The sequence below is a fragment of the Gigantopelta aegis genome, chromosome 10 (assembly GCF_016097555.1).
Source record: "Gigantopelta aegis isolate Gae_Host chromosome 10, Gae_host_genome, whole genome shotgun sequence".
In the NCBI taxonomy this organism is placed as follows: domain Eukaryota; kingdom Metazoa; phylum Mollusca; class Gastropoda; order Neomphalida; family Peltospiridae; genus Gigantopelta; species Gigantopelta aegis.
Window position 1 is genome coordinate 60,554,217 of NC_054708.1, and position 72,089 is coordinate 60,626,305.

The 72,089-nt window shown below is 36.3% G+C and overlaps 3 protein-coding genes across 3 annotated transcripts in view; 2 read left to right on the forward strand and 1 right to left on the reverse strand.

Annotated features, from left to right (window-relative positions):
- Window positions 1-4,695: 4,695 nt before the first annotated feature.
- LOC121382930 lies at window positions 4,696-22,859 on the reverse strand. Its single transcript, XM_041512611.1, has 10 exons — window positions 22,763-22,859; window positions 15,991-16,343; window positions 15,545-15,627; window positions 14,849-14,892; window positions 13,330-13,405; window positions 12,673-12,774; window positions 10,423-10,479; window positions 9,345-9,381; window positions 7,434-7,555; window positions 4,696-6,623 (listed from the first exon to the last, which is right to left on the reverse strand). Exons 2-10 carry the CDS (start codon window positions 16,334-16,336, stop codon window positions 6,405-6,407), a joined length of 1,086 nt encoding a protein of 361 aa, XP_041368545.1. The 5' UTR covers window positions 16,337-16,343; window positions 22,763-22,859; the 3' UTR covers window positions 4,696-6,404.
- Window positions 22,860-24,401: 1,542 nt separating this feature from the next.
- Window positions 24,402-40,860, forward strand: LOC121382988. Its single transcript, XM_041512707.1, has 11 exons — window positions 24,402-24,642; window positions 26,711-26,778; window positions 29,130-29,273; window positions 29,960-30,189; window positions 34,051-34,076; window positions 35,033-35,114; window positions 35,889-35,993; window positions 37,920-37,979; window positions 38,472-38,508; window positions 39,690-39,811; window positions 40,536-40,860. Exons 2-11 carry the CDS (start codon window positions 26,727-26,729, stop codon window positions 40,596-40,598), a joined length of 921 nt encoding a protein of 306 aa, XP_041368641.1. The 5' UTR covers window positions 24,402-24,642; window positions 26,711-26,726; the 3' UTR covers window positions 40,599-40,860.
- Window positions 40,861-64,329: 23,469 nt separating this feature from the next.
- LOC121383730 (SET and MYND domain-containing protein 5-like) overlaps window positions 64,330-72,089 on the forward strand; it is a 15,640-nt gene continuing 7,880 nt past the window's right edge. The window contains exons 1-4 of the mRNA XM_041513826.1: window positions 64,330-64,411; window positions 69,224-69,472; window positions 69,972-70,093; window positions 71,155-71,224. Coding sequence (XP_041369760.1) covers window positions 64,358-64,411; window positions 69,224-69,472; window positions 69,972-70,093; window positions 71,155-71,224 — 495 coding nt within the window. The 5' untranslated portion in view covers window positions 64,330-64,357. The remainder of the gene's footprint in view (window positions 64,412-69,223; window positions 69,473-69,971; window positions 70,094-71,154; window positions 71,225-72,089) is intronic.

Genomic DNA, 72,089 nt, shown 5'->3' on the forward strand with positions numbered 1-72,089 from the left:
TAGCACAAACCATGGCCTTTGTTGAACCAGTTATGGATCACTGGTCGGTGCAAGTGGTTTACACCTACCCATTGAGCCTTGCGGAGCACTCACTCGGGGGTTTGGAGTCGGTATCTGGATTAAAAATCCCATGCCTTGACTGGGATCCGAACCCAGTACCTGCCAGCCTGTAGACCGATGGCCGGTCAAACAATTAGAGAAACGGTAAAAAAAAAAAAGTCGTTGAATTCCTGCAATATTTGCATTTTTGTCCATGTTAACTTTCATCTGTCATTGTGAAGGACATGCACCCATCCACTAAGTGTATTGGTGGACTTGCTGTTGGTTGGATCGGACAAGTACATAAATCCAGTATCTAACATGAGACCCTGCAAAACCATATTAAAAAATATGAAAATCTTTGATTTTGGTACCCCTCTCCGAATCCTGTCTAAATCGGATAAATATTAGGCCTCCAACACAGACAATTTAATATAGGATCCTTAAGACTGTCGAATCATCTGATATGAATTCCTTCTTCCCCATCGCTGTAGCTTGTGCACACTCGAGTTGATATAAAAAAAATTAAATTCTTCCACATATTTGAGAAAATGATTAATCATTCCAATGAAATGCATCCATTAGGCTGTGAAATTTTCCACATTGAATCAACCATTCTGGAAAAACCTTGTTTTCACCAAAAAGTTTAACGACACCACTGGAGCACATTGATTAGTTAATCATTGGCTATTGGATGTCAAACATGTGGTATTTGGTATTTCTAACTCGTAGTCGTCTGAGGAAACCTACATTTTTCCTATATATGCATTTTCCTAAGACAGGAAAGCACATACCACAGCCTTTGTCCAATTGTGCCGACTCCATATAACCATAAATAAAATGTACTGACTGCATCGTTAAATAAAACATTTCCTTCCTTGTCCAGTTGTGGTGCACTGGTTGGAATGAGAAAAACACCCAATCAGTTCAATGGATCCATCAAGGTGGTCCGATCCTGCAACACGAGCACCTCCAGCGAGCACTCGACAGACAGAACTAAATCCCTCATCAAAAAGGTGAAAGTATATGCATCGGGGGGAACTAAGAGCCCACATATAGAAAATTAAGTTGAAAAAAAAAAATGCATAGTGATCATTCTGTAGGAAATCCATTGTTACACGTGCCTACAGGCCGATAGGTACTGGGTTCGGATCCCAGTCGAGGCATGGGATTTTTAATCCAGATACCGACTCCAAACCCTCAGTGAGTGCTCCGCAAGGCTCAATGGGTAGGTGTAAACCACTTGCACCGACCAGTGATCCATAACTGGTTCAACAAAGGCCATGGTTTGTGCGATCCTGCCTGTGGGAAGCACAAATAAAAGATCCCTTGCTGCTAATCTGAAAGAGTAGCCCATATAGTGGCGACACCGGGTTTCCTCTCAAAATCTGTGTGGTCTTTAACCATATGTCTGATGCCATATAACCGTAAATAAAATATGTTGAGTGCGTAGTTAAATAAAACACTTCTTTCTTTGTTACACATGCCATATGCGGCCTGGCATTGTCCTGCTGAAAGAGTTCTCGCACATGTTGGGGTGTTGCTAAATATTCATTTCAATATTAAAATTTCTGGATGTTTTTTTTACTTTCATTAACCCACTTTCAGTTTCTATGAAATAGACCTCATCCGTTTGTAAGTAAATTGATGACCACTAATAAGTTAGATTTATTGTTGTATTCTGTTTGTATTCACAAAATACAATTTCACACTAAATATGTGGATAATATGGATGAGCATTAGTATTCCAGGGCCATAGCTAGCAGGGGGCAAGGGGGTTATTTACCCCCCCCCCCGAAAAAAATCGGAAAGCATAGAAAGTTAAAGAAAAGGAGTTTTAGACTATTAACTACTCAGTTGCCCCAAAACAAAAAATCCTAGCTACTGCCCTGTATTCATATGTGCCCTGTTGTAGTCTAGAACCAGTTACATAATTTGCCCTTCAATTTGTGTGGGATTATCTTGTGTCCATCTTCAAATACTACCAAACATGTAGTAAACCGAACTGAAGTTCATGAGCTTATGAATTAGCATTTACTAGGCCCAATTTACTGTGTTAATCATACTGTGCACATAGGCTTACTGGCTCCGTTTTATAGGGGCAGGATAGTTTTACACGAAAATGCCCAAATTTGGATAACAAATTTTGCATGTAGAATGATGAAAATATGATAAAATGGTCTTAGGTCAGCCTCCTGTCTTGTACGCTCATGAATAAAAAAAACCCAGATTTTTTCAATGGCATACTGTAGTCTGCTAGTCCTAGTATGTAAAGTAAAGTTTGTTTTATTTAACGACGTCACTAGAGGACATTGATTTTTTATCTTATCATCGGCTATTGGACGTCAAACATATGGACACACCGTTTTTTTTAAAGAGGAAACCCACTTGCAACATAGGCTACTATTTTACGACAGGCAGCAAGGGGATCTTTTATTTGCACTTCCCACAGGCAGGATAGCACAAACCATGGCCTTTGTTGAACCCGTTATGGATCACTGGTCGGTGCAAGTGGTTTACACCTACCCATTGAGCCTTGCTGAGCACTCTCAGGGTTTGGTGTTGGTATCTGAATTAAAAATCCCATGCCTCGAGTGGGATCCGAACCCAGTACCTACCAGCCTGTAGACCAATGGCCTAACCACGACGCCGGTACAGCGCCTAGTATGTTGTCAAATTAAAAAAAAAAAACGAAACTTGCCCAATAAAAATCAACCCATTTTGGGTGAACGTTTACAAACCGTGTAATTTTTGTATACAGTTTATGCCAGTAGACAATTGTTTACGGTAAAGCCACATAACCGATGGTGCTCTGAAACCGATTCTGCTCAAGCAAATGTGTCAAATAAAATATTTAAAATCTAATTTATAATCCTTTGTTGAAGACACTATAGTAAATTATAGGATTATTCTGTAAGTAAATGCGACGTGTGTGGCATCGCTTGGTGACAGCAATCCATATAGATGCCCCTCTGATTTCAATACACCTATACGTGGTGCAAATGTTGCATCGGTCCTCACTACTACGTCTTTAATTAATATGCAATTTCCATGGTCATAACCTAGCTTGTGTAGTGTGTAAGGTAGCAGATGACATCTCTCTCCAATCTTTCACCCTTAGTGTAGTTTTGTAGGACCAGTCTTAGTGGGTGTCCTAGATGCTGATTTAATGAACTACCCATGTTAAATACTACAAAGGAATTGAAAAACAGTAATCAAACTGGTTTATTTCCAATTGATGTTCAAGCATGATGTGCTGGGCACACACTTCAGTCTTCAACTATCGGGGATGGGCTGTCTGTCCAGGTCAGTGGGTTAATGGTAGTTGTTGTCTATTACTAAGATCAATTTAATAAGCTACAGTAAGTAGTTATATATGGAAGAATAAATACAATTTATATTTTTATTTTCGTTAAAAAATATTGCATAGAACATGTTTAATAACTATAGCCATAATTTTAAGTTTTTGGCAAAGTAGACCAGCCAATTCTTTCACAAAAAGGCATATTCAAAGAAATAAAATATAAAATAAAAGTGTATGGAGTGAAATCCTAGACTACTTGTTTAGGACTGCCCTTTCATTTCATTTTAGCAATGTGGATGTAAAATCAATTTTTAAAAAAAACATTGCAGATTAATTGTGATAAACCGTAATCTTGAGAAAGAAAGAAAGAAATGTTTTATTAAACAACGCACTCAACACATTTTAGTTACTGTTATATGGTGTCAGACATATGGTCAAGGACCACACAGATTTTAAGAGGAAACCCGCTGTCGCCGTCTTTCCGATTAGCAGCAAGGGATCTTTTATTTGCACTTCCCACAGGCAGGATAGCATAAACCATGGCCTTTGTTGAACCAGTTATGGATCACTGGTCAGTGCAAGTGGTTTACACCTACCCATTGAGCCTTGCGGAGCACTCACTCAGGGTTTGGAGTCCGTATCTGGATTAAAAATTCCATGCCTCAACTGGGATCCAAACCCAATACCTACCAGCCTGTAGACCGATGGCCTAACCACGATGCCAAGGCCGGTACCCCTAATCTTGAGTTGCATGGGCTAATAAAATGGTAATGACAGACATGATGCCTCATCAGCTTTCAACTGGTACCATAAAGTCAACGGATTACCATCAGGGTTTCTTATCATTACATATCCAATAGCCGGTGATTAATTAATCAATGCACTCTAGTGGTATAGTTAAGCAAAACAAACTTCTTGTTACCATTACTGTATGATTTTCTTAACCTTAAACCTAACCCATTTTATTTTTGTGGGAGGCCCCCCCATACCCACCATTAACTGCAGTTGCATTCAACACACACATTGTAAATATTCAATTTCATAGTGCCATACCCATAAATTTATTTCTGGCAGAAACACTGGCCATCTATATTAAGAAAGAAGAAATGTTTTATTTTCAGACGCTCAACACATTTAATGAGAGAGGAAATCGGCTGCTAGCGTACACTGGACTATCACTTAATGATTAGCAACAAAGGAGCCTTTTTGTGCACCATCCCATAGATAGGATAGCACATACCACAGCCTTTGTTATACCAGCTGTAGAGCACTGGTTGGAATGAGAAATAGTCCAATAGGCCCACTGACGGGCAAGATCACTACTAATGTCAAAACAAACAAAACATGCCTTGTACAGTAGATAATTTTAATTTCATGTTCATTCAGGGCCAAGGACATTACGTCCTGAATGACACAGATGATGCCAATCTACACCTACAAGGTTAACAGAGTAATATGAGAGAGAGAGAGAGAGAGAGAGAGAGAGAGAGAGAGAGAGAGAGAGAGAGAGAGAGAGAGAGAGAGAGAGAGAGAGAGAGAGAGAGAGAGAGAGAGAGAGAAAAAACAACTGAAATTTAAAAAACTAAAAAGCAACAAAAAAAGAATAAGTCTTAACAACAGAATCCTGGTCACTGTTAAGAAGCCGTAACAAACAACACACAGATGTCGAGTTTATCTGAAAGTACTCCGAGCATCATACTCTTGTGTTAAACAAAATTAAACAAAAGAAATTTTATACAAAATACTAAAATTATAAACATTAAATACACCACAATTTTGATATACATGTGGGATACTATTAAATAAAAAGAAAGTAGGAAGAGAAAAGGTTCTTAATATAGTTGTTGCAACTAAAATCATAATCAAGTTGCTGCAATTGTTTTAACATTTTAATAATTGTTCCTACTGAGTAAATACTTGCATTAGTTAACTCCTAGTTCCTGCTAATGCAAATAACTTTCAGTACCAACTTGGGGAAAAGAAAAGGGCTTTAGATTGCACCAAAACGGAGGTGGTAAAGGATGTGCCCAAATTAAGTACAAACATGCTAACCTCAAAACACTTCATCCCAAAATCAACGGAATGTTGAGCTGTAATTAGATTAAAATAACTTAAAATGCATTTCTGAATATACTCCTTACCATACTCCTGAATATACTCCTTACCATACTCCTGAATATACTCCTTACCATACTCCTGAATATACTCCTTACCATACTCCTGAATATACTCCTTACCATACTCCTGAATATACTCCTTACCATACTCCTGAATATACTCCTTATCATACTCCTTACCATACTCCTGAATATACTCCTTACCATACTCCTGAATATACTCCTTACCATACTCCTGAATATACTCCATTAACAACATTACTGCACTTAAAAGACCTTGGTGTGCTCAGAAAAGGCAAAATGCCTGTTGTGCCTCAATTAGTGAGATCTAAAGCCCTGAGAGATGTCCCAGAGTTATTATAGATAAACCAATTTGAAATTTATCTACTTTAACTTATATAGAATTCTACTATTTCACTATTAAAGCATATGTGTTTATATGTTTATTTTGTAGAAAAGGTCTTAAATGATATTGGAAAAAATCACACACACAAAAAAAAGACATCATTTGATAAATACATTGAAGTCAATTTGGCTTGCATAAAAGTCCTAATCAATGACACCCAAGTCAACTTTTTATTCTTCCCAAAACTGATTAACACCTTTAACCTATAATATAATAAGATTTAAACACACACACAAAAAAAAGAAGGCAAATAGAATTAAAAAAAATTCCAATTATTTAAAAGATCACAGAAAATAATTGACATGACTTTTTATAGGTAATCATGTTGGAAATTTTCAACTATGTTTCTTTCCGTTAGCCTGAACAATTAATCCTCTAGAAATTCTTAGCCAAACATGAAGTGCTTAAAAAAAAACATTTTCTAGTTTGCAGTATTATCATCACCTTATTCCAAGTTGAGAAACAACATTACAAGTGAATAGAGCAAGCCAGTACACATATGGAACATTGTTAAAGTGCCGCGGCCTCGTCTCCGCGACTACTGGGAATCGTCGGACGTGTCCTCGCTGTCTGGTCCCGTCTGCTGCGAGCCAGTGCTCTCCTCCTTGTCCTTGCTGACATCTTCTTCTGTTGCAGAATTATCGGCGGCATCCTCCTTGGGATCTTCACTGCCGTCTTCTTTGGAATCTTCATCACCATTGGCCTGTTCTTTGGTCTTAGCATTCTTCCGGTCACGGAGACTCATCAACTTAGCCTCCTGTAATCAGACATGGACGTATTAATAATAACTTGTCAGACAAGATGGGTTGCACCATATTTTTACACACACAAATTAAAAGTGTCACATTTGAAAAAGGAAGCAAAACTTTATTAAAAGAAAAAAAATCTGAACAAGAATTCTGTGGAATAGAATGCATCACCTATCATAAACTAATTTGGTGTTGCTCATATTTGTATCAATATATGTTCATCTCAATGCATGTCAAACCAATAAAAATTAAACACATTTTAAAAAAGTTAATTTTAACATGGTTTGAGATAATATTCATAGATTATATGTATATTATCACAGCTACTCCAACTGTACAGAACAGAATGGTACACATTTTAAAACTATTTTTAGTAACTTTTGGAACATTTCTTGAACTAAACTCAGGGCTAGCTCTGGATCAGTAGAAAATTTCTTTAATTATCTACTAAATTTAAAAAATGGCAAGAAACCCAGTTATTTTCTACCAAAATATCATTTATTTCATAAAATTATTTCGCCAAATTGAAATAAAATTCGGCAATTGTTTTTGGAAATTCGCAATTGGCGAGTGCCAGAGCTAGCCCTGAAACTACTGTTTCCATGTCACCTGAATTATTCAGTTTTAACACCAAGAACTAAAGAGATCAAAACCAAAACCAAACATAGCTTGAATATTTACTTCATAGGACATGCTTTGAGAAGTTAAAATGTAAATATTTAGCAAAAATCAACAAATAAAATTAATAATTTAATAACAGATGAAGATTTTAGTATAACGCATCTCTCACACCAAAAAAGCAATAAACAACAACAAACCTTCCATTTCTCGTAATGTCCTTCTGAGCTGCAGTGGTCGATAGTCGCTGCCAATTCTTCACGGAAGAACTTCTTACACAGCTTGCAATAAAATCCTGTCACTGGTGTCACATACTTCTGACCTGAATGTAAAAAAAACCCCAAGTTTAATGTTGTTCAACTACACCACTAGAGCACATTCATCAATTAATCATAGGTTACTTGATGTCAAGCAGTTGATAAATATAATTCTGACACAGGAAACCTGCTATGTTTTTATATTAACAGCAAGAGATCTTTTATGTGTACTTTCCCCCTGATAGGGCAGTACATACCATAGTCTCTGATAGGCCGTTTAAGAGGAGATATCACTCTCACTTCCCTGAAATTAGTTCAAGGCAAGTAATTTTGTGTTCCCCTTAGCATGTATTGTATCAATATGGTAATTTTTCAATGACTCCCTATAATACAAGTTAGAGTAGCAAACAATCAAGTCACTCAATTCTTTCCATGATGAGGTCTGAATGAGGTTGCCGAGGGGGTTCGATCCTCAGTCACGCCCCTACATACAGTGATACTAAACAATATCCTTCCCCATCTGATATGTATAACAAAGTAAACAAAAAAGTAGAACAAATATAAAATCTGTTTGAAAACTTCATTTGGGTATCAGGCTTGCCTACCGATTTTAATCAGTAGCCTAAAATAGGGCCCTAACCAAAATATGGCAGAAAAATGACATGAGAAAAAACCTACTCTCGTTTGATGTGTATTCTTTATATAGACGTATGTGAATGGGGTTTTTCTACTGATCAAGCAAGTTATGATGATTCATAAATAGAATGGCCCAAGTCCAAATTTGAGTGCCATTATTCCGGCACTAAATACGACATTCCAGATACGCTGAAATACAAATGTATAAGTCTTCCCAGATTGAATATAAAGTTTAAATGTTCCATACCTTTGATAAGAATGTATTAATTAATAATTAAACTGCAGTTCCTTTTTGCAATGAAGTCAATCATAGCCATTAGACATAATTTAAATCTCATCTTGTTTTTACGATGTTGATTTAAAAAAAAAACATTAATGAATATTTGAATGGATACTGGAGGAAAATAAAATTTATCTTTTTTGTGATGCTAACATGAAAACTTACTTTAGATCACTAAAAATGATGTTAATTTTGTGCTTCCTAGCATGCATCCTTCAACCCTAGGCATGATCATAGGAACCTGCAACCAACAACACTGTCAACAGTGGTGCTAGTCGCTACAAATAGAAACAGCACCGATCAACACAGGAACACAACAAACACCCATAAAAAAGGATGACGTTAAAATTACTATTTTAACAGTATGCTTTATCTGTTAACAACTTCAACAAATAAAGTCATGTATCTGCTTATATGTTTGCATGTACAGCCAGAATTCATTGATGCATATTCAAGCATGCACAACAGATAATTTCATGAAATAAAAATTGGCATTCATTCAGTCCAATTCTAATTTTTAAACAAGGTACACATTGTCTACAGAGAAGTAGATATACTGATCATTGCATACTTAGTATGCAGCATTTTCTCAGCTACCTTTCTCTACTTCTAGAATGTTTCTACCATACTCAAGACAATGCATGTCTGCATGTGCTTGAAAACAAAATCTATACAAATATACTGTGTAGGTATATTGTGGCAGGCAAATGTACAACCTTACGAGTGTTGAATGTGACAGACACCTGGCTCACTGTTAACTGACCACAACTCCTTGAGTGCATTTTAATATATGCACATAATTTATGTCAAATGCAGCTATACATACCTACACAGATTCATGACACACACACATAGAGAGAGAGAGAGAGAGAGAGACAGAGAGAGAGAGACAGAGAGATAAGAGGAAAATAAGAATGAATAAAATGTAAATATCTTACCTCTAACACATCCTGGCTCATATGCAGGCATATCTTCCTGGAATGCAAATATCCCATTATTACAAATATGGTTAAAAAATATAATAGGCTAATCTACAGGCCTTAGTTAAAAACATTTCCACAACATGATATTTATACCAAATATTTCTTGCTAGCAAGTTACCATATTGAAAATTTGACAAGGAAACAAGAAAAAAAGAAGACAAATTAAATACAATATTGACCAAATATTAGAAGTAAAGCAAATTAAAATTTCACAGACATTTTATTTTATTTTACTTTTATCAACAACTTCAATTCTGTGGGAAGTGAAAACTGTTTATAACACTATCACTAGTATCAGGAGAATAAACACTTTCACATTTCAAGTAGATGCTTATATTGCTTGCATTCCAACCAACCAAAACTCTTATTTATGAGCCTATAGCCACTCAAGGGTCAGGTATGTCCATCTTGATCGACAACTCCCGACAAATGTTGGTTGTATCGATTGGATCAGAACAGATTAGTGTAGCAGGGCATCCTATTTCATGCAAACCGTCGTTCAGTTCTCGTCAGTTTCGCAACTTTAAGATCACTAAAACTGTCGATCGGTTACATGTTGAACCATTACTTTTTCTGAAAAGTTAAAGTTTGTTTTGTTCAACGACACCACTAGAGCACATGGAATTATTAATCATCAGCTATTGGGTGTCAAACATTTGGTAATTTTGACATATAGTCTTAGAGAGGAAACCCACTACATTTTACATTAGTAGCAAGAGATCTTTTATATATGCACCATTCCACAGACAGGATAGCACATAACACAGCCTTTGATACACCAGTCTCATGGTGCACTGGCTGGAACGAGAAATAGCACAATGGGCATACTGACAAGGATTGATACCAAACCAATGGTACATCAAGCGAGGCTGTGTTCCACCACCTAAAATGTAAGTTAAATGCAAATTTGGGTAATTCATTAGGTTAATTCATCTAACTGAACAATCATATTTTGAAATATTGTCCCCTGTAGTAGTTTTATGTCATATTTTATATTACTTTCTTCTTTTAAAATAAATAAATCACAACTTACTGGGTCAGTTATATCCTTTTCCTTTTCACCTTTTTTCTTTCCATATTTTTCTTGTTTCTGAAAGAGCGAACAAGCAATTTTTAATGCATTCAAGAATGAGAGGAAAGGAATGTTTCAAGATACCTCAGCCCAAGGAGTAATCGTTGGCTATCATGTCATTATGGCCTTCACGAGTACTCTGGCACAGGTCGATTCTAGCAAGACTCGAGTCCGTTCACAGGACTCGAGTACCCATACAAGGAAGAACTCTCTTGTTTAATTATACTTTATGTCATGTCATTTTGCCATTATGCTTGCCACCGGTTACATTATAGGACTATGGGACATGAAGCAAAAACAAAAGTTGAATGTGTCAAATGCAATATAATGGCATGATTTGGCATCCATGTTAAGCGCTGGAAATAAGATGCATAATGCCATTTTACTGTCACTGTCATCTAAAGTAGTGTCGGAAATAGAATAAAACTGATTTTCGTTGATTATGTCTTTCACATTAAACTGACAAGTAAATATTTTTTAAATATCTATTTAATGATACTCTACCTAATTTAGTATTTACTTGCTTGGGTTTTCATTGATGTACAAGGTGGTGTTTACTCTTGAAAATAAAAGAAAGATGTCAGTAAACAGGTGATTTGTGTACTTTATTGGAATAGACTATAACATGTGGCAATTTCATTTACCCTTAAACAAACTTTTAATTAAAAACTGCAAGTTAACTGAGTATTTTGAATTGCAGCATAAATTATTAATTATGATCAGCATATTTAGTGAATATAAATTCAATATAAGTACATTAGAAATTTACACAATCTTGCAACCACTTAAAGGTGCTATATCATAGTTATATGTGAACATCTGTTTGTGATAAAGATTCTCCAATAAAAATGTATTTTCTACTAGTAGATAAAATTATATTGTTAGAATCATTTGTGGGCATATAGTTGAAGGTGTAGTCTTTAAATTTTAAAGCAAAATTTAATTTAAAAAAATATATATTTGCATTAGATGTGATTATGCAACCTGCAGATAACACCTTTAATACATGTACATAGCACCTTTAATACCGGTATAATAGATCACACACTCAGAATGGTTCTTGACAGTTTAGCTCAAAAGTTACTTAGAAATGTCTACAAATATTTTGTTTTGGAGAGGGATATGGGTAAACAGCCCCTCACATACTGCAACAGCAATGAAATTAACACGTCGATCATTTTTCTTTTTATAGTCTGTTCCAATAAAGAGCACAAATCACCCGTTTACTGACATCTTTCTTTTATTTTCAAGAGTAAACACCACCTTGTACATCAATGAGATGAGAACTCAAACAAGTAAATGCTAAATTAAGTAGAGTATCATTAAATAGATATTTACAAAATATTTACATGTCAGTTTAATATGAAAGACAAAATCAACGAAAATCAGTTTTATTCCATTTCCGACATTACTTTAGTACTTGTTGGATACTCGGGTCCGGGTCGAGTTTGAACCTCGAGTACTAGAGTCCAATATTTTGGACTTGTGGATGCCCTACATATCATACATTGTCACCTGCTGTGAAACATCACCCATAAGGCCAGTTCTCTACCAATGACGTACATGTAGATACCTCTAGATCAGAGACATAACAGGGACGTCAGAGGAAAAAATATGTAGTGTTTTAGTGATAAATAAATAAAACCTAACAAAAATTATCAAAACAATTTTTATTTAAAAAAAAAAAAATAATAAAAAAAAAAATAAAGACTACCCGAGAGAATCACAGTATCAAGTTTTATAACTATTTGATAATAACTCTAGAAGATAAACTTTTAAATTTAAATTAAAAAATATATATTAGTTGTGAAGACTAGCCCTGAGAGTACGAACTATCCAATAAAAACTCTAGGAGAATATACACTTTTAAATTGAAAATTTAAATTTGAAAACTACAAAATGAAAATAATGAAAAACAAAATCCCTAAAATATCTCTTTATTAGTCTGTGGAGGGTGTACGAAGTTACGAAAGAATTCAATCAAAACTGAAGGTTGAAAATTTGACGGACGGAAGCTGGACAAATCGGCATCACAAAGGCTCTGTTAACAAATGTCATAACGTAGCTGAACACCAGTCATCAGAGATAATGATATGATTTGAAACTTGATTGTTATATCCAAAATAAACAATTTTGATTTAATGTAACAATTTTAACACATAAGTTCTTTTTTTCCCCTCATTTTGCTGAGCTTAACTTATGTGAATCTACCTCAACATGTCCCTGGGTCATGCGGTGCTCACGTAGCTCGGTGAAAGACTTGAAGCTGTCGATTCCACACCAACCACAGCCTCTTTTAACCTGCACTTCTCTCTGAAATTAATCAAATACAGAACCTTTATATTATATTAAAAACCTGCATAAGGTGTGTGCTGCACACAGTATCTCAATGAGGTGTCAACTGTTTTGGGTTTTTTAAATGATTAGTAATGATTTAATTACTGGAAAGCTAGTTTTAATGGACTTAACTTTTCTCTCTTGATCTAGTGACCTGAAAAGCAAAACCATGCTTTTTATTTGTGCAAAGGTCCTATTGCAAAGTTCACTCTGGACCAAAATGTACAAAAAGCAAAAGAATACATGATGGGATTTAAATGAATATAGTAAATTTGCAAAAACAAGTAGATTTACGTAATCCATAGTACAAAGACACATGCATGTGGTCAATTAAAAACAAAATTGTAACAGATCCAAACATAAGGTTGTTTTTTTTCTAAATATTTATTTTAACGAACAAGAATTTCACCTGTTCTCCCCCCTCCCCCTCCAATATATTATCTTATACAATTTATCCCTTCATCATTTAACTAACAGTGGGAACTCTTTCTCTTTAATGAAGCTAAAGGTCTGACAATAAAGAAAGCATACTTTATGTGTTGTTGATCGACAATGAGTCTTGAAGGATCCATCAACAGTAATTTTGCACACTTCACAATGCACACGCCTGAAACAAAATGTAACAATTTAAAGCACGCCTATTTAAACTGTTATGACCTAAATGTGTTATGTTTATGCAAGTCTCGAATTTGTCAAAACACACAAAATGCTTTCCAATAATCTGTTCCACAAGCAGCTTTTGCTTTCCATCTTATTTCTAAAAATTGTTTCCAGTATATCCCACAATTATTGATTTGCATTTGTCACACATTTTCCGCATTTCATTTGTAGAACTTAAAATATTTTAAAACATTACTACATTTGTACTGACATAGTGGACGCAGCCATTTTACATTGGTGCGCACACCAATAATGGAAGAATTATCTACCAACAACATTCTCGAAACTCATTTAAATCACATCGGCTGATTATGGTTTTTCAAATCCGAATTCAGCAACTGCGAGTGATAAAAACGCACAAATTATTTAGACTGGTTCTCAGAGTTGTCATTCGCTTTAACATGTAGCGTAAAAACTAATTCAGCAAACATTAGCAAAAAAACTACTGGCTGAACTTACGCTTATTTAGCGAGTCTGCAATTGATAATGACATACAATGTGAATAATCTGTCAGTGTCTCAGGGTCAGGGTAATAAATATATAAAACAGATACATAATTTGTTTGGACTCTTTATTCTGTATAGATTTGATAAAATAAATTTAAAATGGTAGCAATACCTGTGCTTTAGAACTGCTTCTCAGTTTCAAACATTCGCCTCCCAATTAGAATTTGAGAAGCAAAGATTGTTTCCCAATCAACAAAATGAATTTCTAACCTTGTTATGACCCACATGTGTTATGTTTCTGACTTGATACAAAATATTTATGTTAACTGCCAACTGATATTTTATATCACATCAGTTAATGTTCATTAAAATTAGGCAAACAAATTATAAAGTCGCATTTACTTACAGGCCAATTAAATATGTTTGAATTTTTAGGATTGGCCACAATCAGCAACATGGTTCCAATCAATAATGGGTGAGGGGGGAGGGGAATAGAGATTTTGTGTGTGACTCAAGTCCCTCAAGCCAGTAAAAATATTTCTTAATTTCTACCACTGAACTTTTTAGATCACAATGATTAAATCGTAACAATAACTATCAAATTTTTTGGCAGCTGTCAAGCTGTCTCAGTGTAATTTCATCAAAAAATAAAACTATGTGACATCAAAAAAGACAAAAGGTCTAAAAAAACAAACAAACAAAATAATGGTTCAGTGACATCAAAAAGCCCAGGTCTAACAAACAGAAAATAATAGTTCAGTGTCACTACCTGTCATATAAGATATACTTTTTATCTTGCTTTAACAATATTGTGACACTTAAACGTGGACTATAATGGAACATTTTAGTGTAATGATTTGCTATGCATGTTTCGATTTTCAACTGATTAGCACTATCGCAACTTACAATTTTGAAAACAAAACATTCCCCGACTACATACTAACTTGTTTGGTGGAAGTGGTGCAGACCTGTTCTGTTTCCAGCCAACCTGAAATAACAATCACACAACAAACAGACATTAACATACCACAACACTTCCACATTTTCTTACATTTATGGCATATGTTCAACTTGTTTCAGGGCTTTTTATCATTTATGTCAACCTAATCCAGGAAAATAGCCAGTTAGTTGACACAAGTAGAATAAAATATTATATAACGATTTAAATTATTTCTAGTTGAATGAAGAATTCATATTATAAGAAATTAAGTACCATCCCAGTTAAAATGTAGTTCAAGTAAGAACATCATAAATTATAAAATTTAAAATTGAAGCCTAAAAAAAACTGCACCACTTATTTACTTTTGACAACATTTTGACCAATGTTGGTCAAGTGTTTGAATATTCTCGCTATTTGCTGGATGTGAATGATTTAAATACCAGTGAAAATGAGGGGGAGGATTCAGGGTTGAATATTAAAAGCCAAGTTGAATGACAATGGTTGATTTTCTATATATAATGTACAATTCATGATAACATGTTTTAAAAGAACACAAACGAGTGCAACATTTATTGCTACTGTTTGACAATGCATAATTAACAAAAAACAAGAACCAGTCAACTGTTAAAGTGTTACAGTTAGTAATCAAAACAGAATGAACTGAAATTATTAACTCATAGAATAAACTGAACTGACTAACCCTATCATAATTTTGGCGTCCAAATCTTGGCTTTCTTACATCCAATGACATCAAAGGTGGTGGTGGATTTAAACCAATAGCACCTGATAATAAAGAATACAACTCTTTACGATACATAACTTACCAATGATGTTAAAATACAGTTATTATTTATGTTAATCAGTTCCTTAAAAACAACTTAATAAACATGTACCACAAATTAAATCGATAGAAGGGCTTTTGGTGCCAATTCATTAACTCTTGTATGCAATACTGTAAAAGGAAAAAAAAATAAAAATAAAATAAAAACCAACAAAAAATCCTTTTTCAGTTACATATAGGTTCAAAATATTTAGTTGTTTTACTTTTTACTTAGTAACAACAATCTTATCGTTTGCATTATGTTAATTATTTCTATAACAAATTCAGTAACTGGTTCTCTTTATTATTAGTCTATGACAGTTTACCTCTTGTCTGTGAAATAAGCTGACTCTGTCTCTCCATTATTTCAGCTAACTGCAATTCTCGTTGTCGAATCTGCTCCTTTAGCCAATAATTTGGGTCATTCTGTTGATACATTCCGTAATTATTGTTATACACATTCGGTCCAAAGAAATCGTCAAAGCCACGATGATACCATTCCGATTCTCTATTCCACCGACCCTGGGCCCCGTAATTTTGTCGCCGTGCAGGTTGCTGACTCTGTCTGCCCGGCTCACGCCACTGTGGCTCTCTAGCAGACACGTCCACGGGAACCCAGTCAGACTGACTGTAGCCCACTGCATTTCCACGCTTGTTCTTCTTGCCCATCATTACAAAGCTGTAAATAAAAAAATATTGTAAAAATTTTTAAAACTACACTGGGCGTCCGTTATCTTCTAAAAAAGAGGTTGCTTGTTTGAGAAAAGCAGACAGCAATGGTGGCTAAAACTCTGCCTGCTACTCACTAAAAAGGGGGAAAACCTGCCTCTACTCATATAATAATGACATTCTATCATTTTCCAGAGTACATGTATGTAGCATGTGCACACATGTTGAATGCCTTGTCGCCTATAATATGTCCATACACCAAAACAAAATAGTTCTTAAATAACAATTTATTTCTTATTTTAAAATTATAAATACATCCCTAACACCATTTCATACATCTCCCTCCCACTTCTCTCTACATAACTTAGTGTGTGTGTGTGTGTGTCTCTGTCTCCCTCTTTCTTTCTTTGTCCCAATCTCTCTCTTTCTGCATATGTCTCCTCATATCTCTATATATCAGTCTCTCTCTCTCTCTCCAAATATTTCTTTCTCCGTCTTCCTCCCCAATTACTTTGACCAATTTTAAATAGCAGTTCTTTTACTTTAATCTTTCCGGGATTTTAAGGTATGTCATTTTATCCTTTGTACCCTCTGGCAAAAACCCTGTCCCCACTTCAGGGTTTCCGTCAGAAAGAAATTTTTGGGTATGGCGCTATGGAATTGAATATTTACAATATGTGTGCTGAATGCAACCGCAGTTGACAGGGGGTATGGAGTCCTCCCCCAGAAAGAAAATGGGTTAGGTTCAGGATTAGGGTTAAGACTCAGTTATTAAGAGTCATTAATTTTGTCAAAAGGTCATCTTAAAAAAATAAAACAGGGGTGCAGAAAGTACTCGCCCGCTTGCTAAATGCGAGTAAAAATTCTGACAGACAAGTTAAAAAATGCAACTACCAGTCTGTAAATTTATTTATGTATTTTATTTATGTATTTTATTTTTTATTTTAAAAAAAATGTTTTTACATTGAATACACGACTCCGCATCAGCCATGCCAGAATGCCAAACAATTGAAACAAATGGTTCAGAATGATCACAAAATAGTTCAATACAACCATACATGTACCGCATTGCCGACTTCGGAGTTCCGAACTGCGCAGGCGAGACATTCAGGAAAACAGGTTATAGCAAAAATGGAACCGTGCCAAATCGACCCCAAACAAAACGGAACAAAAATCTATGGCTATATGACTTATATTGAACCAAAAATTTAAAAATGTATTGCTAAAACGGCATTACAAGTTGTGAACGATATCTTCAATAAAACAGCTATATTAATTATTTATTACTTTGTAACACCGTTTTCCCCAATACAATGAAATGCTCTTATACTTATAGCTAAAGGAAAAAAGGGAAAAGGTACCATTTTCACCAGTACATTTAGGTGCCATTATACAGAGTTCGACAAATCGCCTAGCCCAACGCCTGTGGCTAGTGGTTTTTAAGTTTGGGCTAGTGAGAAACGCAAAACCACTAGCCCCTGCGGGCTAGTGGTTTCCCCCCTCCTCTCGTCATCGCTCGATCGTGGGTTTTTTTCTTCTTTCTTTCTTTTTCTCTTGGCTGAAACTTCGTTTAATAAATTTGATTGTGACGTTTGTCATCGAATAATATCAACAACGCAATCAGTATATAATAATAATCCACTTGAGCTAGGTCTGCAAACTGCAGTAACATGCTATCTCTACATCGTCACAGTTACAGCATGCATTGTTTACCTTTCCCTTTCAAGTTTCTGGCACAGGAAATAAAGTCTAATGACATGCGTGTTTTGATTGGTTAATCTCGCACATATGTTTTAGGCTAAGAACTTGGAAATCACAATCGCGACGACAGGTTAATCTCAATCAAGTAAACCCCAGCCATGCTTTGAATTTCAGTGTTTGTTTTATTTACCTATTGTTTTGTAATTTAACACTTCGCTAACATGTGGTTATCGGCAATCAGGAAAACAATTTACTTTAATGGTAACCGCATATGCAATGACTCGGCTTGGCCTATTACGTGTAGCGGTTTGGATAATACGTCACAGCTGCCGATACAAGATAATACCTTTTTTGTTCATCAATTAACAACGGATTAGATGTCGCCGTTATATTCTTTTGATATCGGTCTGACACGGGATAATGCCCTGTATTTGGCATCACCATTCCTGGCGACATAAATAGTAGGCCCTAAATATATAACCAACTACCAAATACACTGAACCATCTATTACCGTGTGTCACACTGTCTTACCCTCATTTAAATTTAATTATTTTGATAAGTGTGTTTAGATACCAACCAAGAGTTTGCTCAATTATTTTCCCCTGGGGGGGGGAGGGGAGGGCAAAAACGAAAACGGGACAATGATGATGGATCACACTTGACAAAAGACAAAACGTACGACACGACAAAAAACTGAAAGTTACAACATGATTTAAGTGTTTGTTTTATTTTACTGTTATACTCGTAAATGTGTAATGTTACAAAAATTATATAAAAATCCAGTTATAATTGATCAGGAATTTGGGCTAGTGCTTTATCTTGGTGGGCTAGTGGTTTTCACAAACCCACTAGCCCTGTGGCTAGTGACTTTTCAAAATATTTGTCATACTCTGCATTATAGCCAAATCGGTTCCGTTCTGGACAACAGAAATGGTTCCATTTTGATAGTGGTTCCGATTTAGCCACATTCCCCAAAAACAGAGCCGTTCAAATGTCAATAGTTCCTAAAAAGTATTTGTTTACGTTCAAAGTATGCTGCCGGTGTGTTTTGAATATATTCTTCTGTTAAATACTTGCGAGATGCCACTTGAATTTTGTAAATCTATATGAAAGAAATGTGAAAAAGTGAGTCTTTACCAAAATATTTCAAAATTTGTTTCTTTGCCAATCAAGCTTTAGGGTTTGATTTTGTTTGTTTGACACATGATGTTGTTTACTTACCAAGTGTTTTTGTCATTAAATGTTAAACAGTAATATATTGTTTTATAGGGTAGCAGACTTGGAGAAATTATGGCGGTCTGGTAAATTTTACTTGGTTCTGGTCTGGCGGGCTAATGAAATATTTTCCATTTCTGTACCACTGTAAAATCTGCAAAAACATTTATGTATGACGCCATACTCGTTTTACCCTCTGGCAGAAACCCTGCACTTTCAATGGCACAAGATTTGTAAGATTTCAATTTATAAACAAAACAAAGTGTAGAGATATATTCCATTGCCATATTTCTTCTACGTTGTAAACTGATGGCGAGTGTGTTCTATATTGTGATTGGTTAATTACATTCTTATTCCGGGATCAAATAGACAATAACACCCGGAAAGCTAATGACGTCATTAGTAATTGGAACAGGCGAAGTTGACAATTCATGGGTCTACAGTTAGATTATAGCCAGGTATTTTTTTCAAGAAATACCAAATATAGTTAGTTCCGTTGAAAAACAATCCACTTTACAATGGACATAACCATATTGAGTTTTTATATTTGCGGGTGTTATTGTCTATTTGATGCCCGCAAATGTTTCATTTTTGACCTCAGGCTAACGCCTTCTGTCAAAAATGACATTTGTGGGATCAAATAGACAGTAACACCCACAAATATAAAAACTCAATATGGTTATCTCCTAATTCAAAGTAGTATAGAATATTTCCATTATTATTAGTGATTTCCATAGAAATTAAGCAAGGCATGGTAGACCAAACACTTTTGGGGCATTTTCACTATTTTCGGGGCACTTGTTTTTCATTAAAAATACACAAAAATTAATTTAATTTATGTGCCTGCTTTAATAAATGAATGGCAAAAGATATAAAAGGCATATTTTATTAATTAATAATACCTTTTTGGGCGTTTTATAAAGGCAATTTTAGAATTAATTGCTGAAAAAGGCTTGTTTAATCTCAGGGCAGCATGGTGCTGATTAAGGCAAGATGGCACTGGACTACTGAGGCATGGTGCCGCACCATGCTAAAACAAGCTAGGGAAAACACTAATTGTATATATTTTCTTTATATAAACTGGTGTCACCTAAGTCTGCACATCTAAGCATATGTGTTATATTTTAAAGTTAAAATCTTTTTAAAAAAATATTTGTTTTACTACCACAGTACAATGGAACAATAAACATGTTACTACTGAAAGTTATTTTTTTATTTTTTTGGGAACTCATATTTTTAGTGGGACCCCTCTGTAATTTACTAGCCTGCATGACGGCACATAAGCCTATGCAGCAAACAATAAAACAACCACTTCTGTCACTAATGTTTACAGAAGCAACAACAAATAATGGATCCTACTTTTTGTAAGTTCTAAACAACAAACATTTCCTGTTATAGTCTGTTTCAGACAAATTTAGATTATGCAAATGAGGTAAATATAAATGGTGTTCCTTAGTTTGGACAACACAAAATGACTATATATTAAAAAAAGCCAATGTCAAAAAATTTGATCATTATTCAACAAAAGCTATCTGTTTAACTGTTATTAACTGTGTAAATGAACACAGTCAGTGTTCGTTAGACATATAGCCCAATAAATTATAATTTTGAAACATACTATAGCTAAAATATAGGCCATGTTTTAAGTGTAAGCTTCAAATTCTGAGCAGCCATATTGTGTTGTGTCACTCGGAAGAAAATTCAAAGTATGCTTGGATGTTTACATCAACAGATAAAATAAAACATTTATTTCATTTAAATTACAATAAGGCATGCATTGAGGCTTCTGTGTAAACTTGTGTAAGTTGATATACAAAGTTAATCATTACAGCGGTGGCAGACATGTGTTGACAGGTGATACAATACAAAAACTCTGATTTAATACGCTAAAAGTATATACTTTTGCCAGCCTCAATCAATTCAGGGTTTTTTTCAATCAAATTATCTATCAGTTTTATACATATACCGTATTGTTCCTATTTGTAGCGCCCAGGCGTGATGCAAAACACAAAGGGGGAGCGCTAATTAGAGTACTAGAACACGTTTCGTAATACGTGTGAAAAATCCTCGTATCAAACTGTCAATGCGTCTGGCTCGCTGAGACATCAAAAGCTTTGCTGCCGAGTCACTCCACCAGTGACGTTTTCTTGTTGAAATGACGTAGCGTACCGTACATCGTCAGCTGATTTATCGAAATACATGGTACTGTGCACGTAGGCATATACAGTGTCGGTGTAAATACCTACCGGTATGTTTGTACTTCCGGTTTTGAACAGCGTTAACGGAGTGTCGTGCGTTCATTCTGCGTGGAGATAACAGCGACATACATTTGATAAACGATATGTGTGACATACTGTTCGCCCATACTAGTGTCGTAGTGCTTCACCTGTTTGGATTTTATTTGTTTACGGATTATAATCATTTCAAGTCGGCAGTCAGATAATCCAGTTTTACTATTTTACGGGTACCGTTTCATGATACATTTCTCATGATCATAGGGGGCGCTTATATTAGAGGGGGCGCTACAAATAGGAACAATACGGTATTCACAATCAAAATGTGTTGTTTTAACCACTGTTTTATGAATTAAATTAACGTTTTTGTTTATTTACAAACATACCCCAACACTTGTTTCAAGATGTAATGTAACGTAATTAACATGTGCAGACTTTTGTGCTTCACAGACTAAGGAAGGAAGGAAGGAAATGTTTTATTTAACGACACACTCAACACATTTTATTTACGGTTATATGGCATCAAGACATATAGTTAAGGAGCACATAGATATTGAGAGAGGAAACCTGCTGTCGCCACTTCATGGGCTACTCTTTTCGATTAGCAGCACAGGATCTTTTATATGCACCATCCCACAAACAAGGTAGTACATACAGTGGCCTATGATATACCAGTTGTGGTGCACTGACTGGAACGAAAAATAGCCCAATGGGCCCACTGACAGGGATCAATCCCAGACCAAATGCAAATCGAGAGAGCGCTTTACCACTGGGCTACGTCCTGCCCCTGCAGACTAAGGTGACATGAGTGTATCCAAAGGTGTAGGTTATTCAGGCACCTTCACCCCAACCCTGTGTTAACAATCTGATTGCCACTCAGCCCTTATTTTGGTAAAAAAAGTCAATTACGATGATGGGGGGGGGGGGGGGACTTTCCTTTGGCACTGTCACTTACCCTAACTCTATTTATGATAAGTATTTATTATTTATAATGTTCTTTATACGTAACAGTGCCAAAGGAAAGCCCTACCTCAGTTTGTTATTATTAAAAATTCGAGTAAACGCGGATATGCAATTATATCATTATATGCATATATTCATTTTCATGATTTTGATTCATTTAGGGTTATCTTCTCTTCCATTACCGAGCACGCCTTTCCGTCAAATTAAACCACCTTTATAAATAAAGATATCCCTTTGAAACATGCACACTATAAAAATATTTACGTATTTTGAAAAAATAAATAAACTAAAACGCTAATTCGAGAAACGCATTACGGTTAGCAAGTCCTTTAGATTAATTTCTCTTCCCTCTAAACCGGCATGAAAATGTCTTGTCGACAGATGGCGCTACGATTTCGAAAAGACTACTTTCTGACCGCTATTCGTAATTTCCTAGTAAGATGCAGGTAATAATGAAATAGTGGTCTAGGTGGTGTCAGTATTTGCTGCAACTTAAGATTTAAAAATTCTGTAATAGGTCCTGATTCAAGCACACTTTTCATAGCTGTTTAGAATACGGATAAGGCCGCTTTGTTAACACGATAAACAAACATGATTCAATATAGTTATTTTCCAATTAAGGTTCAAGCACACTGTCCTGGACACAACTCAGACGTACCAGTCTGTCCAGTACAGTGAGTTAGTGATTAGTTGTTAGTGAGAGAGAAGTCGATGCAGTGGCCTTACACCTACCCACCTAGTTATGAGTCGTTAAAACTCGCTCTGTATGGGTGTCAGTACAGGAAGGCGAACCCAGGATCTACCAGCCTTAAGTCCGATGGCTTAACCACTAGGCTACACCACCGAGATCGGTTACAACACAAACATATTTTGAACCACATGTCCATGAAACATTTTTTTCTGTCCTTTTATAAAGGAAGGGAGGAAATATTTTATTTAACGACGCACTCAACACATTTTATTTACAGGTATATGGCGTCGGACATATGGTTAAAGACCACACAGATATTGAGAGAGGAAACCATCTGTCGCCACTTCGTGTGCTACTCATTTCGATTAGCAGCAAGGAACCTTAGATGCACCATCCCAGACCGCATCAAGCGAACGCTTTACCACTGGGCTACGCCCCCCACCCATAAAGCTACGTGTAGTATGCACAAACTAAAATCATGATCGATTGATAGCAAAAGTTATATAATATGGTCCTTAGACTGTACGAACAGTATATATATTTTAAAGATATGTTATATATTTTGAGTATTAATAATTTATTTTAAATACAAAAATGTAATTGGCCGTGCAATGTGTGGCGCATGACATTTATACAGTGACTGTACACACATTGATAGTTGTGCATAGTGGACTGAGCTAGGAATTATTAAATATGCAAGATAGCACAAACTTGGTCCCTCTAATCTTATCCAGGGCCGTACCCTCCGGGGGGGGGGCAGGGGGGCAGCTGCCCCCCCCTGAGAATCTTGTCCTTTTTTTTATTTATATATATCTCCAGTAATAGCATAGAAATGTTTAATCTTTATAGTATGTTAAAAATTATTTATAAAATTTAGTGCCCCCCCCCCCCCCCCATGGATTTTGGTCAGGGTACGGCCCTGTATATCAGTGTTCATCGTAGTCTTTAAAACAAAATCACCAAAAAATCTGAAGTCATCAGTACGGAAGCGTATTAGTGCCATCAAACGCAATAAAATAATTATATTTTCCTACATATAATCTTGGAAAAATCAACTTTTATCTTGGTAAAAAATTTCCAAGATTATATGTAGACAAATATAATTATTTTATTGCGTTTGGTGACACTAATACGCTTCCGTACATCAGCGATGTATGTCTAGCATAACATTAAAGATTACTCGCCTCAACTGAATGTAGTCAGCAATAGCTTATTTTCCATCAATGTGACATCATATGATCAGTGACGTCAGTGGTAGATTCTCTAATAAACTAGAAAATTAAATAATATGGTTGTAAAATTTTTTTCGTGGATATGATAACATTTTAAAACAAACAATAAATGTTTTTGTCGGGAAGTGACTATTATGCAACTTTGAGAAAGAACTCTCATGTGGCACAGACACGACGTGTAGATTTAAATTTGCGGGTCTTTGTTACTTCATTATGACCGGAAATGTTTTAAGTTTTATGTTTCCAGCTGCACCTTTATTTTAGTGAGCAAGGTAACATAGATCCGTTTTGGATATCTGATACGTTATAATTTTTTAAAAAGATGATGCCTATTAGCTTTTACTTGTCCATTTTAATATGTGTTTTGCAGGGCCTATATGCATGATGGTTATTCATCTGAGCGGGATCAGGTCAAAACGTACCCAAACCGAAACGTATCGAACCAAAACATACCCATTTTCAGTCGTTCCAAGATTATCCCAATCATCTTTCGAATTTGGTTTCATTGTTACAATTACGATTTCAGATTAAAAATGTGGGTATAATATCCGCCCGGTCCCCTCCATTATTATTTTGTGTTAGGGTTAGGGTTGGGTTGGGGGTTGGGGGGTGGGGGGTGGTTTTTTGGGTTTTTGGGGTTGGGGTTAGGGGAGGGGGGGACTGGGCGGATATTTTTCCGCTGAACGATGTCAAATGTCACTTATTGTCCGAACCAAATTTTTAACAACTACGAAAAATTACTCTCCTATCTTTAATTGCTGTTAGATTTCCTCCAAAGTTTGTCCAGACAGAAATCTTGAAAAAACCACTACAATGACACAGTTTCCACATACCAGATGATAACTATGTCACCTATATCGACTTCGCTGAGAGCGCATAGGGCAAAAAGCATGTAATTTTGTGCTAGCTGCCATTTTGACTTTTTATGGAATATTCTCCAAGAGGGGTGAAAGGATAGGACTTAATCTAACAACGTCATAACATGTTATGATATAAAAGCAGATGTGATGACGTCATATTATTAATTATTATTATTAAAAAATGTTTAATGATACCACAAGAGATCATTGATTTCATATTAATTGTGTCACATACTTTGGAGGCTTTCACCCCTCTTGAAGAGTATTCCATAAAAAAGCAACATGGCAGACGGCAGAAAACTGCATGTATTTTTCCCTATGCAATCTCAGCAAAGTCGATATCGGCGACATCGTTGCAGTCTCGTGTGTGGAATCTGTATATTTGTAGTGGTTTTTTTACGATTTGTGTCTGGACAAACTTTGGAGGAAATCTAACGGCAATTAAAGGTAGGAGAGTCATTTTTTGTAGTTGTTAACAATTCGGTTCGGACAATAGGCTTAGCCTATCTGAGCCATGTTTTGGCTTTGTACATAATAAATAAAACATATCCAAGGGTAATTCTTTGATTGATATATTTGACAAAAGTTACTTTTTATTTCTTTCATCTTTTAAAACTTAAAATTAATATTGTCCAGAATTATGAAAAAAATAAATAAAGGAAGGAAATGTTTTATTTAATGACACACTCAACACATTTTATTTACGGTTATATGGTTAAGGACCACACAGATATTGATAGAGAAAACCTGCTGTCGCCACTTCAGGGCTACTCTTTCGATCAGCAGCAAGGGATCTTTTATATGCACCATCCCACAGACAGGATAGTACATACCATGGCCTTTGTTACACCAGTTGTGGAGCACTGGCTGGAATGAGAAATAGCCCAATGGACCCACCAACGGGAATCGATCACATATCAGGCGCTGCCCAACCCAAAAAACCCCAACAAAACAAAACCTGTAAGCAGCATTGTCTGCTTGTTGTAGACATTTGATGGGCCACGGTTAGTAGACCAGTTGGGTACATGACGTTTTCATTTTAAGAATGCTGGAAATTCCATAGTAAAATTGTTATTAAAAATGTTTTGGTTGAACATGACTAAAGCACCTGAATGTGTTTGAAAACAAATCTTGTGATTGAAAATTTGTACCTTTCACGAACTATGGATTTCAAGTGAAATTACGGTAAGATATGCTATATTTATTGTGTACGAAGCCAAAACAAGGGTGCAAAAAGTGACTGTTGTCAACCTTCACTTGAGTACTGTGAGTGGGTGTTAATGACTAATTAAACATTTATAAACATGAATATGTTTTGACCAAAATAAGGATACATTCTGGTTGGTATGTTCTGGTATGTGTATATTTTGACAAAAAGTGGGTACTTTTACATTTGGGTACGTTTTGACTTTTATTCATATGAACATTTTAATTATAATGTGACTTGATCAGTGATAATGGATTGAACTTTTTATTTCAGGTAATTGTTTATCAGTATGAGCCGTGGAAGAAGACCAGGTTTTCGTTCTGGAGAGAGTGTTTTGGCAGGTACCATACATACAGTAATAATTAATAAAGTGCAGCAAGGGATCTTTTATTTGCGCTTCCCACAGGCAGGATAGCACAAACCATGGCCTTTGTTGAACCAGTTATGGATCACTGGTCGGTGCAAGTGGTTACACCTACCTATTGAGCCTTGCGGAGCACTCACTCGGGGTTTGGAGTCGGTATCTGGATTAAAAATCCCACGCCTCGACTGGGATCTGAACCCAGTACCTACCAGCCTGTAGATCGATGGCCTAACCACGACACCACCAAGGCCGGTCCTCCTTCCTATAACATGACGCCATGCTGGGTTTTTTTGTTTGTTCATTTAAAAAATGAGACCATACCTAAATATAATTAAATTTCCGTTACTTTCATTACAAATTAACGTCATCCCATTGGTTCAGCCATAGCAACATGAGTTTGTTCATTTCTCGATGAAGGTAAAAATAACATTGGGTAATGTCACTTTATATTGGTACTTTGTCTTGTTGAGTGTTATTGTTTTGAAGAAAAAACTAAATTAAAAATAAAAATCTGAACTTTTAGTGTTATTGTTAGTAAGTATGTTTCAACTTTTGTTATACGGTGAGTTTATCTGTTATTTCTGAGTATGAAAAAAAACACTTAAAAAAACCCAACCCCAAAACGAAAACAACCCAAAAAATTCACCACAAACATTTAACATAGAGACAAAGACATTTTTTAGTTTTTGGACATTACAAACATGGGTTATGAGATGAATGGTGAAGCCGCAGTATTTCCATTTCAGTATGGGACTACTTGTTAGCTGAGCTATCTCGGTATTACCCGCACCCAGGATGCACAGAACCTGCAGTGCATGCCGGGTGATATTCCCCCATAATGGTGTCATACACTCGGGAGATACACTCATAATCACACCCCGTGAAGTGGTTGAAATTAGATGTATGTGGCCTTACACCTACCAGTTGAGCCTACCAGTGCACTCACTCTGGGTTGGAGCCGGTACAGGGCTTCTGAAATTTTTATAAAATCCACTAGCCATGGGATCAGTGATTAAAAACATATACTAACCATGATTAAAAATTCACTAGCCCTACTTAAGTTAATACAATTGTACTAAATAATAGTAATAATCAGACGTGTCACCTAAAAAGGGAGATATAGCTTTAAAACACTAACATTGGTGGGGTGGGGGCAGGCTATTCATATTTACAAAATAGACTTAACTGCAACATTTTGACTATTTTGTTTTCACTAGCCGTCGGGCATGACAATGTTAGTTATTTACTAGCCCAACATTGAATATCACTAGCCATGAGAGTGGGGCTACCATAATCTAGAAGTCCTGCGGTACTGGCATGAAAAATCCCCCATTGCCTCAGGTGGGATACAAACCCAGTACATACCAGGCAGTCTGAAGTCTGATGGCATAACCACAACACTACCTAGGCCGATTCACATTTTTTTTTGTACATACCCCAATGAACTAAAAAAGAAATAAGACAATCCTTAAATAGATTGACTTATTCTTCCACTAGTGGGCTTTTATACAATATATTTTACTTTAATGAAAATTTTGTTTAGTTAATGAGATAATATATTCAGATTACAGCAAACTATTGTTTTAAGGTAGGCAGATCTTAAATACAGGTAAGCATGGCATTGTTTCGGGACATGTCTTTCTTATCAGTTCATCAAACCTTGTATTCCAGTACAACTTGGGATGGCAGTGTTGCGCATACCATAGCTAGGTCACCACGACCTACTTTTCTTGCATTCCTCCACATCCTTATCCAGGCCATATCTTTCTTATCAGTTCATATAGAATCATCAAACCTTGTATTCCAGTACAACTTTGGATGGCGGTGTGTCGCATACAATAACCAGATCACTGCAACCTACTAACAGACATATGTACATCCAGGGCTTCTAGATTATGGTAGCCCCACTCCATGGCTAGTGATATTCAATGCTGGGCTAGTAAATAACTACTATTGCCATGCCCGATGGCTAGTGAAAACAAAAGGTCAAATGTTGCAGTTGTCTATTTTGCAAATATGACTATCCTGCCCTGACCCCCAATGTTTTTTAAGCTCTATCTCTTTCTTTAGGTGACATCTGGTTATTACTATTATTTTGTAAAATTGTATTAACTTAAAGTAAAGTAGGGCTAGTGAATTTTTAATCGTGGCTAGTACATTTTTAAAATCACTAATGGCTAGTGGATTTTATAACAATTCTAGAAGCCCTGTGTACATCACTGGGACATTACTCTTGTTTTTTCTGTTTTAGCCTTTCAGAATTTGATATATGCTAATATATAACTTACATACAAGTATGAATAATTAGTATTTTATACAACATTGTAGATAACGAAATGGAAGTTGAAGCTCAGATGCTGGAGTTGAAACAAATGAAAGAGGAGCTGATGCTTCGAGAAAGCCAGCTTTTACGTTTAAAGAGTCGGCAACAGAGCCTGGAAAATGGTTTGATGCTGAAGGGCAGAGGAAGAGGTTGGTCATCTGTCAGCAGAATATTTAATCACAAATAGTTTTGTTTTTAAAAGATTAAAAGTGGTAAGAAGTGTGAAGTTTGTTTAATGACACCCCAGCACATTTCAAGCGATCAGGCTTTCTGCCAGAAATAATTTGAGGTTATGTAATAAAACCGAAACAGACCTGAAGGACCCTTACTAAGGTTTGAAATGTTTTAAGACTGGACACAATTCTCACACTATCATCTGTAAAAAAATATATTCATTAATTTCACGGATTTAAGTGGGTGCAATTTTACCCTCTGTACCCTTTGGCAGAGACCATGGCTATGGCTGTTTGGTGTTTAACTATGTAAAAATTAAGAAAAGAAACCTGCTGCTGCCACAAGGTTAAATTTATTTATTAACAGCAAATGGTATTTTTAATTTATTCTTGCAGGATAGCACATACTGCAGTTGTTTGCTGGATATCTGCTAGTTTGATGCAATATAAATCACTAGAAATGTCATTTGTGCATACAGAAATAAAATAATATTGGTGTTTCCAGTTTTGTTAATAAACAATATGATTTTTGAAACGGTGCATTCTTTATATTTGAACACCACTAACTGAATTTACAAAGCCTGTTTTTCTTGAACACAGTTGTTTAAGCATTGTAAATTCGACGCCATGACTTTACGAAAATCTTACTATAATTTTGACAGGTATGGGTCGTGGATTACTTGGAATGGGACCAGACAGACACAGTGACCTGGGCCCTCCTCCATTTGGTATGGGGCCACAACCATTTGGAATGGGGCCACAACCATTTGGAATGGGGCCACAACCATTTGGAATGGGGCCTGGTGATATGGGACCTCCATTCTGCAAGAGACCTCTCAATGCGGTGGATGACTTTGCCATAGGTTCAAAGAGAGCCAGATTTACTGATGAGGTAGTTGTTACACTTTATGTCAAGTATACTTCATGCCATGACATATACTAGTCGCAACAAGTTAAGGGCCAGTATCAAATTTTACCTTACGTTTTCAAAAATAAACAAGGGGCAGTAATAGTTAATGAAAAGTAGGTCACAGACTTTGAAAAAAGCATTTCAAATTGCATGTACATCTTGTTTGGTTGCCAGTAGAAAATGTATAAAAAATCCAAGATTGTTTGACTTTTTCAAACGTTTTTCTAACTAAGCAGGGCACCTGTCTGAAAACTGCATGGTGCACGTGAAACTCTTTTTATGTGTTAACACTTTTTATGTTTGATTAGGTTTGGGAGGGTATAAATTTCTTTGCAATCTGGCTTTGAATAACCATTCCACCAAAACGTAAACTGAGCATTCTGGACTTGGTCGAGCCCTGCCATGTCTGAATGATAGCATATCCATGAAACAAGTAGCGAGATGCCTGCAAGTGAGCCATTCCGTCATCCATTAACTGCAAGTGCATTTCCATACGACTGACACAGCGAAGGGGCTACCCTTCTCAGACGCAGTGTCCATGTAACCCTTAATTTCTTGTGACTAGTATAGATGCAGGGATTTATCCAGGACATTTCGCCAAGTTCCTATGTATGATGGGTTTGAGGGAAAATAGTGTGAGTAAATCGTACTTGGGATATGTTTTCAGTCCACTGTTAAATTAATTTATTAGAACCCACAAAACACCTGTATAAATACCTGAGATCGCATACATTATAGCCATATATCCAAAGAGAACCACCAGATTAGCTAATGAGGTAAATGTTAAATACTAAATGACACAACATAGATGTTGTACATTATAGCCATGCATTTGAATAAAGTAAAACAAGAAAGGTAAATGGTTTTGAGAAATGTTGCAAAATTATTTTAGAAGTAAAGACTGTGAAGAAGATATTTTGAATAATATAGAGAAATAGTACGGTACTACTAAAGATTTGATGTGATTTTTAAAAATAATAATATTATTTCACTATTCTGTTGTATTTTTATTGTAAAGATTAACGTAATTAAAGTAAGGTTTGTGAATAATATTATTTTTGGATATCTTAATTCATCTCACTAATACATGATTTTCAAGCTGCCAAAGCTTAACTTTAAACATTCTATTTTCTATTTCCTAGGAAACTTTTTTTTAAAGAAGCTTTTAAAGATTCCTTGCCCTTGCACGCCCCTTTTAATTATTTAAAAAAAAGTTATTGCAGCTTTTGTTTGTTAAGCCACATAGATTATTTGGGCTACGGAAGTTCAATTTATTGTTAGGCCATGTGACCTGCCAGGCTAACAAAGCTTGAATTTTGAAGAATCTTCAGTTTAAACCTTTCTACAAACCTTGACTGATTTAAGGATACAGTTGATGTCACTGTAACATATGAAGATACAGTTTATTTAGTAATAACAAAATATTGTCAGGCTATGAAGGTTTATCAGAAGAATCATCATCATATCATCTCACAATGAAGACAGTACATGTTTTTAAGCTACCAAAGCTTACACATTTGTTTGACACCCCATGGCCGATATTTGTTTCACGCTAGGATGTCGTAAAACTTAAACTTTCCTTTATTCATTTAAAAGACATCAGTTTGCCAAGTTCAACTGAAGTTCTTTGGAGCTATCACAGCTTATTCTATGAAGGATTTAATTCTGAGCTATGGAAGCTTGTTTGTGCGGGGTTTTTTAATCTTCATGTTTTAGAGATTAAAATTACCAAGAATCAACCATGGTTTGACCTACCAGGCTACAAAAGCTTGAACAGCTTATGACCAGGCTACAAAAGCTTGAAATGCTTATGACCAGGCTACAAAAGCTTGAACTGCTTATGACCAGGCTACAAAAACTTGATCTGCTTATGACCAGATTACAAAAGCTTGAACTGCTTATGACCAGGCTACAAATGCTTGAACTGCTTATGAAGACGTGGCAAAATTAAATGTACTGTCTTGTTATTTGAGGCTGAGATAATAAGATATTTAAGCTATGAATGCCTGGACTTACAAGGATGTAATAATTATTCTTAGGTGTTTGTCATTTACCAAGATCATGGAGATTCATTGGAGCTATTGCAGCTTGTGCTTTGAAATAATTACTACTTTTATTTCTTAATAAGTAACTTGTAAAAATACGAAGGTACCGAGTGACAAAAGCCTGATTTTGAAGGAGTTAGTATGCTCACTAATTAGGACATTTTAGAGCCACAAAAATGGATCTTGTTCTCAGAGTCTGTAGATATATGAGTGATCACCTCTTAACATTATTCTGAGCTACTGAAGCTTGAGTTGCAGTTTGTTTCCATTAGTATGTAGACATACTAAGTCACCAAAGCCATGCAAGATAAAAGTATTTCAACATTTTGACCAAGAGCACAAGGATATTTTCAGGATCTCTGTCATCTGTAGACAAAACTGTTGTGCAAGTTTTGTGAGGATAGGATCTGTATATTATCTCTTTCTTTCGTGTATTGCAGTTTGCCATCACTTGATAAACAGGCTTCAGACACTTCCAAATCTGACACAAGTCCTAGATGGAGACAACTTTGAGACAGGTTTTAGCTCCCATATTTTACCAACGGATTGCTAGTACATGTATATCGTACTGAAACAATGAATATGGAGATGTTTTATTGATGTATACAACCTGACATGGATCTAAATATGTGAACAGTGTGTGGGCTCAGTCAAATGATTGTACAAGCGTAACCTTTGATGCCCAATAGTGGGATTTTTGTTTTTGCTGGGGGTATCTTTCATTATTCGTTCACATGCATGTGATTGGACAAACAGTCTGCGAGAACAAATGCAGGATGAGATGGAATTTCAGATGAAAACAGAAACAAGACAGAAATGTGGTATATTCAGTTCTGGGTGTGAGATAACATAGTGGATTGGTGTGGTACAAAACCAAAGGTGAATGGTTGAGAATATATGTAGTCATCAAGTACTTGAAGTAGAAAAATGGTGAATAATTTACTTAACATCTTTGATATCAAAGTTGTGGCAAATCATGTAGTGTAGTGTCATTTATTAATAATTAATGCCATCCCAGTTTGTTTTGCTTTTTGACTATGACTCCAATTATTTACATTTTAAAATTTTATATTCATGTTGGCTAATGATACATATTAAGAGTTGTTTTCTAAACAAGATTAATTATTGTTACAAAAGTTTCTTTTAAATGCCTGGATGTTATAAATATAATGAGGTAGGATCTGATTATAGCCCAGTATATTATCACAAACTCACCTTAGTTCTTGAATATAAATAAAAACCCACATGGGACAATCTTTTAAAATCTTATGTTTCCTGAAGTCTGTGCATATGTTTTTTTTACCTAGATAACGGATTGTTTGGTTACATAACTTTTACTTGTGTAACCAGTGGATTAATCCGTACATATTTGTACTATAGTCCAGCACTACATTGATGTTCCAAGTATATTTTAAACAAACTGATTTGGCAATGGGCTAGTGTTTTTCAATTTGTGTACTGATGTGTTACATATGTCCCAAAATCAGACAGTCTAAAATATTTTCGGATTAATTTATATCAATCAATTTCCAGGATCTTTGCAGCTTTTAATTTTTTTAATATAACAGTTCCACATGTAACCAATTGGTGGTTTATATCAATTTAAATTTGCATAACTGACACACAGACAGAAAGATGGTTTGCGTGCAAAATTGTACTTTGAAACATTGCATTGAAGTAATTGCCTTGTTTTAATAATCCTTTAAGTATATGCTTTATAAAGATTTGATTGCATATAATATCCCTGAGTTTGAACAACATCTATTTCATAACTAATATTACACAATTTTTCTTCCAGCTTGGTCCATGTCCCATGCCACCAAGGTATCTCATTGTTAATTGATTTATTTTAACTAATAATTAGGTGTTTTTTTAAAAATAGTGCTACATACACTTGACAGAATATTAAATTAATTTATACACAGCCATCTTATGGAATATAAACACGTGACTGCTCAAAACAGGTATATATTTTACTATGTTAGATGAATTTTGTGAGTAATCAAATGTCCTGTTACATACATGTGCAGTACTGACAACATTTAGAACATCTGCAAATATCTATCAACACTTCTTTAAAAGCACAATGGATGGAATACAGAATTTGTTTTGGGGGGTAGGCAGTGTATAAATCTGAAAAAAGAACCTTTGTGAGTGTTGACATTGTAAAAGAAGATCACCGATGTAAATCATATTTTAAAAAGTGGATCTTGCAGGGTAGGTACATGCACACCTGGAGCACCCTCCCATGACTTCAAACCTGATATACAACATGCCTTCTAGTTTACTTTGACATACTGTTTTACAAATGTTTCTCTAGTACATATGATGATATGTTTTAACTATGTTGGGAGAAATCTTCTGTTGTTTTTAGAAATGAGCAGAAAAGTGCATTGCAAGAAAACTATTGAATTACTGTTTTCTTTATTAATGTAACAGAATTTTAATAATTTATTTGTGTCCCTATTGAACAATGTATAACAAACATGAAATAATGTTTTTCTTACTTGGTCAGATTTGAACAGAGATGACCATGTTCTTAAGTTTGAACTGTTACCAAAACCAAGTTAAGTTTTAAATTATTTCATATCTACATTTATTTAATATTGTCTAGAGCTAATATTCTGGTATTCATTACTTATAAAAATACTTTTAATTATTTGTTTAAATGTCACCAATAAATTTGTATTTCGAATTATTGGTGATACTGAATGTCCTTCAGCTTATAATGTCAATTTATGATTACAAATTGTGTCAATAAATGTCTGTCATTGTTGTAGAGTACACACTTATTGTGATATCTGTGGAACTGAAGTGATGGACGTCCCCTGGAACCAGCATGTCCGTGCACAAGAACATAAGGTGAGAATTCACAAAAGATATATAATAAATTGGATAAAAATAGTATCGAGTCAATTTGTTTTTAATAAAATGCCTTGTAACATTGTTTCTGTCAGTCTTTTCACAAGTTATACATTCTGCTCTAATAGATTTGTTTTACATTTAAATATGCCATGTTTGATTGATGTGATACTAATGAGATGCTCAGTGACCGTTTCCCAGTATGATGTTTTCCACTGTAAGATCTCATAAAGGAGCAAATGAAATTATATTCTGTACTGGTAGCAAGAAGGTTTTTCTTTTTAATGTTACCTTAGGTCTCAATACACAGATGCCATCTGCAATTGAAATCCATGTTAAATTGCTCAAATTGAAATGAAGATTGCCAATAGAATAGGTTCTCATTGCCAATAACAACAGATATATATATATAGATAGATATATCTAACTGCAAACATATACTCCAATTGAAGACATTTACATCTAAAAATTTTGCTATATAACCTCATCTGGCTGTAGTATTGGTCCACATAGGCAATGCAGGAACCGATTCATACCAAATCCAGTCAGAGGGCTTACCATTGAAAAATACAAATACAAGTGAATGTGAACTACAACATGTGTCACAATTAGGAATTACTATGGACCATGATGAATGAACTGTGTAGTGAGACCTTAGAGCACTGTAAAGATTAATTCTGCAGTTTAACTCCACTATAATAAAACAAATATCTATCTACAAATGTGTATGTGTTAAATTTGTGTATCAAGTAAAATAGAAGTTATTTTTTTCAGTGGATGGAAAACCAGTGTCACAAAGGTTGCGATTGGTGTGAGGTGGAGACCTTCAGAAGTTACGCAGATGTTATAGCTCACAGAAGAACGCCAGGACACTTACAGGTTTTATCTGGTTCAACTGTTAATATTAAAGGGATATACCCTAGTTTTTAAACACTAACCCATATTTTTTACTATTATATCCGTTTTTGACAACTTAAATCATAGTTTACTTAGAACTTAGATTATCAATTTCTGTACATTTGAAGTGTTTTTGGTCATCCTGGTGTTTTTAATATTACAAAATGATTTCTCATATTTTTAAAAACGCACGTGCTTCTGAGAAGTAACAGTTATGGAGTCGAGTTTTAGTCTCTTTTTAGAGGGCATTTCACCATTTCAAAGTCAGACTCTTGTTTCACTCAATTGTAACTGTATCCAAATGTGTTACAGGTTTGTAGATTAACTAAACTTAGTGTTAATTTTCATGGGGTGAAACTAGGGTATGTCCCTTAAAACACCCTAAAGAAATGTCAGTACTTTTGGTGCTCACAAATTGAAGTGTGAATGTTGTTATAAAATCTGTACATAATGCAACTTAAGGTAATCAATTTTTTTTTTTTTTTAACCAATATTTATTCAAATAAATGAAGTGGATCAGCTAACAGGTGGTAGGCCTATATAAATGCCTCTCCCTGTTCAAGTAATCTACACTATGAAAAACCTTTAGAAAACAGTATACCAGCGAGTTATTTAAGGTTGATGACAGTCATTGGCTGCACCATCATTTTGGCAACATGTGTAACATATTAAATGGTAATTGTTTTAGGATATATTTGATCAATGGTACTTTTTTCCTTTAATCTTTTTATGCTTGAACTTAATATTTTGTCATTCTTCTTCGAACGCTTTCGTCTGTCATATGAGCAAATGTTCGTTGAGCTGCGGTTAGGCACCTCCCTACAAGTGGTTTGGCCCAGCTCATTTCTTTGGCAGTAATCCATATTAATCTAGCCTCTATACCCTTTGACCAGTCCAGCTTGGGTGACCCTACCAGGATCTGAATTTCCTGCTGGTATAGCTCTCTGGGTCACTGATACATACAAGCTACCTCACCACATGAAGGAATGGACCATGAGATAGATATTTTGTCTAAAATTATGAAAAATAAAAACAGCATCTGCTCAATGTGGAATTTGGAACTATTTTACAGGGGTGATGGTAACTAGACCATTTTTCCAATTTTTATGGTGGTAATATATCTGGTTTTAAATTTGAATGACGTCAGTATTCTAATGTTACTGCAACAAAAATAAATTGGATGCATGACACTTCTGTTTTCAGAACACTGGATAACTTTCAGTTCAAAAGTACTATAATTGAAATATTTATGTTTTAAGATAACTGATGCATCTCAGTTTTTTTACAAAACTATTGCAATATAAAAATTGTACAATTTATGAAATATGAAGTGAAATTATGGTAAAATGATACATTTATGTACGTAGCCAAAATGAGGATGCAGGATGGGACTGTTTTCAACCTTAATACTCTAGAACTTACCACAGATAACAGCTTTTGATATTGCGGTTATGCAGCAGGTAATATGGGGAATGAGTGTATATGAGTGTTATATTCACACTGTAGCACAGAAGACAGTCACAATTACTTTGATTCCTGCCATATAGACATTGGCCCATGAACTCCCATTTTTGTAGGGGACAGGCTAATTTTTCCGTGAATTAAATGGAAATTCCAGAATCTGGATAACATTTATTCATACATGCATCAGCATTACTGCCAAACAGTTATATAGGTTGCATACAAATCACTGTGCATTTTTACAAAGATTACAACTAATATTGTGGGTAGAATGATGGAAATAAATGCTGAAAAGATTTCAGGTAAGCTAATTTTGCTCGATTTTTTTCATCTTTTTAAACCTGAATTTGAAGATTTTCTCCAACCCTGTCTTGTACACTTGATGACTGAAGCATATATATGTATTTAATAAGAAACCATTTTTGAACCATTGTATTTTATTTTCAGAACAAAGAAAAATTCCAATACCAGAAAGACCAGAAAGACACTGTGAAATACAAAAGTGTGGTAGGTTTAAGGTTTTGTCTTTTTCTTGTCTTGTTCAAATAGGTACGTAAAAAAGAAGTTAATATTTTTATGATGTTATTATTTTGATTGTGTCAATTAAAGGAAAGTCAACAATTATTCAGTACTTAACTGATTCGTCATAAAATCAACACAGATTAGCCAGTTTCATTTCTTATTATAACAAATAGTAATTCAGACAAAAAATTGTTACATAAATAATTTGTAATACATCACCTTTATCTCATGTGTGTGACAAGGAAACATACCTTACAATGTTGCCCCTAAATAAAATTATAGAAAGAAAGAAAATTCATAATAATTAAAAAAATTGTATTGTGCTTTTTGTAAAATATGATTGTACATAATTTAATTGAAATAATTTCCAACATCCTTGACTTGAGTAACTAATAGAAGTGTGTTTTGTTAGGCTTTTACATGGAACATGTTCTTTTAAATGATATGTTTACTAGCATATATTCTTATTGTTTTTAGGATGAACTACCAGATTATAACTCTGAAAAAGAAATTGGTAAGATATATCTTGGAAGAATATACTTCTTATTTGAAGAATTAAAAATATTTCATAATTATTTCAAGAGTACATGGAAAGACACCATGGTTGCCATTATACCGTATACGAAATATTTTCGCGGCTAAAATAATTCGCGATTGGGCTTTCATTTTACATTTTCGCGATTGTGTCCCCCAATAATAAAATCAAAATTTCCCATATTTCATTTGCCAAACTCTTTTCAATGACGATTTCACGCACATGCTGTCAGCGAGACGTCAAGTTGTATGTATGTCTGATAAGACATGTTATTGGTGGAACACGCACATGCGATACAGAAAATTGAAAAACGCAAATATCACAAGAAATAACTTTTAATTATTGGTGGTACCCAAAACTTCCATTCAAGGTTACAAAGAAAACAAACAAAACTGAGGTTACGTAACAACAGACTTACACGCAACTGTGTGTCACTTAGATCAAATTCACGTGACCAGGCAGGTTTACAGAATCATGTGACCTTGCGGACCTCTCACTACTTGATTCTGATATGGGTTGGGAGTGTAGAGATAAGACTATATATTATAAGGTAAACAATAATATACCAAATCGGAAATAAGTTCGCGCGTAATTAAATTTGCGGTGCTATCAGCGTGTTCGTGATATATTTTATTCGCGAACATATTTGCATATACGGTAGATCATTTTCTAGAGCACACCATCACCGATATTATAATATTATCTAGAGCACATAAAAACATGCCAGTACTAATATAATTTCGCCTACAGCACATGAAAATACACTTTGATATCATATCTAGAGCAAATGAAAACATAGCCTGACTGACATTATAATTTCATATAGAGTATATGACGGCACACCATGACCAATATAATTTCGCCTAGAGCACATGAAAACACAACATGACTGATATACTATCCTTTATCTTTGCTTGAAAAATAAGTATATGGATTAAGCTGCAATATGTACTGTCCTGTCTATGGTAAAGTGTTTTTATAAGATCTTTTACTGCTTTGGTAGTAGTCCATGAAATGGCAGCAGGTTTCTGATCTTTTGTCTGTTCAACCAAATGTGGAAATAACCATATGTTAAGATGCCAACTAGCCAATGTTCTTAGATTTCATTATATAAATAATTTTTGTTTCCTTTTGTGCATTTTTCGTTTTCCTTTTATCAGGCCAGAACTATGTTGCCTTTGTGACTGGCTGGTATTGCAAGCTGTGCAAGAAGTTCTTCCGAGAAGAAAGCACTGCCAACGGTGAACACTGTCGATCCAAACTTCATTATGAGAAGTGGAGGGTAAGTGCTTCATATTCTGCTGGATTCAATGAAAGAGGGAAACTACATAACCATACAGGCTAAGGTTTATTATGGAGTTGTAGCTAAATAAATAAATATAATGCATACTCCACTATCTTGTAAAAAAAAATATGTGGAACCTTCATGCATTGAGAAAATTGTGTAGCAGAATGTTTGTTGTTACCAAGTAGAATAATAACTAGACTGAGACAAAAACCGTTGTATGGAATATTTGCTGGAAATGATACCTGTTAAAACTTGAATTTTTTTAATATAAGTTTTATTTGAATACCATTGTGACAACACAGGACTCGAAACGGCCTGTGGCCAGGTTGCCAAATGTCTTGTTTGGGCGACTTAAATATTAAAAAATAATGGCATTAATTGCCCAAATAATATTATTTGGGCGATCTTCGTTAGAGCTATAACATATGAGCCACTATTAATATTTGTATTGCATATATTTATTCCACATTAAAATCTTGCTCGTGGTTCATGGTTTGCTTGTCTTAATGTGCCAACATCCATTATTATTTTTTGGTGAGTTTCGAGCCCCGCAACAGTCTGCAAGTGTTATAAAACCTTTTTGTGTTCATTATCCCCATCCTATAACTTTGTTAACAATTAAATACAACGACAGTAAGTAACGTTTTTTTGGATTCCCCACATTTTACGAGGACTTCAAAATAAATGATGGCTACATTGAGTTTTCTTATTTTAACAGGCAGCAAGGGTGATGGGAATTGAAGACAGACAGAAAAAATTATCAAAAAAGCAACAGGCATGAAGCTGTGACAACATATAGAACTTCATTAAAACAGTTTTGTCATATTGGAAAATTCTTGAACAATAGATGAAATGGAAAACTTTCAAGTGATGAAAGAACATATTGACCGTCACAACTTGGGACGTTGATAAAAATATCTGAATTTTAAATATATTCTGGTACATGTATTTGATAATTTGCATCCAGGAAAAACATGGTCATAGTGTAAATCTTTTCATGACTTTGTTAGCAAACTGATGCCAGTAAACATTTTAAAATGTAATAAGTGTTCTCTTCATTGAAATAGGTAATGCCCATATGATATCAAGTGTTAAATAATATTATCCTCTTATAAATACTTTACAAGTTATTAATAGGGTACATTTTGGGGGACCACTCAATATATCAGAAGAGCTATGCAATTAAAGACTGATCTAAAATTGATATTATTTAAATAACGTTAGTGACTTTACAAGTGTGTGTGAGAGGGATATAGTCCTTTCCGGCTCCAGCAGACTGATTATAAAAGATCCGAGGAAAATATTTTTATATGGGTAGGGATCACCTAGTGCAAGGCGCACATTAAAGGCCCTGCTACACGAGTCACTCGGATTGTAATGCCAACAAGCATATCGTAACGTGTGGCATGTCATACGATTGAATTGGCCCGAGTCACTCGTACGAGTCGAAGTTTAGAACTTGTTCTATTTCCATACGATTGAATTGAACGTTTGGAGACGTTGACCAATCAGATCATGGCGCAGATAACGTTGACGTTCTGAGTGTAATGGCGGAAAACTGTTCGCTTGTCGTCGGTACAGACCCAACAGCTTATAGAGTTGTATCAGTGGCACAACTCTTTGTTGGGTGTGTCCAGTAATTTATATAAATACAGAGACGTTACGACAGCCGCCTTCTTATCAATACACAACATTGTTTACCATGGTTACAGGAAGGATATTTTTTCAATGACATGTTTCATACGATTGACAAGTACCGTGTGGCAACACGTCCGATTCTATCGTATCATGTAGCAGGCCCTTAAGTGAATATTCCTTTGTACATCCAATTCAGACTAGGGCATCACTGTCTTTTCAACCTCTCCCTGGCTTAGACTGTGTTGTGTACAACACACTATCCTAAAAAGCCGTACATTTGTGGTCATTTATGCACATAATCTTAAGAATGTGTTTAAATCAGTGTAGTCTTAAGGTTCTTTATGATACCTGGCCCAGCATATTATTTTTCAAGAACAGGATTTGGATATAGATCAGTGGTAGAGTTCTCACTGGAGGTGCAATGGGTAGCAGAATCGATCAGCCTCCAGGGAAACGTTTGTTTTCAAAATCTTGATTAGCGATATTTCTAGTCAACAGAACATTTATTAGCAACTACTGTTTAATGTTTTACAATTGTGTAACAATCTCTGAAACTTGCATAGCGAATCTTATGTGCTACTGAGCAAAATGTTCCCTGCCCAATATTCTTACATGTGGGTTTTTTGTTTTTTAAGAGCCATTATGTTAGTAATCTGGATGTGGAGATGGAGTTTGTGGTCACCAGAGTTTGGTGTTAAGGGATGTATAAAAATTAACTAATTGGCCTCTGTGGACTGGAGTTTCTCCAGTCCCACCCAGTGTTCAATGGCTGGCATGTCTATGGCTATATTATGTACTGTCCTGTCCATGGAAAGATAACCAAAAAAAAAAAAGACCCCTTGCTACTTTATTGGTATGAGTAGCCTCTGTGGTGGCAGGTTTCCTCTTTGTCTCTCAACCAAATGTGGAAATAACCATTTTGAGATGCCAAATAGCATAGTTTTAAAATAATGCTTTTCTCATATTTATATATTTGTACGTTTGTCGATGAGGTATTTTATTTTTGTCCAAATGTTAACAATTATATACAAGTAAATGTAGTAGTTACCAAGTACAAGTCATACTGTTCTGAAATAATATTTTATTAAAAAATTATAAACATGAATAACATGAAACTAGAATAGAAGTGAACGAAACAAGTAGTGAGCAAAAGAATCATGATTATCATGAAATAAAACAGTATTTTAATGTGTTGTAAATGTCTGGCGATATTGTCTTGGAGGAAAGGTACACATGTATTCCGGTGCAAGGAACACTTTAGGTAGTGTAACGATGTCACCCAAAACCTGGTTATACTTCAAACAAAAGGTCTGCTACTTGTGGTCTCAATAGTTACATGTATCAGAAATCTTCAAGAATGGAGCAACTGAAGTACCACAAATTTATCAAGACGATCTGATAATGCCTTGATGTCAAACAGTGTCTGATCAATGACTCTCCCAAAACACTTACAACTATATATTATATATATATATATAAAGACATACCACAGGTTAAAATATATAAATTTTAAAATATAGGCAGAATTCAATGGCAACATTTTTATAGTAACAAGATCTGATGTCCTTTTTTACCTCACAACTACATCCAGGTGAGGTTTTTTGATGTCTTGATGTTTTTTTTGGGGTATTTGCATGTTTAAATATATTTCATACTGTTCTTGCCTTTCCTCAATCATATATCTTTTGATGATTCCCAAGCTCTTTTGGTTTTAAAATCCATTCCATTGCCATGAAGGGGTGAAGATATCATGGGAAATATCCATGCCACGTACCAGTTCTGTCCAAAGACCGACTCGATATTTTCTTTCCATCCCAAATCGTACTCTTTTATATTGAATGTATTCTCATAAACTGTCTGGCCTTTGATCATGTTGTTCATGTGGTATGCTAGTAGTGCTGAGGTCATTGTTATGCCCACAAGGCACAGTGTTATCATAAAGGCTGAACCCAATGTCATTGTTTGGACAATACCAAAACACCAAGCAAACAAGGGTAGGAACAGACAAAAGACGGTCTTCAATGTAAATCCTCCAAAAGTATGATAAACAAAGTCTATATTCATGATATTTGCATAAACTGCTGCCAGCCATATGTAGAAGATCAGCAGTATGTAAAACCTTTGGTTGTGGAACCCAATACAGTTGCCCGTGAACAAACAATGATGGTCTCGTTTCAAAATACATATTTTGCATGTGTGACAATGGAAAGATCTAGCTGGCGAGTTGCATTCACAAACGCTGCAAAATCTCCAACCTGGCTTCATCAATACTGGCAACGTCATCCCAGCACCGCTACTGTCTGTGATAATAATCTTCCACAAGTTACACATCACATTAGCATAAATGAAGCAACCAGCAATGATGTGAAAAAAGTACATTGCATCCGGGGGCGCGTCTCGATAGCAAAACGGGAGAACCACAAGAAGTTCAAAGATTACTACAGAATGAATACTAAACAAAAGGAAAACAAATGCGCCTATTTCTGTTGGTGTTTTTGGTAAATAACGCATCATACTCCAGTTCATCGCCCTATTCCAATCCATCATGCATACAATCAAATGAACAATACGCAAACAGACGTTAATTTCTAAAATGTTTTTACACTGCTTCTTATTACAATTCCGCTTGTCACTGACCAATAATAACGGACAACCTCCCAACAGTGGAATATATTTGTAAGTGTTGTGTATTTTCCTCCAAACAATGTGGAGACCCATGACAATATTAAATTTGTCAACAGGGTGGGAGAGATTGCAAGAACTAAGGGATGGATCATTTAAACGTAATAATTTTAATGGTTACAGTGGTATAGCAAAAACTCAGTAAAGTTTGTTTTGTTAAACGATACTACTGGAGCACATTGATTAATAAATCATCGGCTATTGGATGTCAAACATTTGATTATTCTGACACAGCCATCAGAGGAAACCCGCTACATTTGTCCTAATTCAGCAAGGGATTTTATGTACCATCCCACAGACAGGAAAGCACATATCACGGCCTTTGTCCATTTGTGGTGCACTGGATGAAATGAGAAAAAACCCAATCAGCTGAATGCATCGACCAAGGTGGTTCGATCTGCGACACAAGCACCTCAAGCGAACACTCAACCGATTGAGCTAAATCCCGTAAAAATAGGGATAGAATAGATGTTTAACGACAACCAAGCACAAAAAATACATCGACTATTGAGTGTCAAACTATGGTAAATTTATGCAAACAACAAGTGATGAACATCAAGATCAAAATTCAAAAGTTAAATAAAAACACAGAGTAAAAAACTGTGTAAAAATACAAATATCACAGATAGATCAAATTAAAATTTTGAATAAAAGTCAGTATCACGTAAAAATTGTAATAAAAGTTTTTGATGGAATCGAAAGGATTCCATCACATTTCTTTGATCAAATATATCTTTTCTAGCTTCCTTGAGATGAAGAAGGAAGGAAATGTGTTATTTAACGACGCACTCAATACATTTTATTTACGGTTATATGGCGTTGGACATATGGTTAAGGACCACACAGATAGAGAAAAAACCCACTGTCGCCACTTAATGGGCTACTCTTTTCGATTAACAGCAAGGGATTTTTTATATGCACCATCCCACAGACAGGATAGCACATACCACGGATTTGATATACCAGTCGTGGTGCACTGGATGGAGCGAAAAATAGCCCAATGGGCACACCGACGGGGATCGATCCCAAACCGACCGCGCATCAAGCGAGCGCTTTTACCACTGGGCTACGTCCCGCCCCTCCCTTGAGATGAGAACACTCCACCAAAATGTGGCGTACCGTCAGGGTACACTGATAGCGGCCACATTGAGGTGGAGGATCTTTCTTCAAGCTAAATGCATGGGTCAAGTAGGTATGACTGATGCGAACACGACACAAGGCTATTTTATCCTTCCTGCACTGCTTTTAGGAGGACTGCCACTCTCCCAAGACTGGCTTGACAGCATGAAGCTTGTTGCCAAGACGAAAATATAAATTGGTTAATATTATGTTTAAACTCAGTATAAGGCACACCAACCCTGGCATGAGCAAATCCAAAGCAGACTTGGCAGCTGAATATGCCTTTTCATTACCCCTGATGCCAACATGGCTGAGCACCTAACAAAAATACAATGTCTTTATTGGCAATGGATAAAAAGACACAATTCGTATCACCAATCCAATTAAGAGATGGTCCAGCTTCAGGTTTCGTAAAGCTTGGAGACACGAAAATGAATCGGTGAAAATACTAAATTTAGATGCAAACGAATGCTTTATTTCTTCTAAGGCTTTAATGACTGCCCAAACTTCAGCAGTAACCCGCAAAAATATGTAAGAAATAAACAAATAACTTGTCACATTCGAGTGGTATTTCATAGGACATCATCATTTTGCATTCTTGTTACAGATGCATGACATAAAAAACAAACATTGACAAATTAAATAGCAGTAGATTATCTGTAGATGACACCAGCTGCACAAAAATAATCGATGGTGATACATGTAAATATTTATTATTAAAAGAGAGTTTTTTTGTTTTTTTTAAGTCGATGTACGTTTACACACAAGAAGTACGTAATCTTGATATCATAGGCATACGGGCTCCCATTTTTGTAAGGGCAGGTTGTTTTTTGCCCAAATTAAACGAAAATGCCCGACTCTGGACAATAAGATTTATTCCTATTGGCATTATTGCCAAACAGCTATATAGGGTTGAAACCGAATCACTATGCATGTTTACATTGTGGTTTGCAATCGATCCCCGTCGGTAGGTCTATTTGGGCTATTTCTAGGTCCAGCCAGTGCGCCACGACTGGTATATCAAAGGCCGTGGTATGTGATATCCTGTGTATGGGATGGTGCACACAGAAGATCCCTTGCTACTAATGGAAAAATGTAGTGGGTTTCCTATCTTAGACTATGTAAAAGTTACCAAATGTTTAACATCCATTAGCCGATGATTAATAAATCAATGTGCTCTAGTGGTGTCGTTAAACAAAACAAACTTTTAATGGATTACAACTAATTTTGCGGGTAGAATGATGGAAATACGCAGTAAAAAGGTCTCAAGTTAGTTCATTTTGCCCGAATATTTTTTTATCATTTTGCCCGAATTAGAGGATTTGCACCAGCACTAGAGGGGCGGGTTGCCCCCTGCCCCCCGTCTCGTACGCTTATGGAGTTGATTTTCAATAATAATAATAAAAAAAGCTCGTTATTATTTCCACCAAAAAAAAAAATCACAATCTTTGCTCATACTGTATTATTAAATTTACCAGTATCTACTCCTAATCCAAATTATTATATCTAAACTTCGATAAGGCCCCTTTCAAATGTTGAGACAAATTAGGTTACAAGTACCATTCAGTGTTTAGTAAAGATTTATACTGTTTATAATAACAACATGAAGCAGAGCTATTTATACTAACTGACCGATCTTATTGTAAATTGCCATAAAGTCTTAAACAAGGCTCAATGGGTAGGTGTAAACCACTTGCACCGACTAGTGATCCATAACTGGTTCAACAAAGGCCATGGTTTGTGCTATCCTGCCTGTGGGAAGCGCAAATAAAAGATCCCTTGCTGCCTATCGTCAAAGAATAGCCTATGTGGCGACAGCGGGTTTCCCCTGGAAACCCCCCCAACCAGTGTCAGAATGACCATATGTTTGACGTCCAATTGCCGATGATAAGATAAAAAATCAATGTGCTCTAGTGGCGTCGTTAAATAAAACAAACTTTACTCTTTTTAAAGTCTTAAACAGTGAAATAAACAAATCAATATTACCTATTTCCTGACTTATCCATATAAAACTAAAATTAAATAAAATTTGTTTGACTTTTGTAGCCCAGTTAATATACCCATAATATACTGTTGGGCGCCATGACCTACTTTCCGTGACCTTGACCTTGATGACGTCACGGCCTTGTCACGTGACCTCGTCCTACTGACCCTGACCTACTTATACTGGCCTTGACCTTGATGACGTCACGGACTACTGTACCGTGTGCAACGTCCTACTGACCCGGCCCCGACCTACTTAGACTGACCCTGACCTACTTAGACTGGCCTACTGTGCCGTGTGCAACGTCCTACTGACCCGGCCCTGACCTACTTAGACCGGCCCCTGACCTATTTAGCCCGACCCCTGACCTATTTAGCCCGACCCCTATCCGTCGTACTTAGCAACGCCCGTGCTATCCTGTCTGTGGGATCCCTTGCTACTAATGAGAAAGTGCAGGGGGGTTTTCCTCTCTAAAACTGCCAAAAGTATGTTTGACATCCAATAGCCAATGATTCATAAATCGAGGTGCTCTAGTGGTGTCGTTAACCTACCACGTCTAAGGACTCAGCCCGACGCGAGGTAGTGTATTTATTTTTAGCGCACTGAATGATGAATGGTTATCACTGTTTACATCCGGGAAGCGGTGGTATTCTATTTTATTGTCGGTGACAATACTGAACTAGAAGTTACATTCTTAAAGACGTGAAATAAGAAATGATTTAAATAGGTGTAAAACAGAATTTTCGTTCTACGCTATCTGGTTCCCGCTATCTGATAGCGCATTCACAAGATTATTATTAACTGACCTATTTCGTCACTTCATTCCGCGCTTCGCCACTCGCACATATAACGGTTTAAATGACAGCTTTTGTTAACATGTGTGAAGTAGTCACCTGCGAACGACTTCGCGTCCAGCGCCGAGGGTACGTCGTTCGTATCTCATGTGGGGAAATTAAAGTTTTTCTATTATTTTTAAAACAAAATAATAATTTATAGTTTGTTTTTATTTTACTTACTTATTTATTTGTTTATTTATTTATTATGTTACTATTTTTTTCAAGCAGCCTCTAATAACCCTGTGGGGACGGGACGCAGCTCAGTGTTCCCTTGATGTGGGTCGGTCTGGGATATATCCAGCCAATGCTTCACAACTGGACAACGGTATGTACTATCTTGTCTGTGGGATGGTGTAGGATCCATTGCTGTTATTCAAAAAGAGTAGCCCATGAAGTGGCGACAGCGGGTTTCCTCAATCAATATCTGTGTGGTCCATATGCCCGTATAACCATAAATAAAATGTGTTGAGTAAATAAAACATTTCCTTCCTCGTAAAATAAAGATTAATTGAATACAAATTTTTAGTATTTTGTTTTAGTCATAGGAAAAGAAAGACATATTTGTCTCGAAAAAAGGAATGTTTGTTAAAAAGAAAGGCATATGTGTTAAGGAGAAGAAAGGAATGTTTGTTAAAGGAAGAACGGAATGTGTGTGTGTGTGTGTGTGTGTGTGTGTGTGTGTGTGTGTGTGTGTGTGAAACACCTCAGCCCATTGCTTTGAAGAAAGAACGCGTGACTGCAACTCAACGCTCCAACCTAACCTATGATCGTTTAACTGCATTTTAAACACAAGTATTTTCCTAGAGTACAAGCCTTTTTACAGGGCTTTTTTAATTACCAAATGGGTAAATACTGTGGTCGATCTAGGATTGATCCCCGTCGGTGGCCCATTAAGCTATAGCCAACCAGTGTATTATGTCTGGTATATCAAAGATCGTGGTATGTTCTGTCTTGTACACACAGCTCTTGCTACTATAAAGTAGCGGTAGAAATATCCAATCACAAATCTAGTCATAGAGTAAAAAACACAAAAAACAAACGCAATGGTTTGGTTTTTCATTTATTTCTAAATTACAAGTCATTGACACATATATAAAATGGGCACACACTGGGTTACATCGAGAGGCCTTAAGGGCGACATGTGAATAATATGAGTGTTCATTTCTCTTCATCATCGTCGTCCTCCTCATCGTCGGTATCGTCGTCGTCTTGTTCATCCAAATATTCGCCGATCCAGGAACGATACTGATTTAATTTAGAACGAATCTGTGGTCTCACATCTTTGTCTGAATTCACAAACTGTAAAAAATTTCTGGTGTTGGGATCTTTGTCAAAGTAATGCATATAGGTCAGAACGCGAGAGTACGTGTCTTTAAATAACTTCCATTGCAATATCTTCATGTTTCTTTCGATGGCATCTTGGGACATGTTTTTTTCTTCGTAGCGTTTCCTCTTGCTTTGGAGATAGTCATGATTGATGTCGAATTCACGTTCCACCATGAGACGAATGCCTTCGTTTTCCAGGTCGGGCGACGGCTCTTCAGTTCCCTCCTCGCACGTTTTCACGTGTCGCTGCAAGTCGCTTCCGTCTTTAAAGACCACACCACACGTATCGCAAGACTGCATCCTCTTGACTTTTTTCAGATAGGGTTCTACCTCATCTTCTTCTTCGTCGTCACTTTCGTAGGCGGGTATGCCTGGTAGTTTTCTCTTGAATGCGTTTCTTTGCATGATTTGCATGTAGAGCTCTTTCTTCGTCGGTGGTTGCAACTCTTCTGAGACATTCGCCATTACGTTTAGACTAGAGGCAGAACCTCAAAAGGGCTCTAGAAATCACTTTTGGGAGGACGGAATGTTAACTTTTGTCACACATGCTGACTATTAACTTTGGCCCCTACTGCATACATTTCAGCCGGATGACACCTAAATTTGTAATTTATGACCTCGTTATGGCTATTTCAAGATGGCGGACTTGGCTTCGAAGGCGAATTTCACAATTATTTGTATATCTCCAAAATTATTTCAGTTAGGAACGTAAAATTTTGTGTATGACTCATTTTGTATATGAGGAACATGATAACTACCAGCATAATCAAATATTGATCATTTTAAAGTCAACAAAAAATAAACTATCGGAATTTAGCGAATTTACATGAAATCCGTTCATGAATCTGACAACACTTCAAGATGATAAAATGTTAATGATTGATCAATAGCATATTATGAAGCAGTGATGTGATTGTTCTTAATCAGTGTTTTCATCATCATAGTTAGTGTTAAACGGATTGCGACATAGGCTGGCATCATTGCATCCACATGCTCCAGTACATCGTAATCTCTTGGATCGGCAGCTGCACCTGGAAGTGGCACAGCTCTTGCAACTACAGTTAGTAATTGCAAGGTAATTGCACGGCAATGGATCATTCACAATGAGATTTGGTTGCACATTTCCAGTTGCACCATCCATAACCCAGCCATTTCCGGCTGGTGTACCAAGACTTGGTTGCGGTATTGTGGAAGAATACCACACCAAACTCTGATAATGGGCACGTTTAATATACTGTAGTAATGATGGTCGAGTTGGAGGCAACTTTTCGGGATCCTTGGTACCTTCCTGGAATAGTTTGTACCGGACATTATTTATGTTTTTATCTCCTTCTACTGCTGTGTACAGACGGCAGACAAACTCCTCTACCATTTCTACTGTCACATTTGTTAGTGTTCCATTACCAAGATTATCCAACAAATTGGTATGCTCTTTGAATGTTTTCCACGTAGATTTTTTTACCAAGGCCACATAACTGACTGACTGTGTCACAACCAGTTATTGCATGATATGCTGGCAAATTCTGGCGAAGATTATGCCCCAGTTCAATTTCATGAACTGGCACAAAACGTCGTTGCTTGGCTGTTCCAGTACGAAACCAGATTTCCCGACTAAGTTGCCCTGAAAAATGCTTTTCTGAGCGTCTGCTGTTTTATGTTGGACTTGATACATTGTCTTCAGTGTTGGACTCCTCAGTTGTTTTAATTTGTCATGGAATCCAGTTGTCTGTGTACAGAGACATGTCTGTACAAATGTTGTCAGATGGGTTTTACCTCGTGAATGTGCAGTCATCAGTGCTCCGGTAATGTGAGAAGGTGCGACATCGCATGTTGCTAGACAGACCACATCATTATCTTCATGTGTAAATACACCAAAACTGTTTAATTGAAAGATAATTTTCTCGACATCTTGTTTGTCACGTCGCATTCTGGATGCACCAGCTTCCTTCATAATTGGTGAATATTCATCATCTTCTGTTCTGACATCAAACATGGCACATGTCTCATCAACGAGACGGCTACGCTCTGTGGCACTATCTGATCTGGTAATTCCAACCAATCCTCCCGCTACTTTTCCTACCTTGTTCACATGTTCCAATGCCTGATCAGTGGATAACTGATTGAACGCATTAAGTGATGATTTCACAACAAAGTTTCCATCAAGGAACTCTCTGTGTACATCAGGATGAGTTGTCATCAGCTGTTTGCAATCTGCAAGGTAGACAGCGCCCCAGCGTGTATAATTGGTATGGTCATACAAGGCAAACCATGGTAGCATAGCAGTGAATGCTGATATGTGCAGTTTCCAAGAGCCTGTACGCTCTGCTCGTATGAACTGGAGCAAGATTGACACCATTTTCATGTACGACAGCCAATATTTGCTTGTAAGACTTGTCTTGCATGTTGTTCAGAGATGTGTTTTCACCAAAGACAGTGCTCTCAATCCACACTTCTGGTAGACCCGAATCAGTGAAATGTTGTCCTATAGCTTGCATGAAATTCTTTGTTATATGGAAACCTCCAAGACGTATGAAAATAGTTTGACACAAGTTCACATTCACCCACTGTAGCTCCTTAGCTTTGCAGTACAACTGCTGATCAAACGTTATAACAGTTGATTGTCCTGGATTCATGATTGCGGAAATCTTCATACATCGCATCATGACAGTCCACAATGTGTCACTTTCATGTGCTGGAGCATTGATCAGAGGTAAATTTCCAGTACTACAAATTTGTGAATGATCGTCTTGTACGGTTAACTGGTTGAAGCCAGTCCAGGCAGGCACTGCATTGCCTTCAGTATCACTGATGCGAGCTATAATCCAAGAAACATCCTTGATACTAGCTGCATCAGCTATGTCTTGGTCAGGTACATACCACAGCTCATTGATGTTTTCAGAGAATCGAGGCTGTACGTGAAGAGGAAGCTGTGGAGGATGTTCTAGCTGGTGAAATTCTTCAGGAATCTTGATTGATTTGGCCTTGCCTAACGATAATTCCATTTCATGCTGATGTCGCACTTTTCCTCTTTGAAATGTGACCATCTGAGTGGCATGAAAGGTGCCCATGCCATCAAGAGTCTCCTCTGTGAGGTCGATATTGTCGGCAGCAAACTGGAAAAACTGATTGGCAGCGGGGTTTGATGGAACCGGCACATTGTCATTTTCAGGATAGCGGTCCACATTTCTCTGTGCCAGAGTTGTATCCAAGCGTCTCACCTGATCATAGCTTATACAATGTCCAGCATGATGCATTAAGTCAACTAACGACTTTGAACGTGTTGCTTGATGAAGAGCCATTCCAATACCAATGTGTCTCGGAGTCAGCTTCTTACGTTTAGATACTGCATATATTATATCTTGTGAGATGCTAAGTGCATCCGCTTGGTGTTTTCATTTTCTTCAATTTCATCCAACTCACCATTGAGGAGTAGACATATTAGTGTATATAGACTCTGAGGCACTACCTTTGCTGCATTTCCCTTTGTGATTGAAGCACAATTTGTGAGGCCGGGGCATATTTTGATGTCCCCATTATGCGAAGTGCAGTGTGATGCAAAGCGAGCAGTTCGTCAGTACCTGTATCTGACAACTGACGTTTTGACACATTCTGGATTAAAAGGGCACCTTCCAATTCGTCCGTTCTCTTCTTCAGTTTCTGCACCATAATCTTCGCTGCTCTGACAGGGAAAAGTAGCTGGGGATGGTTCGAGTCTAGTTGTGGAACAAAATCAATCTGCCCAGGGAGAAGTTTGTGCAATTTTTCCTTGAATCGGGTTTTGTGATCTTTGTACACACCAGGTGATACCTGCAATCAGCAGCTACGAGATCACTTATTCCAGCCAGCCGGTAACGCATATCATAGTCTGATTGATATGCATCGTACTCGTGAATGCTGTGTAACGATCCTTATGATTAAGAATATCAGTTGTCCTTGCAACTTCAGTGAGGTCAACATGCTCGATCCTTTCAAGTTTATCCCAATTCACAACATCATTACATCATATTGGTTTTCTCTCATCTCTCTCCTGGCACAGAAAAGATAGAGTCCAATCAGTGCTTTTATCTGGACTTCTCTTCCTTGCAGAATGTGGAATGGCATCCATTTTACTGTTCTTGAATATTACTCTGCAAATATGCTATTTCTGATTTACTTGCAATATATAATAATGATTCAATATTACTGTGACCCGATTCATTTTAGGCAATTTCTGAAAATTAATGATACAATGTTGTTATTTCTGCTGGAGTTCAATCCATACAACTGGATCACCTGTGCCAAATTTCAGAAACATTTCTTGATTGAAATGGAAGATATTGCTGATTTATGAAATTATCAGCTTTAAATATGGCGACCATTTTGATTTCTCTATAATTAGCTCCCAAGCGGTAAATTTGAGTGTCATCCGGTTTATATGTGTTCCCAGTGGTCCAAACTTGTTGAATAACATGGGTGACAAAAGTTAACATTCCGTCCCCCCTAGCTTAAAATTTTCAATTTTGCCTCTCGTCTATAGGCCTAGTAGTGGTTAAATTATGTATAAAATCACTTTAGTGTGGTTTATTTGAATTCTAAAAGATCTACCATTAGGAGGCGTCTGATCTCTCTCTCTCTCTCTCTCTCTCTCTCTCTCTCTCTCTCTCTCTCTCTCTCTCTCTCTCTCTCTCTCTCTCTCTCTCTCTCTCTCTCTCTCTCTCTCTCTCTCTCTCTCCAAAATGTTTAGTTAACCATATGTTAGACATCAAATAGCCGTAGTTTAAAATTTGCTGAAAAGACGTTACATAACCACTGATCTCTTTGTTTGAATCGGGTGCCAGTGATTCCCACTCCAGCTCTAACTCTTACGTCCGTGTCTGTAATATGAATTCATTTTAGATTTTAAAAAAATAATAAGAAAGAGTAGCCTAGCTGTGTTTGAAACGGGGTTTTCTCTCTCACGCATTGGCTATAGTCACAAAGGCAGCATGATTGAAATCTATAAGCTACATATTCATGTTTATGACACTAAATCAAAATAGACATCAAATGTAATGAGTTATTTGCTTGCCAATTAAGATACCGAATTGTCTAACTGATGTCAAAAAAGAGTAACCTAGCTATAACATTGTGTTCACAGCGGGTGTCTTCTCTCATACATTGGTTTATACGTCACAACTACCATAATGCGACTGACATCTAAAAGCCATATACACTTTCATTTCGTTTACACTCAATCAATATATGCCTTGTCAAATATTGTATGCTGGTGAATTAAGATACCAATATACCTAGAAACTATAATTATAAATAAATAAATACCGTTGCTGTTACATGATTTTCACATGAACTACTGATGTATATAAAATAATTTTCTCACTTATTATGTCTACAGCTTAAAACATACGCCATTTATAAACATATATTTTTAATAAATCATGACTGTCTAATAGAGATTGGCAAATTTTCGATAATAGTTATTGATAACGCATTTCATCACTTACGTCCTATCAGTAACCGCACGGTTATTCCCGGGAGTACGCGATATATGGACAGTATTATAAGCTGATACTTTGAGTGGTGCCATGGTGACAGCAAAAGTCTGAATGTTACAGCCAGCACACTTTACCAGAATACACGTTCCTAAACAAGTTCGTATGTCCTGAGGTAAGTTTTTTCTTTTTATATTGTATGGACCGTTTTAATATTAAAATAATAGTAAAAACAGTTTATACTTTGGAGCAATATTAGTGCGATTTATTACGATTTATAAATCAAAACGATAAGCATAACGACACTTGGGTTTATCTTCTTTTTTTATTATCCAAAAACCAAAATCAAACCGGTATACAGTGAAAGCACCTTGGCCCACCCTGCCCATGCCACTGCTACCTCGTGTGGTAGTAATGGCTTTGTAATAAATCAAATATGTCTTTTAAGAGAATTTGGCTGGAAAATGTTTATATTATTAATTATAATTTAATTACAATGTAAAATAATTAGCTCGAGTCACCTCCAGCCCTCCCCTTACTGATATTGATATAAGGCTATAAACTGTATGTAATGCTTTGGCAATCGTCGACAACCAAATGGTCGCAATCTACTGTCTAAAATAGCCCTCCCCCCCCCCAAAAAAAAAAAAAATCAAAAATTCAAAAATCAAAAAGAAATCTGATGTTACAGAGCTCCTGTTTGATTATTATTCTCGAGACCAGTCATGACATTAAAGTTACATGTTGTTAACCAATACGCTACACGAAGAAACCCGATACCTCTATGCGAAACGAACCTACGCTGTACTTTCTTGTGGTGACGTAAAGCAAAGTATGTGCCCACGTGACACGTTGGTACTGGTTAACAACATGGGGGGGGGGGGGGGGGGGTTATTTTAGACACAGTAGCTTGCGACCATTTGGTTGTCGACGACTGCCAAAACATTACATAGACGTTCCTCTAGCCTTCCCCTACACATCAATAAGGGGAGGGCTAGAGGTGACTTGAGCTATAAAATCATATATATTTTCCTTAGTCAACAAGGGATTAATAAACATATTAGTCAATTAAAAGAACTTGTACATAACCCTTGTATCTTGTTTTTACCTTTATCTTTTTATTCAGATGATGCACGCCAATACGTCAGGAGAACTGGACTCTGTTCATCCCGCCGTTCTGGTATCTCTGTCGTCTGTTCTCATAGTGGCGGCAGCAATAACAATTGTCGGCAACATCATGATCATCCTCCTCGTTTTGAGGACGCCAGCATTACAGAAACCAGTGTACATCCTGACTGCAAACATCTCGATGGCGGACCTGCTTTTCTTGGTGTTTGTACTGCCTCAGTATATTGCCGCCCTTATAATGAATTCCACTTCGTCGCCATTCGGAACTGGGCTCTGCTATGTTCAGGCATATGCGTCTAATGGAACCATAGCTACAACAGTTTATTTCATGGCGGCCACGGCAGTTTGTAGGACGCTTCACGTATGCTATCCGTCTATAAATACAAAATTGTGCAAACCCTTATGGATGATGATATTCTTCTCAATATTTTGGATTCTTCCATTAATTGTGTGTGCACTTTCTGACAGCGGTGTAAGATATGACAGAACTAAATTCATCTGCATCTTTATTTCACGAAAATATTTGTATGTTCTTGGTGGAATCGTTTATGCTCCATCGCTGATTATTATGTTGCTGGCTTACATTAAAATACTGCACTTCATAAGACAGTCTAGAAGACGCGTTGAGGCCAACATAGCAGCAGGAACCATACAAATACAAAAGGACAGACATGTGTTTAAGCTGGTCGTTGCCATCATGGTCATATTTGTTATCTCTAACATCATACCGAGTGTTTTTTATTCTTTGTCACACTGGTATGATAAACGCATTACTGATTTGATTGGTTCGTGGCTTGGTCGTCTGCGACCTTACATAAACCTTATTGCGATTTTGATCACTTGTACTTATCTGAGAGACATGATATGGAATTATGTGTGGTGTTGTTCTAGAACATAGATATATCTATAAAACTTACAGTATTGAAATAAAATAAATACTGTATTCATTTATGTTGATAAATTTCATAATAAAATTTGAAACGACAATGGTGGAAAATAGTTACTATCTATACTTTACGTTAAAAAAATTCGCGATTCTCTTAGTTCAGTATAATTGTTTTTCAAAGGCATTGTTATGTAAGATGCTTAATAAATACCTAATATACTTAATGAATTTAGAAAACAATCTGCCTTAGGCTGTCCACCTTAAGATCCTTCAATAGCAGTCAGTGGTTAATGATTCTCTATCAAGTTGTTAAAATTTCAACTGAATGTGGATACTATAATTTGTATTGATATACGATATCTCAAACTTATTGACTGGCACCAACTTCTCTCTCTCTCTCTCTCTCCTCTCTCGTCTCTCGCTCTCTCTCTCTCTCTCTCTCTCTCTCTCTCTCTCTCTCTCTCTCTCTCTCTCTCTCTCTCTCTCTCTCTCTCTCTCTCTCTCTCTCTCTCTCTCTCTCTCTCTCTCTCTCTCTCTGTGTGTGTGTGTGTGTGTGTGTGTGTGTAGAACATTGGCTTGCAAAATGTTGTCCTTAAAATAATGTTCTGCTGTAAAAGTTATTGAAAGGACAGACGGCAACATATATAGCCTAGTCGACTCCACTTGGCTGTAAATGAAAATGTACATGGTCAATCAGTTTACCTATTTGAGATTCCATCTTGTAATGTGTGAGAATCCTATTGCCCATTACACAGTGTATAGTTCATAATTCCCATGTATTGAAGTATCATAATCTTAACTGCTACACAGTTGTATGGTGGAACGGGACATAGCCCAGTGGTAAAGCGTTCGCTTGATGCGCGGTCGATTTAGGATCAATCCCCGTCGGTGGCCCCATTGGGCTATTTCTCGTTCCAGTCAGTGCTTCACGACTAGTGTAACAAAGGCTGTGGTATGAACTATCCTGTCTTTTGGATGGTGCATATAAAAGATCCCTTGCTGCTAATCGAAAAGAGTAGCGACATGAAGTGGCGACAGCGGATTTTCTCTCTCTATCTGTGTGGTCCTTAACCATATGTCTGACACCATATAACCGTAAATAAAATATGTTGAGTGCGTCGTTAAATAAAACATTTCCTTCCTTCCTTCCTTAATGTATGGTGATCGAAACCAGATCATATTTCACTTGTTCAAATGTTAATTTGTCATCTCGATTTATATTTGAAAATACTATATTTGCATTTGTAAAATCCATGAAGTGGTCTTAATCTTGGCATTTACGTGATTGTAATAAATATTGATTTAAAACGCAATCACTATACATGCATTAATACGCCGTCACGCATATAGAATTATGCACAATGCATATATATATTAAATGCCGTCGGTTCAGAATTTCGACCATTATCTTTCACAATGATGATGATGATGATAGTGGTGGTGGCGGCGGTGGTGTTTATGACAGTGTTTTTGTTGGCCGAGTTAATTGAATAGGGCTAGAGGACACGCGAGCTAGACGTTGTTGTTGCTGTTGCTGCTGCTGATGACAGTGCGATATCCGTTGCTTAATTATTTCATTTTAGGAAACAAGCGTAGTCTATATGATTCATAGGCCCTATGTATGAAAAACATACGTAAAATACATACATGGAATACCAATTGTACAATATTACAGTATAAAATATAAGTTTTTATTCCACTATCTACAATGCTCTTACGAATGCGGAGGTAACAAGCTTTCGTCAAGCATAATATATATATATATATATATATATATATATATATATATATAATTAATTGCAAAGTAGCGATACCAGGGTCCCAACCCTGGCACTACTATATTTCTTTTCTGGGGTCAATGAACTTTATTAAAAATTACAACCCACCCCCCCAATTTGCTTTAATGTAATCAGACCTACTAAATTGGTAGGGTTTAATGTCCGGTAATTTAGTATTTTCATTTTATTTCGAAGTTGAGTGGGCATCTGTTTAACGTGACAGACCCTAGTTCTTAAAGACTACGACGTAGACCTATTTTTCACTCTTATTTTAACGTGTGTTTTTTCCTTTTCAACGTCATAGACTCTTAATTATTTCACTCTATTGTAACTGTATCCAAATATGATACAGGTGTAGTTTAACCAAACTTAATGTCCATTTTCACAGGTTGAAACTATTCTGCTACATTTTGGCACTACTTTTTATAAACAAATGAAACACTATACAAATTAAAGCCTTAGATGTGTATGCCATTTTCTGGTGTCAAAAAAAAGGAGAAAAAAGTTAGATTCTCAGGGGGGGGGGGGCAACTGCCTCCCCTGCCCCCTGGAGGGTAGTCCTGGTCCTGACCCCCCCCCCCTCTCCCGTGTACGCACAGTGTACGCATTGGACTGGACCCCCCCCCCCCCCTCAATGTCGTACGTACTATATGGACGACCCCTAATGAATATGTAATTTATTCCATGCCAGAACATACAGTAAGGTTTCAAAGGTATGAATTGTCATAGTAGTAAAACGAGCAATGAACCATTATTAAACTGTTGACGTCTTCTGTAACCAGACCAGCAGAGATAAGGTGGCGCTACTAATCGTCAGTCAACCGATTGTAAACCGACATGTTAGAAGCATGTATTAAAATCCTTGTCATGACAGGACTGCAGTAACAAGACTGCATGAATAACGTCTGCAGTGATCACTGATTGCTGTTTAAATGTCCGTGACAAAATGTTGACCCCCAAAACAGCGTCCGTCTGTTAAGACTATCGGCAGTGTCAGCTGTACACTCAAATTTTTTTTTAAAATACACCATCATTTAACCTATTTATATTTATTTATGAAAAGTTTAAGACAAAGTGGAAGAATAAAATACACGATCAAACTGTACCAAAAAATCATCATGATTATTATTATTATTATTATTATTATTATTGGTAATTCGATATTAGGACAACCTCAATCCAGGTGCGTGTTCTGGAAAATGTACAGGGGGTGGGGTGAGGGGTCGTGAGGGTGGGGTGGCTAGACTGTGGGAAGCGAAATTTCCTGAGGTTTTGAGTCGTGCTCCCATCAGAAAATACTATAGTTTTTAAACACTAAGGCAGATTTTTGACTATTATAGCCGTTTTTGATAACTGAAATCATATTTTTCTTAGATTTTATGGTTTAGATTATCCATTTCCATACATTCGAAGTGTTTTTGATCATCCTGGTGTTTTTAATATCACAAAATACATTTCTCATATTTTTAAAAACGCACGTGTGTCTGAGAAGTAACAGTTATAGAGTTGAGTTTTAGTCTAGGTTTATAGGGTATTTCACCATTTCAAAGTCACAGACTCATGTTTCACTCAATTGTAACTTTATCCAAATGTGTTACAGGTTTGTAGATTAGCTAAACGTAGTGTTAATTTTCACGGGTTGAAACTAGGGTATGTCCCTTTAAAAAAAAAAAAAAAAAAAAAAAAAAAAAAAAATTCGCTTGATGCGGGGGAGGTGTTCGCCCCTGAAACCCTACCTGCATAACACGTGCCTGCAATAAGACTATTTGTAGCAGGACGACTGTCATTCGAACCAACCCAGTGAGCTCGTTTAGGTGAGAATTTTCTCTAAATGAAAACATTACACATATTGAATTGAAAAATGGCCGTTTATTTTAAACGACATCATACTGATACAAAACATTGAATAATTAATTAACTAATTAACCAAAATTCCCACCAAAGGTGGGCATTAAACTACCGCCATACATAAAACATGTCACAAACCTGCATATTCGATCTGATAGAATATTTATACATGTATGCATATATATGTAATACAATAAAACTACATAGCATGATTTGTTCTTATGATTTAAGTAAAAGGGGAGGTGGGTGGGTGTTTCTCCACTAGTATTTCTTTCGTCTTCGATGTTTGGTGTGATGGCACGCTGCGTACAGCTGTAACTCTAATTTCATTGGTCAAGCTGACCAATGCTTTCATAAAAATTTAGGAATGGTACTAACCGATGGATATTTAAAGTTTGAAATTTGGTCATTTTATGTACACTGGCTGAAAATGGTAAATTAAAATGCACATCATTGGTATGTTGAAAGCTCTTTCATATGTTTGTGATAACAAATTAATTACTTAAGTTGCACGTAGTCATAGAATATAACCTTAGTGAGTATGCGTAGGTAGGTTACAATGTATATGTTTTTGTTAATTGGTAGTATTACATGTATATATAGTCTACCAGTTAAGCTTGTTATGTCTAACAGTCTATGACAAATTAGGACAGGCTAATAGCAGGCTAGTTTAGTTGAGCTGTGCGCATCAGCCCCAGGGGTAGTCTTCCCGCGCTACATTATTCCTTTGTCTCAGTCAGTATTGTAAGTCACATTGTTCCCCACCCACCCACCCCCTACAATTTAATTACATTTAAAATTTTATCCTAGCTTTATCTTGGATAATGCACACACACACACACACACACACACACACACACACACACACACATACATACATACATACATATATATATATATATATATATATATATATATATATATATATATATATATATATATATTTATATATACTTTTATTATGGGAGGGTTATAAGCTAGATAGAAACTGCATTTAACATGGTTTTGGTATACATCTGCAGATGATCTGCACTCAAAGAATCATTTTGTGCCTATAATATACAAACTTGCTCATTACATTTTAATGAATACATGTTACACTTGTTAACATCAGCAGTCAGTTTGCTTTGTAGTCTTAAAGGAAACATGTCACGTAAACCATATTTGGCACCAACCATGTACAATTAATTATAAATTGAATCGCCTAAAAAAAAAAATTATAAAAAATTAATTACTTAAAATATCTCCATAAAAGAACCCCAGATACGAGCTCTTAGCGGAAATTGCCGATCTTTAATGAGCAGGGCAATCACGAGGTCCGTGACGTCAGAGACGCGTCCCTTGATCTGAAGCCTTACACTTAAAAGCATTAGTCCGTACCACTCATAAAGAATCTAAGTCTTGCATAGCTTACCAAAACAATGAGTGTTCGTTCGCAAAACGTTTTGCCGTATCAATATGAGCTGTTAGTAAATGAAGAAAGACACACATTTACTTACAACTGTGATACTGAAGAAAAAACGGATAGCGAGTCGGAGGGTGGAGAAAACTGATGGTGCCAGACCAGACCCGGTCGACCAATTTACAGCCCGGAGCCCCGAAAGTAACCCGGAGACAAAACCAAAACTCGGATGCTAATGCCGAGGTGTATACTGTTCATATTTAGCATAAAGATACACCTCGATATGATGTATTTTAAATATGTAAAAAATATAAATGTTGGACAAAAAAAAAAATTTGGTGTGGGGTTTTTTTTTAGAAAATATCGCATTTTTTTTATGTTCGGGCTGTACATAATGAAATCTGTATGCACAGTGTAAAACAACGCTCTAATTTACGACAAGGCGCTTCACTTTCATTAACCTGACTTGTAAAACAACATAAATGACTTGAGAGTATAATCAACTTTTAAACTAAATATATTTCTATTTGCATCAATAGAACGAAATGGGGTTATAGTATTTTTCTCTCATAAAAAAAAGTAGCATATTATTAGGCCTATTGGTAGGGTGCGTTTAGAGTAAAAAAACGACCACTCACGATACCCAAGTGATAATTTCTTTTCTTTGGTACTACGTAATGGGTCAGTTTTGTAATTTTAGATGGGAAAGTCTACTTAATCAAGGATTTTACAGCATTATTTACAGTAATGAAGCAGGGCGGCTGATAATGTCCATTAACATTGTACTATAGTCGCGACAGGTTACGCCACAATACCCTGTGATCTTTAAAAAACTGGCACGTATTTTGTACGTATGTCTAGACCGTGGTAATCACTTACCTGGTCGATACCCTGCAATATACACCTGCCAATCAGGAATCACATGTGCAGGCCACGGAAAAGAAAGGACCAATTAACTAAAACAACACTCCGATTCTCAAGTCAGCCCGTGGATGAAAACATAATAGTTATTTCGACACCGACAGTAGTGGTTTATTTTGTATTGAACTTCGTGTTGCTTTGGGGCTTCGGGCGATGAGGAACGTTTTTGTGACGTATTCCGCCCGAAGATTAAAAACATTATTTAAAATTAATTATTGTTTTCTACACGTTTTTAAAAAACATATTTAAATACATCGTACTGAGATGTATCCTCGTGCCAAATCCCATGTTTGTATATGCCATATTTAATTACTTATTGACGTTTCCTTCTTCGGACGGTGAATACAGATTTTGTTATGTAGGCCTACAGCCCTAACATGAAAAAATCTTTCTTTTTTTCAAAAAAATAAATAAATAAAAAATTATAAATTTTTTGTTTTAACATATATAAATACATCATGCTGAGGTGTATCTTTGTGCCAAATATGTACAATGTACACCTCGCATTCGCAACCGAGTACTGTTTTGTCTCCGGGTAACGTTCGGGCTCCGGGCTGTAAATAGGCTGACACCAAAGTACTATGCGGTGTTGGTGTCCAATCTTTTCTTTTGCGATAAAATACACGCGTCTTTCTTCGGATACAATCCTTTGGAAAACCATAAAAAGACAATCCCGATCGTTTAAACTGTTTATTTTTACACCCAAAGTCCGCGCAGTACGGCACTGTTGGACTGAAAAGATCGTACGCCCCTTACTCCATATATAAACAGTTAACAACAATGGAAGAGTACAGCGGCTCTGACGTCACTTCCCTTTTTTTCCGAACGCTCACGAAGAAATATGCATAAATCGTACTTTGATACTGATTAGCATAATTTCTTCATTTTAAGTTAACTACACGTATTTTATTGTTATAAAGTTATTTGTATATTATTTTTATATCATTTTTCTTTTAAAATGAGCTATAATATGGTCTCGTGTCATGTTTCCTTTAAGTATTTTAATTAAACAGTCATTGGTTACTCTCTATCTCATGTTTTCAGCAGTAATGTTTAGCTTAGCACTTTAACATGTTATATGGCCAAATAAATATATAATGTTCAATTTTGTTTTGTTGTGTATTTTAATTATAAAACCGAATGGTGATCAATTTAATCCATTTGCTTGCAACAAATACACTTTTAATAAAAGTGTTTATTTAATAACACCCACAATAGCGAAGTTTCACGATAATATTAAAAAAGAAAATGACACACCAAAGTAATAGACGATCATTTTTAATAAATCGTAACAGTTATAGACAGTAACTTGGGAGTGGGTGGAGGCCGAGTTGACCTAACAGTTTAGGGGGAGTTGACCAATTATTATTGCTGGGGATACTTAACCAGCATTCGATAAAATGTGTTTTCGGTAATCCGAATATTTGTAGTGGTTCAAGTCAACGAAACAAATATTTTAGTGGCTGTTGACACAATGTTGGTGCTCCACATCAGTGGATAGAGTGACGCATAAGAAAAGAAGCAATGGCGACGCCCATTGACGAAAACGTGGAAGTTCGACATACTGGTGACAAAAAGGTGAAATGATAATAAATTAGTAGCTCTTGAATGAATCAGTTATTGACACTATCTCTCTGTCTCCAGTTCTCAATTTTATCTCTCTCTCTCTCTCTCTCTCTCTCTCTCTCTCTCTCTCTCTCTCTCTCTCTCTCTCTCTCTCTCTCTCTCTCTCTCTCTCTCTCTCTCTGTGTGTGTGTACGTGTGTGCGTGTGTGTCAGATTTATAGAATAATAACTGCTGCTGTTTTAGGCGAGCGTGCTGGGGCATGAGGGCATGCCATATGGGCTATTTCTTGTTCAATGACTGATATATCAAAGACCGTGGTATCAGTATGTGCTATCCTGGGAAAAATATCCGCCCGGTCCCCCCTTCCCCTAACCCTAACCCTAATCTTAACTCCAACCCTAACCCCAACCCTAGCCCTAACCCCAGCCATAACCCTAACCCTAACCCTCAACCCTAACTAAAAATAATAATGGAGGGGACCGGGCGGATATTATACCGGTTTCCTATATATAGGACTATAAGGCAGAATTAACAAATGTATGACATCCAATAACCGATGATTAATAAATCAATGCAGGGCACAATATTTCATGTGAACTGCCGTTCTGTTCGCGTGTCGGTTACGCAAAATTAAATTTACGCGAACCGCAAATCGGTTACGTCATGATCTGTAAACGTTCAGAAATTAAAACTTGCAATCTTCACGATTACAGGAAGTTTATTCATGCAGACATACTACTGGTATTCCGACAAATGTTTTAGACTGAGTTTTAGATACTTGATGCACAGCAAACCAGTAAACAACGTTATATTGCAACAGTTGTAACTTGCGACCAGTCTACAGTTTTAAAACATTTTTAAAGAAATATGCTCGGACCGCTTGTAGACATACTATTGGATTGGCTATAATTTTACATATGTTAAAAACAGTTTTAACGTAAACAGGAATCCAAAAGTGTCACAAAAATTGAACAATACTAACATTGCATAATGAGCTTTAAAATACCCACATTTGGAACGTCACGGTAGTATATAAGTACCATCGATGAAGTGAAAGTAGCATAGCCACTGCAAATCGCAAAAAGGAATCCCTACAAATGAGTATTTATCTATTTCAAAGGCGTAGCGCTCATTACGCACAGTACGTAATGCAAAAACAAAATCCGGGAATAAGTCGAGGCTGTCTGTAATTGTTCTATAAAATATCCTCTTAAAATTGATTCGAAAAAAGATTTAAAAAAAAGTATCTACAGGCGTCCTGAGTTTTAAAATTTTCACAGAGGGAGGCCCCCCCCCATATCACCCCGCTCGGGCACGCCTTTGGCGTGCATAATTCTAAGAAAATTTCTGACTACGTCCCTGTATTTTGTTTCAGTACCAGGGCTAATATCCATTTCTTTTATAATATTGTTAACTTTAGCAAGCATTAAAGACATTTTCTTTTCTTTTTTAAAAATGTTTTCTTTTGTATTTGTTTTAACTTTGTTTCAGCTAAAAACTATGTATTTAAAATATAATTTCAACATAATTTTGAGGTAACCGATCAGATAACCCATGGGTTACGCAAATATAATTCACGTAACCGAACAATTGGTTACATAGGTAAAAACCACGTGAACCGACTTCCGGTTACCTCAGATTTCGAAATATTGACTCCTGCAATGTGCTTTAGTGGTGTCTTTAATTTAAAACAAACTTTAACTTTAATGAACCACAGATAGTGACCAATGTATGTTGTCAGCTTGTTCTTGCTATCAAGTTCCGGTACAACTGTACAAGGATGTCCAGATGAGGTAACCAGACCTGTCAACCTTTAGTCAAGAGAAAGCAGGAGGTGTGTGTTGAAAAAGCAGGAGATTTTTTAAATTCACACAATTTAACCCAAAATCGCAAGATTTATTATTTTTTTTATTACAATAAGTTATATGAATACTATATAATGTCATATATACTTCTTAACCTTAGATCTTGGCATTTTTTTTTTTTAAACATTTTTTTTTTTTAAAGTTTAAATATTATTATGATTTAATACATATTTTAAAAAATAATAATATTTTATCCAAAAATGTTAAGAACATGAACAAGAAATAAATTTTTTATTTAGTACATTTACGGTATTACACTTACAGCCTTACAGGTTGCGTTACATTATCATTTGTGGTTAGTGTAAGTACCAAAGACAAATTTATATAAATCTTATAAATTAATATTCAGTTTTTACTATAATGAGGAACGGTGGCGTGGTACTTATTTAAAATCATTATAATGATGCAATAAACATTGTATTTTCATTAAATTGATTAATCATAAGTAAAACCTCATTACGGACATCGTGTGAAATATACCGGAATTATACCCATTTCCGTGCGTAACTTTATGTCAATGTCAAACACAACATTTTTTAATTGTACAAAAATAATTTCTTGAAGAGTACCCTTCTAACCAACATTTTAACTGCACAAACATACAAAATTAACTGACACAAGTATGTTTATACAGCTAATTGGTCTTTTCGTTGTCTTGCTGTGACATGTGATTTTAACATGCATCGTGTGTATCGCTGTCAACTCGGAGTCTGGCAGTTCAGATTCGTCATAGTTGCATTATGTAATCCAGTGGGAAGACATTTTACAATTCAGAGGTGTTATTAGAACTAAATTGGATAGTTTTTTTTGTTTTTGTTTATGCAACACTGAATGTCAATACACAGCCTGTTGAATTAGCGGCAACACGCTTCGTAGCCATTACGATGACAACAAACATTATAATAACACATCATTTTATAAACTCCATGTGCTTTTTTAACAATATAAATAGGCTATCCCACAAATCTCACTTCGGCAAAGGTTAAACAGTCGGGACAATTCGGCCTGTTACATTCTCAGAAAACGAAAGTAGTCGACATTTTCCGAATGAGAAAAAAAAGGTAGAGTTACTTCCCTTATGTTATTTTGACAAAAGAGGATCGATTTTTTTTTAATGCTTACAAAAACGTCATTTAACAGGAGAAACTGTCTCCCGCACAGGAGTTAGGAGATTTGATCAAATACCGGGAGACTCCCGCGGAATCCGGGAGGGTTGACAGGTCTGGAGGTAACCCAAAAGTGTTCACTAGTTTCTTAAATGATGAGCTAGCTGGCTTTCCATCAGGCTTACAGTACTGCACGATATCTAGGGGGAATGATCTGCATAACAAATTAACATGTCCAAGATTGATTGTCCCAGCACAAGGACTTTTTCTTGAAGTTTTATGATGAGTTAACAAAAAGTGCAGTCGGTAAAGCTCGTCAATGATGGCAAAATGTTTACACCTGGTATACATTAGCTGCCATTAGTACATTTAAAATATGTCTACATACAGCAAAATAACCTTTCAGTATTTATTTATTTGCTGCAAAAATCTTCTTGTTTTTTCAATTGCCATGGGCAGGCTTTAAATTGTTGTCAGTGGACTGTTTCATCCATGGCAATTTTGTTTTTAAATTGCTGTGAGAGACAAATTCTTAAGTCCATGCCCTAGCTGTAACTGAAAGAAAGAAAGAAAGAAATATTTTATTTAACGACACACTCAAAACATTTTATTTACGGTTATATGGCATCAGACATATGGTTAAGGACCACACAGATTTTGAGAGGAAACCCACTGTCGCCACTACATGGGCTACTCTTTCCGATTAGCAGCAAGGGATCTTTTATTTGTCACAATTTTGTGCTTCCCACAGGCAGGATAGCACAAACCATGGCCTTTGTTGAACCAGTTATGGATCACTGATCGGTGCAAGTGGTTTACACCTACCCACTGAGCCTTGCGGAGCACTCACTCAGGGTTTGGAGTCGGTATCTGGATTAAAAAATCCCATGCCTCGACTGGGATCCGAAACCAGTACCTACCAGCCTGTAGACCGATGGCCTAACCACGACGCCACCGAGGCCTGAGTCAAGAAGCTATGCATAAGCATTAGTGTGGAAACCAAAAGGAAATGTCTGTACATGCACAAAGCTCTATGATCTATGATCATCATAAAGAGGAGCTTTCAAGCAGACTGGCATTTACCTTTACAAAAAAGAAAACTTATAAAAGAAACAAGCTTGAAAAAAAGACTGAAAGACAATGATTTGGACACTCCTCTTGAATTTCCAGAGTTAGACAAGAATATTCAGTAGGGGGGTTCGGGACATTTTAGATGGCATGGTCATAGGACACAGGATACGTCATGTTTGGTATGACGATGACTTGCAAATTAAAACTGTTTATAATGGGAAAATTAAAAAACTTTTAAAGACAGCAGGTGGAATGTACATTGTGGGGTACTGGACTGAGGAAGAAACGCACGAGAATAATGCTGTTGATTATGATATTTTGAAGTATGCCCTCATTGTTGATCTGTTGTGTAAGGATTTGATTGTATCATAAAACTGAACATACAGCTTGTGTGAATATTGGCTGGAACGAGAAATAACTCAATGGGTCCACCGATGAGTATCGATGCCAGACTGACTGCACATCAGGCTAATGCTTTAATACCACTGCCAGGATAGGTCTCATCACCGGCCTTAGTGGTGTCGTCGTTAAGTCATCGGACATAAGGCTGGTAGGTACTGAGTTTGCAGCCTAGTACCGGCTCCCACATAAAATGAGTTTTAACGACTTAGTGGGTGGGTGTAAGACCACTACACCCTCTTCTCTCTCACTAACCACTAACAACTGACCACTAACCTCCTGTCCTGGACAAACAGCCCATAGCTGAGGTGTGTGTGCTCATGAAATGAACGTCCCAACCTCTAACCTGGTAAGTAACTGTAATATCCTCTTGATATTTTCAGGGCCGTGGTCTGTTTTCTAAGACATCATTTGAAAAGGGTGAGGTGATTTTTGAGGAAAAGCCCTTAGTGTCTGCCCAGTTTTCCTGGAATGAGCTGTACAAGTACCGAGCTTGTGAATTCTGCATGTGTCCTCTGGAAACAGCGGAGGAAAACAGCCGCCGACTAACCGATAATTCAAGTCTGATTCTTCCTTTCCCGCAGTGCTGTGAGGTGAAACCATCCGAGTTTGTGTCATGTCCAAACTGTCAGGTTAGTATTAAAACAAAATAATATTGTCTGATTATAAGGCAAAACTTTAGTTGGTGCATGGTTGTACCACTACTGGGCATGAGTTATGTCCAGTACCAGACAAATCCAGTGGTGTGGAGTCCAAAATATTCTCTTTGTTTTGGCATGAACACTTTTTAACATTATGTCTCCTCAGGGTTTGAAATGTTATAATATTAAAAGTAAAATTTGAAAATATTTGGTTAATGTCATTTGACTAAGATATACATTGCATATTTAAAAACCAGTTATGTTTGTTCCTTTGTAATTTTGTGGTTATTGTCAAAGTAGAAAAACACCCCTTGCTCCCTCTGATACTTTTCGTTTAGACTCAAGATTTTAAGTTAGAAAAGTATGTTGAATAATTTTTTACACAGAATTCTATTTTTTAATTGTTATAACTATGGTTGGTATATTGTCATTATTGATTACAATTTTAGTTTTACGAAAAAACCCACCATGATATTATTGAACATTACAGGTGACCTATTGTTGCGCTGGTTGTCAGCAGAAGGCGTGGTCGACCTACCATGAGGTTCTGTGTACGAGGCAGTCCCCACCAGACCCAGACCACCCCCTCGTCAGGCTGCAGGATACATGGAGGTGGGTCTTAGAACTTGTTTACTGAAGTAATTTGTTTTTAACATTTTTGTGTCTGTGCTGAAATAACGTCATAGACTGAGCCTTTAAATAGACGGGGCGCCATGTACTGTCATGTTATGAAAGGGTTAATCTCTGCAACTAAACAGTGATGACTGAAAGGCTCCTGTGGTGTATGAATGAAGTCATCAGCTATCAAGCTGGTAGGTACTGGGTTTACATCCTGGTACCGACTGTCACCCAGAGTGTTATTCCAACGCCATATAACCGTAAATAAAATGTGTTGAGTGCATTGTTAAATAAAACATTTCCTTCCGTCACCCAGAGTGAATTTTAGCAGCTCAGTGGGATAGGCCTAGCTCTGGAACTAGCGAAATTCACCAATAAATAAGAACACCCATGATTTAAGGGATCCATCTGTAAATGGGGATGTGATGTTATCTGTCAGATTCACCAATAAATAAGAACACCCATGATTTAAGGGATCCATCTGTAAATGGGGATGTGATGTTATCTGTCAAATTCACCAATAAATAAGAACACCCATGATTTAAGGGATCCATCTGTAAATGGGGATGATGTTATCTGTCAAATTCACCAATAAATAAGAACACCCATGATTTAAGGGATCCATCTGTAAATGGGGATGATGTTATCTGTCAAATTCACCAATAAATAAGAACACCCATGATTTAAGGGATCCATCTGTAAATGGGGATGTGATGTTATCTGCCAAATTCACCAATAAATAAGAACACCCATGATTTAAGGGATCCATCTGTAAATGGGGATGATGTTATCTGTCAAATTTTATACATTTTATTTATTCCTATGTAAGAAAACGTTCTTCATGAAAGATTATAATGATTTCTTTTCACATACAAAAACAATTTAAGTAACCAGTCTCTGAAACATCTCTGAAGTGTCATTTCAAAGATGTCTTCTTGAGGAGTTGTCACTTGTAAAAAAAACCTCTTTTACTTTTCTTTATAATTCATTAAAGTGTTGATTATTTTGTTTTTCTGTATAATAGATAAGAGTGTATGTATTATTTAATATTACAGAAGTATCCACTATCCACCAGAAACCTCTACTATCTTGCTGGTAGTCAAGATGGTGGCCATGATAAAACAGGTAATTGGAATAGAACTTTGTAATATTAATTGTAATATGTTTTAACCTCACATCGTTTTGAGTAACATGCAGGTAGAGCAGCTATTTTGTGCATAAAATTCCTCTGATGGATTATCTACCTTGAGATGATGGATTTACCTGTAACTACATGTAGGTAAGAAGAAGAAGAAGTTTGTTTTATTTAACAACACCACTAGAGCACATTGATTAATTAATCATTGGTTATTGGATGTCAAACACTTGGTAATTCTGATTCATAGTCAACAGAGGGAACCCGCTACATTTTTCTTAATGCAGAAAGGGATCTTTTATATATGCACTTTCCCACAGACAGGAAAGCACATACCATGGCCTATGACCAGTTGTGGTGCACTGGTTGGAATGAGAAAAAAAGCAATCAGTCGAATGGATCCACTGAGGTGTTTCGATCCTGCGACGTAAGCACCTCAAGCGACTGAGCTAAATCCCGCCCCACCTGTAAGGATGATCTACCTTAATTTATTGATTTACCCGGTACTTGTAACTGAGAGTTATACATGTCAGGGTTTCTGGCAGACGGTAAAATGGGTATGGCGCCATACCCAAATCTTTTACAGAATTTTTTTTATTTTTAAGTTAACCCTTTGACAAAATTATTTACTCTTATCATTACTGTATGATGTTTTTAACCCTAACCCAAAACGTAACCTATTTTCTTTCTTGGGGAGGCCCTCCCCTGTTGACTGGTTGCATTCAATTCTATAGTGCCATACCCAAACATATCTTTCTGGCAGAATCACTGCATGTGTAAGCCTTGATTTAATGCATTCACATGTACCTCATGTTAGTGGATAATCTACCTCCATTTAATGGATTTCAGTTTACC

Excerpts from the sequence above, each read along its gene's own strand:
- LOC121382930 (XM_041512611.1), bottom strand. The coding sequence starts at position 16,336 with ATGATGGGCAAGAAGAACAAGCGTGGAAATGCAGTGGGCTACAGTCAG. Across the intron at positions 12,775-13,329 it reads GTCGATCAACAACACATAAA|AGAGAAGTGCAGGTTAAAAG; the intron begins GTATGCTTTCTT and ends GATTAATTTCAG. Across the intron at positions 7,556-9,344 it reads TGAGCCAGGATGTGTTAGAG|GTCAGAAGTATGTGACACCA; the intron begins GTAAGATATTTA and ends TTTTACATTCAG.
- LOC121382988 (XM_041512707.1), top strand. The coding sequence starts at position 26,727 with ATGAGCCGTGGAAGAAGACCAGGTTTTCGTTCTGGAGAGAGTGTTTTG. Across the intron at positions 34,077-35,032 it reads CCATGTCCCATGCCACCAAG|AGTACACACTTATTGTGATA; the intron begins GTATCTCATTGT and ends TCATTGTTGTAG. Across the intron at positions 35,994-37,919 it reads GAACGCCAGGACACTTACAG|AACAAAGAAAAATTCCAATA; the intron begins GTTTTATCTGGT and ends TTTTATTTTCAG.